At 36.3% G+C, this 72,089-nt stretch overlaps 1 protein-coding gene across 2 annotated transcripts; it reads right to left on the minus strand.

Moving 5' to 3' along the window:
• Positions 1–18,755: 18,755 nt before the first annotated feature.
• anos1a (anosmin 1a) lies at positions 18,756–47,659 on the minus strand. 2 transcript variants are annotated; one of them, XM_051120152.1, is made up of 14 exons: positions 47,405–47,659; positions 42,941–42,988; positions 32,365–32,427; positions 31,180–31,402; positions 29,998–30,182; positions 29,298–29,427; positions 28,993–29,189; positions 26,677–26,818; positions 26,418–26,534; positions 23,769–23,857; positions 23,122–23,293; positions 22,778–22,995; positions 20,116–20,260; positions 18,756–19,760 (listed from the first exon to the last, which is right to left on the minus strand). In XM_051120152.1, the coding sequence occupies exons 1-14, from the start codon at positions 47,582–47,584 to the stop codon at positions 19,711–19,713; spliced, it is 1,959 nt and encodes a 652-aa protein (XP_050976109.1). In that variant the 5' UTR covers positions 47,585–47,659; the 3' UTR covers positions 18,756–19,710. The 2 variants fall into 2 exon arrangements, with proteins under 2 accessions (XP_050976109.1, XP_050976102.1); XM_051120145.1 differs by having other exon boundaries at positions 22,778–22,998.
• Positions 47,660–72,089: the final 24,430 nt, after the last annotated feature.

The raw sequence follows: 72,089 nt of genomic DNA on the forward strand, positions 1-72,089 counted from the left end.
ACGTCTCCCCCCTCGCTGCTCTACTTCTTCCTGGGATTCATTCCCTAAAGGTGGCTTGTTTAATCTCTTGAGAAGTAGTTGCTGAATTCTCGGTTTTCACTTCAACCGCATTTTTGCCTTCAGCAATGCTAACTGGGACAGTATACAGAAAATGCCAGTTTTGAGGGATGACTGGCACTCGTTGATGTGCTAGCATTAAGTTTTCATCACCTCAACCCTCTGTCTCGCAGGTTTAGCAATTCTATAAACAATCATACAGGTGTGGTGAGGACCAGGTGCCCTTCACCATCTAAACATCTTGCACATGTCATCAATTCTATCAGGTATACAGTATATGCTTTGATGTCTTTGGAGAGCTTTTCCTCTGTTGAAGCTGATGTGTGTTTGTTGTGAGGCTATCTTTGGCAGCAGCTTTGACTTGTTTTCATTTTAATGTTGATTCAGAGTAATCCCAGTACTATCATCACCGTCAGGCTGTTGTTTTCTGAGGATTTTGAACAGAAACCACACCCTAGAGAAGCATCTTAACATCTTAGAGTCTTCCAAGTTTGACTGTTTTAGGGCAAGTGTTGTTTTCATGTCTCCTCTTCATATAAATCGGAATAATCACTTTTTCACCAAGTGCTAGTGCTCTTGTTATGCTGCTGACAAGTCAAGGATGGCCAGGTTCTTCACTGACCTTATGACTACAGTGAGATTTTCATTCATCAGGTCTCCTCATACGATACGAATGTTTGATCTGCAGGGGATAGTTGAGGGTCAATGACAAATAACAGTGTTCACAATAAAAGGAAAAATCGTTTAAAAATAAAGCATTAAACGCCAGGTTAAATGTGTTCTTCATGTTGGTTTCATATGGTTTTGAAAAACTGACCTTCCTTTGTCATAAAAAGCTCCAATTATCTGATATTTTAAGAGACTTAATGACCTTGATATGAAGTTATGAGGGTCTGCAGGGTGCTCTTTATGATATTTAATACCGTTTTATATTTATTTTTCTTTCATGTTGGCGGCACCACATGACTTTGATTTGGCGGACAAAGGTTATTCAGAATATTAATAAGAAGTAAGGCCGTTTTGTAAAAAAAAAATGTACTAAAAAACTCTTTTAATGATGTATATCTACATTATGATGTCAGGCCAGTTTTATCACGTATGTATGTATTTTTGCTTTCCAAAAATATGAACAATGAATTTTAATTCAGAAATGAAAAACATACTTATCATATAAATGGTGTATTCACGTCACTGTATGTATGATAATCATTTACATGTATTGTATTCATAATGCAATTAATATAAGTTAATATATATATATATACACACACACATAAGTACCATCTATACCCACCTCTGTAATGAAAGTTGACTGCAAAATAAATCATTTGGCCATGATCGACGTCAGTCAACCTTGAAAAATAAAAATCTTCAACTCGTCTGGATTGGCAATATTAACCCGTTTAACCAGCATTTTCAGTTCAAGATGAATCCGGTCAGCTTGGATGGATGTCAAGAAGAAAGTCTTTGAATAGAACTGGAACATTAAACCACATCATTAACATACAGGAAAGAGAAATAAAGAGCAGAATCATAGAATCATTAATCATAAAGAGTCTGACAGCGGCAGCAGTTCAGAATGATTGATGATGAGCCAAGATAAATTTGATCCCTTTTCACTTCACCGTCTGGATATGACACACTTCTGAACTATGATTTGTTTGGTACACAACATCAATATTTTGACAGCCATGCAGACTCAGAGGAGATAAATGATGCTATAGTCACCAGTGAAAAAATAAGCTTATATGAAAATTAGGCTTTACCAACAAGTGTTTAAATGTTATTTTTATAGTTGTCATACGTGTTTTGTCTTCATTTTCCTGTTGTTTTAGTACTAAAGCCCTTTAAAGGTGTTTTGGTTGAGATTAATTTACATAGAAGAAAGCCTTTTACAGTTATAAACCCTGCTTTTGACGCCGGGTAGAAAGGAACGTTTCACACTTGTTAATTTAGAAGCGGGATTAGCACCGCATTTTTTTTCCCAGGGTTACGAAAGCTCCTGAGAGAAACCAGCAGTAGCGCATTTGCGGTGTTAACCCGCACTGGGGGATAGTTCACCCAAAAATGAAAATTCATTCATCATTTACTCATCCTCCACTTGTTCCAAACTTGTAAAAGAGTTTTTCTTTTGTTGAATCCAAAAGAATATATTTTGAAGAATGTTGGTAACCAAGCAGTTAATTTGTAACCATTAACTTCCATAGGTTTTTTTTTTTTTTTTCATATTATGGAAGTCAGTGGATAACGTCAACTGTCAAGGCACATGTGATCCAAGTTGGCCATTACTCTTTCTCCAATAGAGCCACGAACCTTGGTATCTCCCAATATCTGGTATGAATATCCAGGAATAATTGTTAACCAGGGGCGTAGCGTCTGGGTATGCAGGTGCATATGGGCCCAGGCAGATTGGGTGCCCGCCAAGCCGGCAAGGAGGGAACAAATAGAGCCCTGCTTGGGCCCGGCCCTGGCCCGAGGTGCTCAGGCAAAGCCACTATAAGTCACTTTTTGCGACAGGTGAAATTCATCTTACAGCACTTCCCATTCATTCCTATGGTATCCGTAAACGCTGATTGAGTGTCGCACAACTCTGAACTGAAATTCAATGCCGTCACGGCTGTAATGTGATTGGTTATCAAGGCACATGTGATCCAAGTTGACCGTTACGCTTTTTCCAATAGTAAGTAGGGGTGAGCGGGGAACAACCTACCGCGGGATTAGTTGTAACATTCATGGTTTAAATAGTTCCACACACGCTAGCGTAATCAAATTTACGGCGCTTACTAGTTGCCATAGCAACACTATACAGAGAAAAAAGTGTGCCAAAATTCAAAAGCCTTTTGAAAATATCGCTGAATATTTATTTTACCATAGTAAAAGTAAATTTCTGGCTGAAGTAAGTTTTTCGTCTCAGTTTTTAAGTTTTCATTAAAAATGAGACAAATCTGCCATTATTTTAATCTCCAGTCTGTTATTTATCAGTTTAGGTCATTTATTAATGCTTGGCAAACCATCATAAGACACAATCCACTTTTATATTCCAGTCGCGCTGATGGGGAACGTTGTAACACTGCGTTACAATCTGGCCCGCTATTATTAAACTATGCTTTTCTATGACATTAGCAATGTAATTTTCACTATTTACTTTTATGGATTTTAAAAAGAAACCACAAGAAACAGGTGAATAAAGAGTGACAATCGATGTTTAATGTTGAGAAATTATTATTTCAAGAAATGTAAAGCATTTTGGCTCATTTGTGTGTCTCGTGTTCTATGAGAGCTATGTTTGGAGGGAGGGAAGTGTTTTTTTGAATGTCTGAATGTGTTTCATCTATTTGTGCACATTATTTTCAACTATACTGTATAGCTGTGTTTTGCGATCATAGCCATCCCACGCATGGTTGCAATGTGTTCGCTGTGAACCTCAAAAATTAGACATTTTTTAAATTCTTAAAAAACTGCATTATTTTATTTGAAAAATGTAATCATTTTATTATATTGACAAAATATTTTAGTTTGTTGTGTGTTTTTTTTTTTTTTCATTCAATCAGACAACATTTTAAGCTATCATATGGTCATGTTACAATATGCCCCTCACATGTTACAATGTACCCCACCTGCGGGGCATGTCGTCACTTTTCACTTCCTTTCTTTTGCGGTAAATAACAAAATGTACACACTGTAATTATGAAACAAAGCTATATATTTGTACTAGACAAGTGTGAAAATAACAAGTGGATAAAAATTATACTCTGAACCCCATGTGGATTTACACAAACTGAGAGATTCAAAAAGTGTTAGGTTGTGCCCCGCGCTCCCCAGATACAGACCCTCTCATCTCCCAATAGTAAGAAAATCTCTGACTCAGGCTCTCGCCCGGCCCTTGTCGACCCGAGTCCAACTAGACATGAGTCTGATTGGACACTTTGCAGAACATGGTGGCAGCAATGTTTTTTCTTAATAACAGTGGAAACTTAAAATACAGCGTTTTTGTTCATAAAGGTAAGAGTAATAGCAGATGGTCCACTTTTATTTGTGTGCATTCATAATATCAACAAAAGATTATGTCATTAATTGATCTTTACCACACATCTCTGCCATATGTACATCAAGCTACTACTACATATATTGTAAAAATGTCAATTTGGTGTAAAGCTGCTTTGCAACGATATGTATCGTGAAAAGCGCTATACAAATAAATTTGAATTGAATTGAATTGAAAAGAATGTTCTTTTGTAAAATAGAGAAAACAAACAGGATGCGCTTTTTGCCGACTCTGTCTTGAACAGGACCATTCACAAAAAATAAATCGAAACTCGGTGAAGTCTTGCCTAACATGCATGATAAAAATATACATTAAAAGCTTTAAATTACTTAAAAATGAAATAATTCAAATCGAAAACAAAAACTCTTTCAATATGTAATCCGTAAACATGCATTTCTCTCCAAAGGCGCATCAAATGAGGTTGGTACATGTTTTTTTGGGCCTGGGGCTGACTTGCTACGCCACTGTTGTTAAACCTATGAGCAGTGTGAAAAGCCCTACTGAGCAGTATAACCCAGGATTCTGTTTAACTCGGGTTTAGAATGGTTATGTATTTAAGTGTGAAAAGCCCTTCTAGAATGTGTTCGCCCATACCTCTTATCTCTCATTTTGTTGTCAACCTGAGGAGCAGTTTTAAAATATTTAATGGCAAAATGCAATATTTTCCACACATTCTAAAAATAAAAAAAAAAAAAACATAGTGATGTCAGCCTTCCAACACTGTGTCAGATGTCAATTGTGGTTGTGAAATCGAGACGCTCACATGCTGTCTCATAAGCTAGTGTTAGCGCTGTTCATTTTCTCGGGCTTTGGGGGCAGATGTGCAGTGGGAGTATCTCAGTGCAAAGTTTCTCTGAGTCTGGAGCTGAAGCTCCCCAGAGGAGTGCTTTCAGTTGGTTTGCCATGAAGTCTGGATGACTATCTAGATGATTGCCAAAGTCAGAGACTTATTTCAAAGAAGCCAGTGGTCTCCGATGAGTCAAAGCACGCAATATTCATGAAATGCGTGTATGCGCGTCAGTCTGCGCTTTAACACATATCACTCTGTTCTTGTTCACAGCCCATCTGCTGCAGTGTTCCTGATAAAATCCAGAGCATCATGGGGGAGATGGATTGAGTGTCAGATGGTGTATCTCTCTTTCTCTCTGTGTGTGTGTGTGTGTGTGTGTGTGTCTGTGTGTGTGAAACCCCTATACCTGTAGTACAACTGAATAACAGTCCAAAAAATATATAAAAGGATCTGTAGATCTGATCTGATTTATACTATACTACCGTTCAAAAAAAAAATAATCTGTATAAATAATACTTTTATTTAGCGAGGACACAATCAATTGATTATATTTCAAATAAATACTGTTCTTTTGAACTTCATTTTTTTTTTTTTTTTTAGAAAATAATCTGTTGTTTCACTAGATAAGACTCTTCTTCCTCAGATGGAATCCTTTAGAACCCTTTGAAGCTGCGTTTAAACTGCATTTTGGAAGTTTAAACGCATGAGCACCACTGAAGTCCACTATATGGAGAACATTCCTGAAATGTTTTCCTCAAGAAACATAATTTCCTTACGACTGAAGAAAGAAAGACATGAACATCTTGGATGACAAAGGGGTGAGTAAATTATCTGTAAATTTTTGTTCTGGAAGTGAACTTCTCCTTTAAAAAATGTATCAAGGTTTCCACAAAAATATGAAGCAGCACAACAGTTTTCAACATAATTATCAGAAATATTTCTTTTGCATCAAATCAGCATATTAGAATCATTTCTGAAGGATCATATAGCTGCAGAACATTCAGCTTTGCATCAATGAAAGGTAGTGTGTAGGTATAACAATGCATACTTGGAAAATGAAACATAGTAAAAAACATAACTTTCATATATGCTATTTACTGTATTTCTTTATATATCTCAAATGTCACATTAAACACACATCATTTGTGTCCTTCGAAACCAAGTACACTAACTCTTAAACAAGTTTATTGGTGGAAACTGTTTGTTGTGGTGGAAATGACTTCACAAATGTGGGACAGCTGTACTTTTTGACAGAGAGAGAGAAAAAAAACTACAAATCATCAGATCTTGAAATAGTTTGTTCCACTTTTTGCTTAGACAATCATAGATTTGATTTTGAACATATGAATAAATATTTTTATATATTTTTATAGATGTGTCTTAGGGATAAATAACATCAAACTTGACTTTATAAACAGTCGTTGTTAAATCCAAATGATCTAAACTCTATTGACAGAACTTACTGAAACCTGAAATTATTTAAAAACATTCAACTCAGTTCAACATTTAAACATGTCATTATGTTCATGACATCATGATATAGCCATGAAATGTCAGTGTCCCACTGGCAAAGACTTAATGATAACTGGCACCTAGGTTTATTTTTCAAGTTCTTCAGAGCAAAATAACTCACTCCAGCTCCACATATCCATCAGTTTTTCCATTACCATGGAAACACACACACACACACACACACACAATGTGCTGCCTCATACTGTGCTTCGTGTCTGCCAACACCTCCACCGATCAATACTCATCTTCATATCATTTGGTTTGAAAATTGATTTGCAGCCTTGTTGGTTGGTTGTAAAATAAATGAGCCTATGGATCAATGCTTTCAAGGTTGGCCCAAACTCCATGTCCCATCAGCTGATATAACGCTCACATTTCACACATTCATTCATACCGCACATCTGTGCTTTCTAGGATACAATATACCTTAGGCACTATTAAATCTCTGATTAATAAAACCAGGTGACTGTATATTTACCAACTTAAAGCCAGTTGATTGTGGACATTGTGTATGAAACGTTACAGAGAAGACTGATTGACTGAGTTTCTTTATAAGACACATCATATATGAGTCTGTGGTCTTGTGGAAAGAATCCTTGATTAAATATTGATTTTTTTTTTTTTTTTTCAGCAGGCATCAAGCTCTTTTTAGTGAGACTCATCTCGACTGTCAATCACAGTCGTGGTCTGTGCCCGTCAATGGCTCTTCAAAGACTCTGTCAATCTGTTTAGTGCCATTTGACAAAATGATTCTAAATCTGGGTCATATTAAACATTATTGGTATGATTTAAACACAACTTCAGCCTTGGAGTTCAGGAATGTGATCGCGCCTGTTCATACGGAGCGCAGATGTCTGTTTATGAAACCAGTGTGCTGATCATTTGCATTATTATGTAAAATGTTGTGTAGGGTGTTCAAGATCTTGAACTATCAGTTCTGAATTTTGCGCTTGGCATATTTTAAGCAGCTTAAAAAGCTTGCCAACAAGGCATAAAACATTTCACTTTAATGGCCTTCTGATTTACAGTACGTTATTTTGCTGCACTTATTAATTCCTTAAGTTAAGTAGGAAGTCTTCTACAAAGTGCACTCCACACTCCAGTGCACAAAGTACTCTAAAGGTGTTGTAAAGGGCCCTTCGCTGTGCTTTCAGTGCCATGAGTTGCATTATAAGCTGCACTCTGCGCTTCACTGTAAATTTATGACTCCCATCTCCGGAGTGTGATTCCACAGCCTCTGCTTTTGATTAAGCGCCGATGTGTGCCTCATCAGCACTATCAGAACAGCCATCTCTCCGGCTGTCAGCAACACCCACACACGCAAACAAGCATGTTCGCTTTTGCTCTCACACATACACAGATATGCCCACGGAGGAAATATATCTCCCTCTTGGCCGTGAGCGAGGTCGGCAATCATTCGAGAGAGTCTGGATAAAGAGTCGAGGCCGCACCGAAAGAGCTGATTGTTGTCGACATGGCTGTCTGGCACAGCACTGAGTCTAGGAACACGACGTGTCGTTTCGGTTTGAACGACTCAATAATCCAAACAACGTTGAGGTTGTCCACATTCTTTCATGGTTACTGTCATACTGTTACTTATTTGATCAACTAAAATCATGTTAGTAGCATCAGCTGTGATTCATTTGGAAAATGCGTCTCTACCTACATTTCGGCAAAACTCCAAATATGTACCTATAAAGAAAATTAATTGCAGTTTCCAGCTGAATTGAACACTAGTGGTAATAAAATGCCAACTTTTATTGCTTTTCACGTAAATTATGATTACAGGTGCAGATTTTATGCGGTTCCTTACTCAATACTTTTCTATGAACTCTTTTGCCTCAGTGCAATATTTGTAAACTATTACATTTTGACATTTGCATCACGTAACCAGTTCCATAAGGCTTTTATTGTGCAGTAAACTTGCTCCGTAGCGCACCTGGTACAGTATTGCACCTGCAGTGTGGAACGTGACTCCTGTAAAAAATGAGCTCAATGATTTGTAGAAATTAGCAAAAATAGCATGGTTGCTTAAAAAAAATGTGTGTTTTGGTCACATGTTTGGTTTTGTTAACACTGTTTAGGTTTAGGGTTAGGGTTTAGTGAAAGTTATATGCAGAGCTGGGTAGATTGTAGGACAAATTGTAGTCCGTTACAAATTCCAATTTAAAATTATGATCAGTAACATCTATTATATTAGTAAATCTATTACATTATACGTTTTAGGTAATATAATCAGACTTATTTTTGACTTAACTCGTTTACCACATTGATTTAAATATTTAAATACAAAGAGAAAATATATTCCATTCATTGATATTAACAACATGAAGTGCATTAAACATCACATGTCAAGGTTTCCCAAACAGGGGTTCATTAAGGAACTGCAGGAAGTTTGTGAATGTAATAAAAAGTGTAAAACTAAATAGAAATAGAAAAATGTAAAATTAAAATGAATCCTATTAAAATAACAACAATCAAAATAAAACGCATTTTCTAAAATATTTTATCTGATTGCATGTCATGTCATGTGACCGTAGTAGTCAGTAGTTCATACAATGTAGGAATGTTCAAAAACACTAAAGGGGTCTCAAGGAAATCATTGATCCATAGAACATGAATATGTTCCTTGAGGTTTAGTTATACTTAGTATAATTTACTTATACTCATATAGGGTTATTTTTTTTTAACCCAAATGCTGGGTTCAACATACTGGGGTTATTTTATTGGGTAAATATTTTTTACCCAGATGCTAGGTATTTTTTCTGTAACTAAGGTGCTGGGTCATTTTTAACGTTGGGTTATTTTTTTCTACCCAACTGCTGGGTTAAGCCTGTCTCTGACGGGAAAACCCAGCTGCTGAGTTACAGTCAGAGCGCAGGCTTTGTGAGTCCTCTACAGGAGGAGAGAGGTGCACTTCTTCAGTGAAATAAAGGTTTGTATACATTTTATTTCATTTATAAAGTTTACTGCGCTGTAAATTTTATTATTTTACGCAACGCAACATGGACGGTCACTGTTTTCACAGCTACGAGTGAAATACAAGGCCATGGTCTGAAGTTCACAGTTACCCCAGCAAACAGCAACCATTCACTGGCTCAGATTTCGACGGCACACCGGCATGAGAATTAGCGCTATTTCGGTAAAAAGAGATTACAAAAAAAGGTTGAATACACTAAAATTAAAGTGCTACTTTTAAATGTTATTTTTTATGTCTAAAATACTTATGTATGCAATATTGTAAACTATGCTGTATTCACCCAGATAAATTCAGTTTGTCTTGTATTTTGTCCATGTGTTCTTGCTTAATAATAAATGTTAATCTTTTGATTATTGCTGTTGCCTCTATTGTGTGTGTGTGTGTGTGTGTGTTTTAGTCCATTTTAAGCCAACAATACAATAATTTTTAAACAATAGTTGATTTAAATAAAATAGCCCAGCATGTCTGGTGAAAACATTTAACCCAACCAGCTGGGTCAAAATAACCCAGTATTTACCCAGCGCTGGGTTGCCAAATAACCTGGGTTGTTTTAACCCAGCATTTTTAGAGTGTATTGTGTGAATAATATGTAATCGTGTAGTCATTAAAAATGTAACTGTATTCTGATTAAGAGTATTTTAAAATCTAATTACAAGTATATCATTTTTGGAATCTGATTATGTAATCCAGATTACATGTAATCAGTTACTACCCAGCACTGGTGGTATGTTATTTTCACACACAATAGAGCATTAATTGTTGTCCGACACTTGTCCGACATTTCATTTCCGAACTGCCACAACACACACAGCAACCAGCATAAAACATTGAAATGATCGCGCTCATTTGTTTCGGATAAAACTGAACCTGCTTTTAGTGCCACTCTCTGGACATTTCACTTTAAAAGTGTATTGAGAGATGCGAGAAGCAAGGCAATATAATTTTGCAGAAATGTCGCCACAGGCACGTATTTCCAATGAGGCTGGGTTGGTGATTAATGTATCGCCAGTGGAATACAACAAGATGTTGCCATGGGAACTGTCTTGGGAACATAAATAATTCAAAATGTGAATGAAAACATTCCAGTTAATTTGCTGTGATGAGATAATCCTCGAAAAGATGTAGAAAAACACAAGCGCTAATCTGGTACTTTGTCATAGTGGATCTCTTAAATGAGTGCGCAAATTCACCCAGTCAGCTGAATTTTCGCTTCAGGCCATCAAAAGGGTAGAACTGTATTGTTAAAAAGATTATGCAGTGCTGTGTATTGCTGTCAGCTCTGCTCGCACTAGTCCAGTCAGCCACATTTTCAATATCACAAATCAGCTATTTAACTGACACAGACTTCATGCAGTGCCTATAATGCAGGAGACAAAAATATCCTGTTTTGCTGCTATTTTGTTATGGAACTCATCCCCAGTAATCCCAGTGCAGACGACATGCATAATCCATATTAAACAGGATTTGGATGGGAAAAAGCCTCAAAGGAACCCGACAAACAAAAGCAGCCACGATGCAGCCATGCGCTCCACAAAAACAAAGTTTCAAAACATTAATCCGCATGGAAAAGAAGAAATCAAGGCCTCCAGATGTCCATATGGGACTATAATCTCTTTATCTCAGGAGGCTTCCCTTAAACATCGCCTGTAACGTCGCCACATCACCGCCCTCTTTTTGTAGGATCTGATTTAATGGAGCGAACAGTTCTTCATAATAAAATCCTCTGTGGCTGATATCGGATAGTATCAAATATACAGCGCTAAAGTAATGGCTCCCCGTACTGGGTGCTGATGGGAGAAACCAGCATCAGCCATGTGCCATAAAACTCAGAGTAATAACTGCACATCTGCTCACTATTCTCACGGACACGAAGCACATGCACTTGTGCGAGCACACAGTAGAGGCTTACCGTAGCAAACATACACATACAATGTAGTAAATCCATACAGAGCACACATACACCACCTAAGTTGTTTTCTCATTTGTCAGTGTCCCACTTTCTGATTGGTCCCTGATGCTAGATAACAACAACATTGCAGTAATGGCCAAAAGGTTCTTCTCTGGAGTACAGCAAGACCCATTTTACAATCCAGAGCGTATCCTATTAGATTAGACTGGACAATCGCATTACTTTGAATTCATTATCGTTCAAGCAGTTTTTATTAAATCTTATTTAAAGGTCCTGTTCAAAAGCGTACTGAATGCAGAAAACTCAAAAGCTGAGAAGAGAAGAAAGTATTATGCTTTGAACCCCATATTTTAGCAATGATTTATTCTGACAGCCCTTACCTGTAGGCCTATAATCTTCTGTAGCAGTCTGGGATGCGCAAAGACGATATTGTGATGTTTGGAGGAACACATTGTACCTTTAAAAACTGCTTTGAAATGTTGCCAAAATGAATCAAATAAACAGAGAAAACATCAAGTGTTCAAACCCGAACGCAATTCTGTTTCATCCGTGGTGATGTGCAGCCACATTTCTCACGCATTTGGGGTTTTAACGCTCATGAGCGCCAAAATTTTCAATACCCTTGAGGGAAGTCGCTCCATTAATCCATGAGCTGTGTGCGCCTTCTTTTCAGTACAGCATGCGAAATAGCTTTCGCCCTGAGAAATGACTGTCATTCAAGTTCATGAGCGTTTCTTCTACTTGTGGGTCCCACAGATTTTCAGCTCAAAATGTAATAAATATTGAATAATCAAAGCAGCTCTTTGCAAACAAACAAGCTATAAAATGTCTCCCTCCTCTGCACTGTGCAATGGATTCATTTCAGCGTGGATTTCACACGAACTGATTATGAAACACATCTGAGGGATTTTAAAATCAATATAGAAAGACTGGGTTGGATAAAACACCAAAAAAGTCTGTCATCCCTGGTTGAAAACTTAGACTTTGAGACAAACTGCTAAATAAAAACAAGTGTGCCAATGACATGTCTCTCATCTTCATGACATTTGTTGTTGTTGCAGTGATAAACTAACAGTGAAACATTGTTGAAGCAATGTTTAATGCTAAAGGATGTTAATAGTTAAACTAAATAATTAAAATTCATCTTTGAAATGTTAAGATCTACGCAAAGTAAGATGTTTAAACAATGGTGCAATATCACTGGTTCAAGCCTCAGACAGCACCTGTTAATTTATTCAAAATATATATTAAACATGCAATTCATACATAGTACAATGGCTTGAATACTCTGTAACAATCATGTGTAATTTCTGAATAAAATTATATCATAATAAAAATCAAATAAAATCCTTGAAGACCCTTAAGACTTAGGACTTGATCAATGTCAATAACTCTCAAGGTTAGTTCAGCTTGTAAAATGTCATGTGTCAATAATAAAAATGTTTTTCTAAAAACAAAATGGAATGCAGGAATTATGCAGGAATTGAAGCTGTAATGCCGTAAGTGAGAACACAGGCCAAAGTGCAATCATTTTTGAAAATGTTTCTTATGAGATTGGCCAGTTGTGAGGCAACTCATCTAGGAGGCTCATGGGAAAGTGGGAGGAGGAAATATCATATCTCCCTCTGGTTTAAAAAGTGTGAAGTATTTTGATACATATTTCATCTGCTCACACTTTCAGTCCCTGAAGTCATCTATTCTCCCTTTCTCTCAGTGTCCCTCTTTTGCCTCTTCTCCCCTTTGGTTCCTTTGGTTCCTCTCGCCTTAAGGTTTCTTTCTTCCTGACGCTGCTTCCCTTTTAGTCTCACACTCTCTCTATACCATTCTCCGGCCAATCTCTGGAGCATCATAAATGTGTTGCAAGCAGATCGAGTCTTCCCAAACTCTCTAACCCCCACCCTTCCTTCTCTCTGTTTCTTCTAAATCCCCGTCTCTGGGTCACCAGAGTCCAGAAGCACTCATAAATCCTGAGGCACAGTTCAACACTTCAGCAGGGAAGCAAGAAGACACTTCCAACCAGGCCATTACGTTCTCTAATGTTCTCACTGCGCTCCAGATGCAACATGCAGAGCTCCATCGATTTATTCAGACAGCCTTTATATCGGTCATGCTAATAACTTTCGGCCTGGATTCAAACAACTAGCAATATTTTCTATTTAACTGAATCCACTGAGACCTCATTGACAAGAGAATGATTGCTTTAACAATGCGGATGATACTGATGTGCCTCATTATCAGACAATGTGACAAAACATCAACTTTTCAGATAGACAGATGAGATACATATTTAATTTTCTAATAAAGAGCCATTTAAAGTCTAATCATAAAAATGTCAGCTTAACCCAGGCACACACACACATGTGACATGCAAGGTACTACATATGGAAGTCATACCCCATCACCCAAACAAGCCACATGTAATAACCATCACCAAGCCAGACTCTGTGTAGAAAGGATGCCTGCTGAAAAAATCAGCTTAGACTAATATGAATTTCCATGCTGGATTATGTTGGTAAAGCTGGTTATACCTTGTACTTTTATGGTAAACAACACTGAAGACTTTCCAATGTTTGAGTCATTTCTTGTCTTTTATGCCCATTCCAGACAGACTGTTAGTCAGTCAAGGATAACAGTCTGGCAAGATTCTTTTAAAGCTATGAATGTTCTTTGAGCAACATTAATAGAACATTTGTTCAAAGTTATATTGTCTTCAATAGAGTTCTCAAAAGTACAGTTCAAACAACATAATTTATACATTGTTTATGGAATGTGCTTTATTTATTTATTTATTTATTTTTAGTTGGATGTTTGTCCAACTTTTTGTTTTTCATGCAACTTGTTTCAGAGGACATTCAAAAGTAACATTTCCATAGTGACTGCAAAATTATAAAATGGAATGGTTTCTTAAAGTTTGCATAACCAAGAAAAAAAGTTTTTTTTATTTATTTATTTTTAAAGTGGATGAGCATTCAGAAAATATAGCTGCATATTGGGGTTCAAGCACTTTAAGGCATTTAAGCACATATGAAATAATACATTATTTAGCAAGCCTGTAACCACCTAAATCTATGATTAAAAAAGTATGTTTGGCAATTTATTTTTTGTTTATTATTATTATTATTTTTTTTTACATTCATGAATGTTATACTGTTTATATTGTTATAGTGCCAGCAGTGGTTCTATCCCCTTTACCTGAATCACCCGTCACATGTGCTCAGCAGGTTTTGTGAAGTTTTGAGTTTTTCTTTAGGCTTTGTAGGATTTGGGGTAAATTCGGACAGGCCCCTTTTCTAAATGACCCTTTTTTTATAATTATTGGCCTAGAGAGTCCAGAGAATTGTACTGCAGTTATTTTTTATTTATTTATTTATTTTTTTTCAGATTGAGTGAAAAACCTAGGACTAGCTCACTACAGTATAGGGGTTTTTTACATCTTCTCAATCATTTAACAAACAATTTGATTGACAGTGGTGGTTCTAGAGGCAACTTGTTTGGAATGAGGAGTTCTATCGTATGATATGAATATCGTGCATATGTGCAAAAAACGTGCGTATTCAATCGTTTTGAAATGTCCGATATTGCTTCCCAGTCACTGATTTCTTTCAAATTTATCTCAGACCTTTGGAGCTGTGAGCTGAAAAGGCTTCATTCCATTCGGCCTCCGTTAACCTTGTCTACAGGTGCTCAAACTTCAACGGCCAATGTCGAGCATGTTTTTCGAGATACACAAATGTCCTTGTAGACACTTGTGGTACTTCGGACACTCTTATAGCGCCACCAAGTGGCCAAGCACTATGCTTTTTTCCCCTGTGACCTCTGAATTTGGAGGAGATATCTCATCCTGTTAAGAAGTTATAGGCATTTTACTGAAAGTTTCAAGTCTCTATGACTTACGGTTTGGTCTACATGATCAGTTTTACGTGGAGATCGTTGATCTGTGAACCTTCTAACAATTACAATAGAGTTCCAGCGCTACACACTTGAACTCCTAATAACATTCTCAAAACTTAATGGTAATGTTGGCAATACCTAGTGTATTTTTCAAATACATATTTTTGTTAAGGCTGGAATACACTACATAATTTTTGCCCTGATTTTCCACCGATTCACAGTCTGGAGAAGATGACATTAGTTGCTGAAAGTCAGAGGCAGTCTGTGGATTTGAGTTGACAGATTTCATAAAAAATTGTATAGTGTATGATGGTCACAGACTCCGATTTTAGCTAGCTTCAGACTATGATTCAGTCAAACATGTTTGTTAATTTGAGCTGATTTTAGAACACATTGTTTTCATTTGTTACGCATCTCCTAGCAACTATGATTCTGTGTGAGTTTGTTGTGATCGGAACAACTTTAGTGTACAATGACCACTTTAGTGTATGATGACTAGTTTTTTCTCCGTGACTATTACAAAGTTGGTAAGTGTATGACATCCAGTATTTTAAGATCTGTTCAGTTTTTAAAAGTTGTATAGTGTATTCCAGCCTTTAGCTGGATAACTTGTGGGGATTTTTCAGTGACTTTTTCTTAAAATTCCATTATTATGTCACAGTAACTCAACTGGTTTGTTAAAAACTCTGATTTATATTAGAACAAGCCTAAGTCTTTAAAGGGGATGTCTAGTGTTATTTCACGCATTCTGTTATTTACACTGCTAAAGTTAGATTCTCATGCTGAACATGACAAAAAGTCTCAACAAAAATGAGGTGAATGTATGACAGAGTATTTCTGTGCCAAAGACACTCCTTCCGGGGTTGTATCCACCTTATTTTTCCCATAAGACCTTAGGGGGTCATTTGTAACAGGGTCACTGAATTATTCACTCAACCGATTTATTTAAAAACGCTAATTCATATTCTTTTCTGAGTAAGACTTTTAATCATTCACTCAAATGATTTTTTGAAAACAAATTCATTGAAGAATGAAATAGCAACTGTATGGAAGCCCGTTTCCGCCACTGAATAAAAAATAAAAAAGGTAACTGTGACTTTTTATCTCACAATTCTGACTTTTTTCTCACAATTTCGAGTTTACATCTCACAGGTCTGACTTTTTTCTCAGAATTGTGTCATATAAACTGACAATTCTGACTTTTTTTTCTCAGAACTGTGAAACATTACTGCACTGAAGTCAGAATTGCTAGATATAAAGTCAGAATTGTGGGATATAAACTCAATTGCAAGAAATAAAATAAGAATTTCAAGATATAAACTTGCAATTCGGACTTTTTTTCTTGCAGTTGTAACTTTGTATCTCGCAGTTCTGACTTTTTTTCTCAGAATTGTGAGATACAAATTCACAGTTGTGAGTTGAAAAAAGACTGATATGTTCACAAAATATATCATGCAATTATGAATTTATTTTTTCACAGAATTGTGAGTTTATATCTAACAATTCTGAGAAAAAAAGTCAGAATTGTGAGTTTGTATCATGCAATTCTAAAAAAAAGTTAGAATTGTTAAATTTTTTTATTATTATTTAATTGGAAAAACGGGCTTCCATAGAACTGTGTGTTGTTCGAACATGAGCTATGATTGATTCTACTGTGGCTTTGTCTGAACCTCTTTTAGCTGGTGAAACAAGCACAGAGAAAGTAACTGGCAATATCACACTCGCAATCGTGCTACAAGCTTTTGGTCTGAATATCAGGGCAATAACAGACCTCCTACTCATGTGATATTGCTATAACATATGCTGGTGATAGTCCATTGTATTGTGTGACATCTGTAGTGAATGTACAATATATCATATAATCTCACTGAGGGATCTCCACAAATGAATATTGTATACAAACGTCCCCGTTGTCTTCTGTCTTGTTCTTGTTTTGACATTATCCGAAGGGTAATGACAACAGGGCACATCAGTATTCCATATAACAAATAACACACACACACACACACACACACACACACACACTTCCGTTGTGACATGAGGGCCAGATGTGGGGTTGAATTCTAATGAAAGTGACTACAGAGCTATAAGGGTAGAGTTGCCTGCATGCATATGTGTATGTTTGAGTAACCACACACTTGTCCCTTGAGCTTAAGGCTTTATGAATGCTTTGTTTGCACACACACACACACTGAACCACAACAGAAATAGAAGCAGAACACAATGTAGCTGCATCAACAGAACATCTCATTACTCTCAACCTCTATGTTTTTTTGTTTTTTTTTGTTCCAAAGTATTGTGTACATTTGCATTGAAATGAAAAATAAACACAATTATATACAATATGTATACTGTATATTATTATAGGTAAGGACTGGAAAAGTTCCTAGTCTTGATTGTTTTGTATGAAATTGTTTTAGTAGTAAAATGAACACCGGTGGCATTTATATGTATAGATTTTGTTTATTTTACATATACATGATTGAATATTGCTTTTATGACATGATAGAATTAGATAATGCACAGTTAATCATTATTAAACATTTCAGGATTGTTCTTCACATAGTGGACTTGAATGGGGATCAGTGGGTTGAAGGTCTAAATTGTTTCAATGCAGCTTCAAAGTGCTCACATGATCGCAGCCGAGGAAAAAGGGTCTTATCTAGCAAAATGATCTGTTATTTTCTAAAAAAAGATACAAATTTATAACCACAAATGCTCATCTTGCAATAGCTCTGCATCCACAACTTCAAGCATTGCATAGTCACATTGGAAAGGTCACGCGTAACGTAGGCGGAAGAAAGTCAAAACACCCTTTACAAAAAACAGTAAAACAATGATTTTGGACAATTTTGTTGGAAGAGAAAATGAGAGTTTTTCGCCCTACCCTACATTTTTGAACCAAAGTACACAGACAAAAAATAAACCATGCATGAACTTTTCAATGTGATTTCATAACATGTGAACTTATAGACAGGCATCTCAGAGCTAGTGCAAGATGAGCATTTGTGGTTAAAAAGTATGTAAATATTTTATTTTGCTTTAGAAAATTACCAGTTATTTAGCTAGATAAGACCCTTATTGCTTGGCTGGGATTTTGTAGCAGGGTTGCCAGGTTCTCACAACAAAACCTACCCAATTGCTACTCAAAACTAGCCCAATCACATTTCAAGAGGGGTCCACCAGTAAAAATCTCATTCCAGGGGGGTAAAAATACATGTTTTTTTTTTTTTGGCAGAAAAAAAAAAACAAACTGCAGACTTGGCAACACTGTTGTGTAGAGCCCTTTGAAGCTGCATTGAAACTGCAATTTAGACCCCACTGATCCCCATTAAAGTCTACTATATGAAGAAAAATCCTGGAATATTTTCCTCAAAAAATTTAATTTCTTTTTGACTTAAGAAAGAAAGACATTACATCTTGAATGATATGGGGGTAAATAAATTATCAGGAAATTTTAATTCAGGAGTGAACTAATCCATTAAGTGGCTTGATAAATTTAGAGAACACATAGTTGACTCCCGTTTTATTACATTTACCCTTGTAATTACAAAACACACAACCAGCTTGGTAAAGGGAAACAAGGTTTAACAGCTTTATTCATATAAAATATGTACATTAATATTCATTATCTATGGGAATTTACAAATATATTTATACAAAATCTCCTTGCAAGGGTTTGTCAGTTTGTGAATGATGCTGGGGGAACGCACACACACACACACACACACACACACACACACACACACATACACACACATTCATGCACTCACACAGTTACAAATCCACATAACACATTTGTATTACATAAATAAATAAAAAACATACAGTATATACAGGAATTACATGACTGCAAACAAATATCTCTACAGCATATTGAGCACACACCACACAAAACCCTCATAAACTTAAATGACATTTTGTTTTTAAAGAGCTGCAATATTTTTTCATTGATTCCTCATTTGTTGCTATTGACACAATGGGGATACAAACAGTAAAATTCCATGCTTAACGAACACATGCAAAACCACAAACAGTTGTATTGAGTCAGGCTTATTTACAAGTCAATCCAAATTAGTCATCACATGCAATATTGGATTAAAGAGGCTCCATTTGCAGCGCTTAGGGTGTGGGTAACCATTTTTTTAAGGGACGGTGCAATTCAAAGCATGTCTTGTAGGCATATAACCACAAAGTTATAATTTCAAATCTTTTTTTATGTACTTGCACTTGTTTTGTTTTGATCCTATGGCTTTTGCTGTTGATGCCGTAGTCTTTGTTGCATACTCAATTCTAATTAGTTTGTGAAAGCTGATCCCCCACAGGAAATTACTGGGGCTTTAAATATCGTAACGTCAATCAAAATTTGATCATCAGATTACAGCAGTTCCCCATCTTGAGTTATGAGGCAGCTGACTGGCTCAGGCTGAAACGCGATTCGCAATTAACTGTTCTTTGGTTCGTCTGGTTCTCTGTGTTCCTGAGGAGTCAGATCTGGTTGAGGATGATTCTTTGCAGTGTGGTGTTCAGTGCCGTTCTATCACCGACCTTAGATGGTGTTTCTTAATCCTGGGTTCTGTGAAGTTAAATATACACTAGAGTCAAGAGAGGAAAAGCAATTCATCTCAATTACATGATTTATTGGTTGACCTGCACATCAAGAGCCGGGGCCACTTGCACATGACATTTGACCCTTTTATATGCCCCCTGACCTTTTCCTTCCGATGAACAAGAATGACTTTTCAGCTCTCTCTTATTAAGATTTAAGTACTGGGCTGCGGTTCTTTGCACTGGAGAGGTCAGTGACATACAGAAACCGCAAAAGATGTTCAATGATAAATTGTGAAATAAGTAAGAGTGATGATGCTATTATAAAATAATATGTGCTGTGGTGGCACACAAATGTCAACTCTTAAGTTTAAATAACTTACTATAGTGCAGGACTGGCTTGCTGTGAGCCGGTGTCTGGAAGGTTCTGGAGGTTGCTGGGCCTTGTCCTCCTGCAGTGATCACCTGCACCTCAAGTCTGTAGAGAGATGCCAACTGAAGTCCAGAAACTACCAAGATATTACGCTCCTGTTTGTGAAAAAAAGAGAAGATTTTTAGTTCATTCAAATTCGAGCATGAGAAAGAATTGAAATACAAATACACTAGCTTTGCTGCTCACCACTTATGCTTACCAAGGCGGCATTTATTTGATCAAACATACAGTAAAAACAGTACTATTGTTAAATATTAATACAATTCAAAATAACTGTTTTCCATTTGAATATATTTTAAAATGTGATTTATTCCTGTGATGCAAAGCTGAATTTTCAGTAGCCATTAGACCAGTCTTCAATGACACAAAATCCTTCAGAAATCATTCTGCTGCTTTATTATTACTATTAGTGCTGTCAAAACTAGCGCGTTAAAAGAGAAGTCCACTTCCAAAACAAAGATTCACTAATAACGTGCTCTCCCCCTTGTCATCCAAGATGTTCATGTCTTTCTTTCTTCAGTCGCAAAGAAATAATGTTTTTTTGAGGAAAACATTTCAGGATTTTTCTCCATATAATGGACTGATATGGTGCCCCAAGTTTGAACTTGGTACTTCTGCAGTGATGTAGGATGATTTTGAAATGATTTTTTTAAATCGAGGGAGAAATCGAGTACGATTTTTTTTTTGTCTTGAGTCAGAATACACAGAGTTCAGGGAGAGAAAGGCAAGACGAGCGTTTGAGATTAAAAAGTATTTAAATTGTATTTTTTTAATGAAAATAACCGATCGTTTCGCTAGATAAGACCCTTCTTCCTTGGCTGGGATCGTTTACAACCACATCTGGGATCGTTTGAAGCTGCATTTAAACTGCATTTTGGAAGTTCAAAATCAGGGCACCATATCAGTCCATTATATGGAGAAAAATGCAGAAATGTTTTTCTATAAAAAAAGTATTTATTTTGCGACTTAAGAAAGAAAGACATGAACATCTTGGATGACAAGGGGGTGAGTACATTACATGTGAATCTTAGTTTTGGAAGTGGACTTCTCCTTTAATACCAGCAATTCATTTTTTCAGTTTAACGGCGTTAAAAATATTTAACGCAGTTAACGCAGGGGCAGGGCTAAGGTTGGCCACCCCACTTACAACTGCTGCTTCTATCTCTTTTTTCTTGACAAGAATTGCATTTATATTTAGTCACAGAATGTCTTTACGACCACATCAACTGTAGACTTTTCAGATGTGCTCTGAACTTTGCTTCAGTAAAGCGATTGCGAAAACGGTATAGGTGATGAGGCAGTTTCAGTAGTGAACTACAGTGAACTATGGACAGATGAGATGTTCTCAGGCCATATGTCAGCAAAAACTAATTATCCTGTCCTGTCAGCGATTATGCTGTGCTCGTAGCACGTGTTCTTCAATTGCACACTTCAAAATGCAGCCTGTGTCCTACTTCCTGAAGGGCACAGGTAAATAAAGGGTTTACGTAAAGATTGTTTTAAGCTTACTTAAATTAGAAGTCTAATTAAGTCTTATAATAATAATTGATTCCTCTCAAAATGTTGAATGGCTATAGTCAATGGTTAAATATTAGGAAAAAAGAACAATTTCCTAGAGACATAAGTAATAATGGAATCACTGATACTTATAAAGTAATAAAGTCATAAAAAAAGGTGCAGTTAAACAAATATTAAAAATATACAGTCTTATGTTGTTTCTACATTAATCTGAAGATTGAATTTAAATTGCAATATAAAAAAACATTTTAAAACCTTAATGTTAGGTACGCTTAATCGTGATTAATTTCAGAAAAAAAAAGTAGATTAATTACTTTTTTTTTTTAATCGATTGATAGCACTAATTACTATCATTAGTTGTGCTGCTTCATATTTTTATAGAACTGATACATTTTCAGGATTCTTTGATGAATACAAAGTCCAAAAGAACAGTATTTATTTGAAATAGAAATGTATTCATTTATTAATTTATTTAAAAAAAAACTGACCCAAAAACATTTGAATGGTAGTCTACATTGGTAGTCTACATTGTAGAAGAACTCTGAAATAAAAATAGCTACATTGTAGAAGAACTTTCAATATTAATATAATGAACACAATCGATTTATGGCATAGTTATGAAATTGAGTAGTGTGTTGTATGGGTCAAAATGATCAATTTTTCTTTTATGCCAAAAAATATTAGAATATTAATTTAAGATCATGTTCCATGAAGATATTTTGTAACTTTCCTACCATAAATATATAAAAACGTAATTTTTGATTAGTAATATGCATTGCTAAGAACTTCATTTGGACAACTTTAAAGGTGATTTTCTCAGTATTTTGTTTTTTTTTTCTTTTTGCACCCTCAGATTCCATATTTTCAAATAGTTGTATCTCGGCCAAATATTGTCCTAACCTAACAAACCATACATCAATGGAAAGCGTCCAGGGTCACATATATGGAAATCATAATAGAACAGCGTGAACTGAGTTTGGAATGGTATGAATTTAACCCGGAACCGTATGAATTCTAGGTTGGTTTGTTGGTGAACAGTGTGCAAAACACAACATGTATGCTTGTGACCAGCAGTTATTATTAATAGGACTTACTGGAGGCAGGATTTGAGACTGGGATATGAGGCTATTGGGCAGATTATTTCTGCGGCTCTCTGTGATGACCTCTGCCCATGTGACCTGATATCCTGTGACCTGCTGTGGTGGTTGAGGCATGGCCACCACCCATGAGAACAGGCCGGTCACATTCCCCATGTAGACAGAGAACGCTGCCGTCAGGTTCTCTGCCTTAACCAGGACCTTTGGAGGAACCACTGCTGATTGAGAGAACATAAAGAATCAAAGACACATGAAACCATATTCCAGTAATAAATACAGCGCTTAAGTGCATGCCATGTGATTCTGAATTTAAATTCATTTTAAAATTTGAATTAAATTACCTGAGGCTGTCGAGCAGGGAATGGGTTTGGGACTCTTGCTCTGTATGGTAGCACACGACGGAGTGTAGAAGGTTGTACTTTCTGCCTCGGTTTTACCCTTCGATCCTGCGGGCTGAATGATCACCTTATACTTGCAAGAGAACTGAAGGCCTGGAAGGCTGGCGAAATTCTCCTGCTCAGTGACATGAGAAGAGAGCAAAAGTGAGACTTTATTCCCACTCCACTGAGAGGAATTCCAGTAGAAATATGATGACTGATCACCTATCACCACATCCAGCATAGCTGTTGGCCACAATGGGAAAATCTATAGTTCATGTTTTGCATATGTCAAGAAAGATTTATTTCCATGCTGATAAAGATATTCTCCCCTTTTTCAAAGATTTTAACACAGTCTCTCACATTGTAAATTACATAATTACGCTGATGAAAATCTAAACCTAAGGAACCTATCTAACAAATAATCTAAACCTGTTTCTCTGCAGTTTAATAAAGAAATCTGTCTAGAATTGGGATTGGGAGTTATGCACCATGAATGATCAAAGGACACCACATGAACACTCTCCCTGGTAATTCATCTTGTGTATGAGCTGTCAGAATGTGGCCTCACACCTGTAGAGAGGATAGAAGACACATTCCTGTCTGGTTACCTGAGTGATGAGCTTCTCCTGTGTTCTGGATCCATTATGACTGCAGAATTCCGGAGACCACTGCACACGGTAACGATTCACGGTGGGATCTGAAAAGGACGGTAAAAGATGAAATGCCAGATTCTGAATGTGATTGTGGAGAGCTCTGAGTGGGGGATGGGGAGTTTCTTTTGTTCCACTCCACTCACATACACAGTTCCAGACCTTTACATTTATTTAAAGGGATAGTTCACAAAGAAATGAAAATTCTGTCATTAATTACTCACCCTCATGTCATTTCAAACCCGTAAGACCTTCGTTCATCTTCAGAACACAAATTAAGATATTTTTGATGAAATCCAAGAGCTTTCTGACCCTGCATAGACAGCAACGCAACTACTACATTCAAGGCCCAAAAAAGTAGTAAGGATTGTTAAAATAGTCCATGTGACATCAATTTAATTTTATGAAGCTATGAGAATACTTTTTGTGGGGCGGGGGGCGTTCATGCAAAAACAACAACTTTATTCAACAATTTCTCAGTAAGTCTTCGATTTTTCTGGGCTTTGAACGTGTCAGTTCCACTGCTGTCTATGCAGGGTTAAAAAGTTTTCAGAAGTATCTTAAGTTCATCAAAATGTTCAAATATGTCAAACAACTTGAATGCCCCCAATATTAAATATGTTAAATGAATGAAATTTAAATGACTCACCAGGCTAATGTATATATATATATATATATATATATATATAATATATTACATACAGAAAAACTATATATAAAAAAAATATATATAGAAAAACCATGTATGAATGCATATTTGCCATGTTGACTGAACTTAAGACTGGTGGTGGTGCTAAAGATATTGTTTGTAATTTAGTGTTTCTATAAAAAAGGGGGGGAAAAACAAATAATAAATACTGATAAGATAACAAAACTACCACGAATTCTACTAATAACAATATAAAACGCACTAAGGATTAATGAGTTGCTGGGTTCATGAATATTAATCACGTTGTCTGCGTTCGTTCGAACTGACTTGCTGAAATCAAAACGGGGACAATAATAGGTGTGCGCAAGCCAATAAGATTGCCGTTTGTGCATTAGTTCCGCCTACTACCGGAGAAACCAGCAGTTCTTAAAAGCTGAAGGATTCTAAAGGAACTCTTATGACGAGTTTATGGTTCGTCAAATACAGGTAACGTTACACTATTGAACTGAAAATAAAATTATTATAATAAATTATAGTAACGCCACATTTTATCGTCAGTAACGGTAATGGCGTTGTAACATGGAAAACAGTACTTTGTTTGATTACTCGTTACTGAAAAAAATAAGTAACACCATTTATTTACAACACCGTTATTTTATATTATACACTGACTACTTGAAATTGTACCCCAAAATTAAAATTAATCAATTTTTCATTTGCTCACTTCCATATCATTTAATTTCTTTCTTTTTTGAAACTCCAAAGAAAATATTTAACAATGTCCTTTTTTTGTTCATACAACGAAAATCAGTAATGAAAGTCAGACCCCACTGGCTTTCAAAGTATAAGTGAAAACAGTGAAAAAATCTTCAAAATATCTTTTTTTGTGTTCCACAGAACAAAGTCTTGATTTGGAACAACATGAGGGTGGGAAATGATGACAGAATGTTCAATTTTGGATGAACTATCCCTTTCAACACATCTGAACCTTTTTGACAAAAATTGATAACTTTGATACGCCTTTCATTATATTATTAAACACTCTGAGAATCTTTATCAGTAAACGAACGGTTTATGATTCACTGATAATCATCAGGAATGATCCAAGAGTGTCAGGGTTCGGGTGTGTGGGATGAAACCGAAACTTGACATGAGTCCCGGGATCCGAACACCACGCTCCAACATGAAACAATGCACACAGACAAGAGAGCGCACAGCTCGGGCACACTTGAAGCCGCGCACTCACAAGAAACCAAGACAAGAAGGGAGTGTCAGTCTCTGTCACAAATAAACTAGACCAAAGTGACAGAACCCTGACACTGAGACCTTACAAGTAATCAGTGCTCAGTAATACGCCCTGTAGAAATCCATGCTTTTCATTCATCTAGAAAATATGCAAAACAAGGCAAACTATGCAAAGCAAAGCAATCTTGATAATGTGCCTGACAGATCAGTATGAGATAAATCTGCTGGACATCCATTAGAGAGATTAAGGGATTTGACATGTGGCCAGTGTGACTCTCAAGTTATTGAAATTCAAAACAGAGGTCAATGACAAGATTTCAAGCACCATTTTACACGGCTTGGTATGACTAAAATGTTTTCGTTTCTATGACGGTTTTCATTTGTGGGATTATCTCATCACTCTTTGACAGAACGAACTGTTTAAAAGTAATTTGTTGCATGCGAAGTTAGGCTGAGACATGCCTCATCAGTTCATGTTAGCACACAAACAGCTCCACACTTACTTCAAGAGCGGTTCTTATCACTTCCCAAACAAAGAGCTATTGTTCTTCATTTAATTGCATAGAATTCTGATTCTTAACTCTTTAATAAGCACTATGTTTACATAATTACATAGCATAGCTTTGAGGAAGGAAGGAAGACAGCAACAGGAACAGTAACAGGAACAGGACTGTTTTACAGATGAAAGACGTGGTCTATTGCATATGTCATACCTTTCTTTTTCCAGTAGACGCGGACCTGAAGCTGTCCATCTTGATAGAACGGAGTGCCCACGTCTAATAGATCTGACTGGGGTTTTATAAAGACAGGGCTGTCTGTGGGTTCCAAATCTGAATGACATCAAATATGGGGGAACAGTATAACGTTACAAATGGAAAACATTTACAGCTGTTTTCACTGTATTTCACAACACCCGAATGAGTGCTGTTATGTATCAAGTAAAAAATGTACAGCAATTAAATAGTTTTGTACCAGATTGTCTTTGGCTTGTAGTAAACTGAAAAATGGCCTTGGAGCTCTTGAGAGGGACCTGACCCCAGTATGAAACCGCCTGCAACTCCACAGTGTAACTCCTGTTCTCTCTCAAGTCGTCCAGCTCAGCATAGGTAGAGTCCTGCACAAACACACACATACACAAAACCCACAGGCAAGGATTAGGATAGTCACGGCAATCCAAATCCAAAAAAGAAAGAGAGAACAAATGAAAATGGAAGGTAATCCAATGTAGGATTTTTAACTACCCAATAATCTCATTTTTGGTTTAGGGCCATACAAAACAGCACCTTATGCATGCAAAAATTGTTAATCCTCGGTTAAGCCTAATCACAAAATTAGCAAAAAAATATGTTCTTCTGGAGCGAATCCAGAATCAACTGGCCAACACTGGGATAAATTTACTGATTTTAGTCATCAGGGACCTTTGGACTACATTTGCAAATGAAATACGTAATTAGGGAATATTAATCAAATAAAATACTGACAAGAAAAGAAAGAGAAAACCACTTATCACTTATTGGTCTGCCTGGATAACTTAACAAGATTTAAAACAATATTTTGAAGTATAACTGACCATTAACACAAAGTCAAAAAAAAAAAAAAAAGAAAAGAAAACGGCATAAAAATTAAGGTGCCCAAAGGGATGTTTGCAGTGAAAAATAAAATAAAATAAAAGAATTTTACAGGCCTGCTGCTCAAATTTGGACAGCATTAAATTAGCATTAATGCATCAATCATATTTATGTAAAAATATTTGGTAGAAATAATAATTATTAAACTATTATTACAAAAATCTCCTTTCAAGAACATTAACCCTTTAACGGTCACCGTCCCCTCTGTGGGATGCCTAAGTTTACTTCACCATATTACAAATAAATCGTAATCTAATCATGACAAACTATACAACGTTGGAAAGATCTAAGACTCCTAAATAGATATTTTACCATAATTTTGTGTTACAAATTATGTAGGAAAAGTAATAGATTAATATATATCAAGAGTACAACTTAATCATACTTAATCATAACATGAGTTTTGATTTTTTTCACAAAAGACTTTCTTCATCGCCTTTTTTCATAAGAAATCTTAAGAAATTATATATATGTTCAAAACTTAAAATCTCAAAATTCATCCTTTGAAAGGCATTTTAAAATCAGACATTGCATTACCACAGAAAATTAAAATTACAAAATGTTTTCATTCATGAATTATAAAAATTTAAGTCTGGATAGTGCATTTTTATGTCTGAGTTCAAAAATGGGAGTGATAGTTAAAGGGTTAAGAAATGTGCTGAGCCCAAATATACTTTAATGTTGTAGACAGATCTAAAAATGAATCATACCATTTACAAAAGAAAGAAAGAAAGAAAGAAAGAAAGAAAGAAAGAAAGAAAGAAAGAAAGAAAGACATTTTTTACATATTTTAGGGTTTTTCCCTCCAAAATCATCCCATAGGCCAGATTAGACTTTAATTCAATAACATGAGATGTAATTATGTAGCTTAGTTACAGAAGTTATATTAATATTAATACTCATATTATTCGCATACTGTAAAACAGCAAAAAAGTAAGCCAACAAAGAACTGTAAAGTTATCAAGATTTTTTGCAGATCGTGTTGTAATCTTCTAACCATTGTGCGCTAGAGTAATCTGTTTAAAATCAATTTTCATCATATTTTTTTCCTATCATCTTGCAGAGCCAAACAGTAAAAGCAATGTGGTTTACATTTTGTCCGCATTCACTCAACAGCTATTTAAAAAATGTCATTTTCGGAGGAAATTTCCATGTCCCTCAACTGACAGAGCCCTCAAAAATAAAACATGCAAATATGAATCAACTGCCATCTCTTGGATTCCTAAAGGAGGAAAAAATAAACTCTTCAACATGATCTCATTGAAAGAAAAACAATTCAGCTGTTATTGAGAGATTTCCTTTTCTCAAGCACAACTAGAATTGATATGCTGTTTTTGGCTACATATCAAATGGCGCCCAGAAATGTTTTGCGTTTGCCAAGAGTGGTGATGCAATGCTGTACCACCCTAGTTTGGTGTCTGAAGTCCTTGAAAAAATAGGGCTTGGTGTGATCAAAGGCCCAATTCTCAGTTGTTTATCTTGCACTTATTTGCACTAAGATTTCTAATTTGTTGTGGCTTGCTGAAAGAAGGGGCTGGGAAGCTTAACCCTCGAGGGGGTTTGGGAACAATCCAATATATAGGAAAATTAAAGCGTTAAAGTCTGAGAGAAAAAGCAAATGGGCAGACAGGGAGTTGTGCGGGTAGACCATATGAATTACCCCATTTGTAGTCTGTCTCCTCTTGAGTTTGGATGGCATAGTATGGTCAGAACAGCTCCAGGACAGTTTGTAGTGGTTAACGGGGATGTCTAAATCTGCAGACATGCTCCAGCTGAGGCGGACAGACACAGAGTGATCTGCGCCAGAGGTCATGTCACTGACATGAAGTTCAGATGGTGCCGGGGGAGGGGCAGGATCTGAGGGATGGTGAAATAAGAAATGAAATTTTAGGTTAAGCTTAGAGTGCAGACATTTCAGATAATAATATCAAACAATCTCATTAGACTACAGTTTCTTGATCTCACCTTTAGAGGATCTGAAGTGTCTGCTGGGTGTGGTGTATCCTCTAGTTCCATGAACATTAACCGCTGCCACTCTAAACTGGTACCAGCGACCGGGACGCATATCTGTCAGCCACACACGCTCTTCTGATGTCTACAGTACAGAAACACCAATGAATAAGTGTAGAAGGGAGCACAAAACCAGTCATAGGGTTGGGGGATTTTTTTATCGAAGTTTATGCACCTGAAAGCTAAATAAATTTCCAGCTTCCCACTGATGTATGGTTTGTTAGGATAGGACAGTATTTGGTCGAGATAGAACTATTTGAAAATCTGGAATCTGAAAGTGCCAAAAAATCTAAATATTGAGAAATTAACCTTTAATGTTGTCCAAATTAAGTTCTTAGCAACGCATATCCCTAATCAAAAATTAAGTTTTGATATATTTACGGTAGGAAATTTACAAAATATCTTAATGGAACATGACCTTTACTTAATATCCTATTGATTTTTGGCATAAAATAAAAATTGATCATTGTTGGCTATTACTACAAATATACCTGTGCTACTTATGACTGGTTTTGTAGTCCAGGGTCACATATAAGAGTTCAAGGATCCCAAGGGAAGTTATTTTACAAAAATGTGCTTGAGATCAAACCATAATTTTCAAATTTCCCACAGTATTACACACACACACACACACACACACACACAATACACTTACTCTAGCCACCACTTGCCACTCAGTTGCTCCATCCTCGCTAGGGTGGATGCCGTAGTTCCACCTTCTCTGCAGAACATTCAGCACCGGCTCCGCTGACACATTGAACTTGGAAGACCAGCGCACTTCCAACACGCCAGACTCCAGCTCTTCAAAGACCAGCTCCTTCCTGGGCTTCAGAGGAGCACCTGAAGTTCAAGACAAGAAAAACAACAAATCTCAACCTGAGAAAGAACAATCTACATATGCCTTTATTCCATCCAGCAATCTATCAAAAGCAATGTATTCATATTTGCTTTAGTTTGCGCAACAAATATGCTTGATGGTTTCTTTTTGCTGTAACCTTTCAAAGGATATGAGACACATGATAACCCAATCTACACAATGTTTTTCCCATATCCTATTACGGTTCATCTGAAATGGAACACTGTTTTAAATTTGTACGAAAAATGCAAAATTAGAGGTTGTTTTCCTTCATATATTTTTTGACTGCTTCTTTGACTCTTATGGATTACTTGTGGATTATTTTGATGTTTTTTATCATCTGTTTGTATTCTGATGGCACCCATGCACTGTGGAGAATCCATTGGTGAGCAAGTGATGTAAATCTAAATCTATTCAAATCTGTTCCCATAAAGAAACATCTACATCTATGTCTTATCCACATCTTGGATGGCCCAAGAGTAAATAAAAAATTCAGCAAATTTAAAGGGATAGTTCACCCAAAAAAGAAAATTCTGTTATTAATTACTCACCCTTATGTCGTTCCAAACCTGTAAGACCTTCGGAACACAAATTAAGATATTTTTTATGAAATCTGAGAGCTTTCTGACCCTGCATAGACAGTAACACAACTACCACATTCAAGGCCCAGAAAGGTAGTAAGGACATTGTTAAAATAGTCCATGTGACATCTGTGGTTCAAAATACCTTAATTTGTGTTCCAAAGATGAACAAAGGACTTCAGGGTTTGGAACGATATGAGGGTGAGTAATTAATTACAGAATTTTCATTTTTGGGTGAACTATGTCTTTAAATTTTTGGGTGAACTTTTCTTTTAATAAGCAATCCGCTCCAGAAAACATGCAAAAAGGTACAGTTTATTGGTATTGTCCAGCTTGGGTTGAATATCTGATAACTGGATTAAGCCAGTTGTTTACCATCAGGTTCAGTAGTAGGTCTTACCCCTGTAGAGGTTCTTAGGGGACTGGCATGTGTGTCCACAGCCATTTGGGCAGCATTTCTTCTGGGCTGAACACTCTCCGTCTTCCTCACATCCCTCCACACAGGCAGCTGCAAACCCGCTGGCTCTTTCTGGTGCCGGACAGTCACCCTGTTTCACCACCATCACTGATCGCAGGAACTCACAGCTCGTCACGCACTCGCCATGACGCTTGGGAAATGCATGCTGAGGAGATGTCATAGTGTAAAGGACCAAACTTTAACATTTGTATATCATCATACATTCTAGCAATTAATTTATGTGACATACATTTGTCTATGAATTTTGAACTCGCACTTTTGAGTCTCATTCACCATATGTATGCATGTATTTTTACACATTCTCTTTGTACTTACAATTTACATTATATATAATGTAATGTAATATAATATAATATAATATAATATAATATTCATCCAAACATTTTTCAAACACCTTGTCCTATGTATGGTCTTGAGGATTCTGGAATCTTTGCCAGCTTATATTAGCAATGTAATTTTTGAAAATTATATTACTGAAAATTTAGTTCAGAGAAAAGTATGGCCCAGGATACGTTCTACACAAAAATGACTTTCACATGCAGTTTAAATCTACATGAAAGGTGTATTGTTTTTTAGCTAGCTTTGAGAACGAATTTTCTTGTTTTTGGCACTATGTTCAACACAAGATGATTACAAGATTTACATGTGTTGTGAATGAGTGGATTTCATGTTGCTTAATATTGTACAAGTCTAAAATGATGGATGAAGGACCTGATCAATGCTGGCAAATGAAAGAACTAATATTCATTGTGTTAAGTCCCTGTTGCCCTCAACAGTGCAGTTATAGCCAAAGAAACAGGAAAAGCTAGATGTTGCTAAGCCAAGAGTTTTAAATTGCAGAGAACGACACAATAACAGGACTCAATAAGACCATAGAGAAACGATCAAAGAAATTCTCAGACTGTTTAAAAAGAAGATCAGAGCAAAACATTATCATGTTGAACAATGGGAGACCACTTAAACGGTAGCCAAGTCTGTCAGGAAAAACAATAGAGGATTAATATTTGGAAAACCAGAACACAGAGGTCGGCCATTTTGAATCATTTTTTCTTGTTGAGAGCACATCCCAGAAACTACTAGATCTGTTAAGAATGCTGCGGTCTGTACCTCACATAAATCTCGACAAGGTCCGTCTTTCAACTCCCAGGAGTCTTTGCATGGCTCCAGGCACTGTGAACAGACAGCAGAGGTTTGAGTATAAGAAAGCAGCTTTAAATAAGACTGGTATTACTCTTTTTTCATACAATCACAGTCAGATATGTTAAAGTAAAAAGGATTCACAATATACCAATTGTAACTGTGATATTTCAAGAATGAAATATTGATATCATGTAAATGTTACACATACAACAATCTCGTAAATAAACCATCACTTGTAACTAGTTGACACTCCAACATAGTATGTCGTCACTCCTTAAAGGAACACTCCACTTTTTTTGAAAATAGGCTCATTGTCCAACTCCCCTAGAGTTAAACAGCTGAGATTTACCATTTTCGAATCCATTCAGCCGATCTCCGGGTCTGGCGGTAGCACTTTTAGCATGGCTTAGTATAGATCATTGAATCTGATTAGACCGATCGCTCAAAGATGACCATATATAATGACGATATTTTTCCTATTTAAAACTTGACTCATATGTAGTTACATTGTGTAGTAGGACTGACGGAAAATGAAAAGTTGCGATTTTCTAGGCTGATATGGCTAGGAACTATACTCTCATTTCGGCGTAATGATCAGGGAACTTTGCTGCCGTATCATGGGTGCAGCAGGCGCAATGATATTACGTAGCGCCTGAAAGTGACCGGCACTAAGTTTGTCCAGATGCAGAGTTGCAGCCAGCAGAGTTGACGGCTGCGTAATATCATTGCGCTTGCTGCACCACCTTTGTACACAATGTAACTACAGAAGTGTCAAGTTTTAAATAGGAAAAATATCGACACTCTTTGGTCATTCTTGAGCAAAATACTATCGGTCTAATTAGATTCAATGATCTATGCTAAAAGTGCTACCGCCAGACCCGAAGATCGGCTGAATGGATTCGAAAACGGTAAAACTCAACTGTTTAACTCTATGGCAGTTGGAAAATGAGCCTATTTTCAAAAAAAGTGGAGTGTTCCTTTAAAGAGGTCAGCGGATGCCCATTTTCCACAAGCTGATATGATTCTTTAGTGTCGTAATGAGAAGTCTATAACATACTTTGATTAAAATGTCTCAGTGGTAGTGTAAAAACGCCCCTTTTACCTTGTCAAAATCATCCCTGTTCACAACCATTCTATTGCATGTTCCTTTAAATGCTAATGAGCTCTGCTCACCCCACCCCTTTTTACTGGGGTGACAAGCCGGTCTGTTTACTTGCTAACTAGCACATTATTACAAAAGGTGATTTGCAAAGATGCATAAGAACTAGTGGTGTCAAAACTACCGTGTTAACGCAGGCGATTCATTTTAGGCTATAGCCTAAAGTGCTGCATCACATTCAAACCCAAATGAAACTACGAGTATGCAATGTCATATTTATATTGTCAGTTAAGTCAAGAAGTTACAAAAAAGGCAATTAAAGCTGCCTTAAAACTGTGCATGTAAGTATTTATGAGTCACATTTAAAACAGTATCAGATCCATGTGAAGTTCAGCAGCGGCAGCTTTTAAAGTAACACCAGCCAAAATATCCTAATAACCAGCTGCTGTGATGTCTGTTAATCAAAGAACAAGATGAAAAAGAGAAAATCAATAATTTCTTTAATTTTAAGCTTTATCTCAATTAAATTTAGAATTTAGTGTTTGATAACTTTATTCAATTAGGCTATATTATCTTGCTGAAAGGCACAGGTAGATATGAGACATTTATTATCATGGGGTTTATGTGAAGATTATTTTGAGTTCACTTCAATTAGAAATCTAATTAATGTAAAATTTATAGCTTTCAATTATACTGTAATGTTGAATGGCTATAGTCAATGGTTAAATAATAGGGAAAAAAAAATCACAGAGATCAGTGAAAAATCATTGTTATCAGTGATACTTGCCTTCAGTCATAAAAAAGATGACATTAAACAAATATGAAAAATTGTTTTGTTTCTACATTAATTTGAAGATTGAATGTGAAATTATTGCAATATAAAAGTATAATGAAAAACTTTAATGTCACGATTAATCGCAATTAATTTCAGAAAAAAATGTGCAATGTTTTTAATCGACTGACACCACTTATAAAAACCCTTATATTCACTCCTGCTGTAGGTGAAGCTGTATCACGAATGATTCGCGTAAACATAAACGCATTTATGTAGATGGCCAGGCACATTTCCTTCTAAAACAAAGTAACGTTAATCCTCTGTGTCTTCAGCGGCTCAGATGTCGGGAGAAAATGATGACACCTATGATCATTATTACATCCAACAACAGAACACCTCAATGGCTCAATCGGAGACATTCTGTCTTCTTCGGAGTCGAAACAATGGCGGTCGGAGTTGAACTGTCTAAGGTAAGACAGTCATGTCAATCAACTATCGTGGGAGCGGCCTTTGTCGGTGTGACATCACACTGACAAGAAACTGAGAATGGCTTGATTTGAAAAAGGGGATATTTCTTATAAAGTGTACACACACTGCCAACACACATTTATGTTCAAACAACATGTAAAAGTGAGTTTCGCATCCAATGACCCCTTTAACGCTGGTTGGTACCGGTCATAAAAAAGGAACTATGACGTGGATGCAATGCGCCACACAAAATCCTGTTAGTGAAGTTAAAGATGAATTTTACTAATAGTATAATAGATATTTTTCTGAAAAGTATTACAGATATTGCAGTAACATCAAATGTGAATTCTTTTGTCCATGATAATCGTGTAGAGAAAATCTGCTTATCTGAAGAGCTACAGCAGTCAGCATTTTTCTAGTTCGCAAACTGTTCAGACAAAGGTTCTTTTATCATTTTTTGATCATACATAACTCGTAGGTGTTTGATGTCTGTCATTACCTTCTCAGCAACTTGGAAGTGTCAGCGGAGAGATCCCTGAACGTTTTCCGTTCACTGACATTTGCGTTCAGCATTTAAATGACATGCCAAAATTCTTTCATTTCAATGTCTACACCTGCCTCGCTCCCTGGCTCTTTCTCCTTCCCTTTCACTCCCTCTCTCATCTTCTATTCGCCTTTCCTTAAAATTGACACTTCACTTCCTGCATGAGTGAGCGTGGCTGCCTCTGGGGAATTCACATTTCCAATTTCATGCCACGATGAGACACAGCGGTCACTGTGGTGCTGGGGCTAAACATTGCTCTGCAGGAGCATGCTGGGAAAGAGATGTGAACATTACACATTATGCTGATCTAGTAGTCGTCTTTACTCCAATGGTCACATTTTCAGAACAGCATGAATGGCCCTTTACCACCACCTTGGGAAAACGTACACTTCCTTCCGAAGGAAAGATTCTGCAGACGTCAGTTAGAGAGGTGCACATTAAAATGCTTGTTAATCCAGGGATTTAGTATCAGGAGGAAACGATAAGGCGTGTGTCCGTTGGTGTGTGCGTGCATGTGTAAATTGCTAATATATGTGTGTTTGCGTCGGAGGGAACCGATGTTATCCTGGGGCCATGTTTCTGAGTGAGAATGAGAGCGGGAAACACATTTATCTGGGAGGGCAGTAAAAATGCACACCTTTTAAAGACGGCTCGGGCTCGGGTGGTGCAGTCGTCGGAAACTATGAATAATGGGAGAGGCACAGGGGCAGTTAGAGGCGGCAGAGGAGGCAGTTTTATGGAGCTCAGAGCGGCCAGAGCCCTGCTGAGATGGCCTGGAGCTTGTGTGCTCGAACACACGAAACGCTGTCTCAGAGTCGCCTGTGCAGCTGAGAGAATTTAGCCTGCTTCTGTTTCCCATGCGTGCAAATATCAATTTATCATGCACACCACAATATGCCACATTAAATAAAACAATGACATTTCAAGCGCTGCATAATTAAAGTTTAATTCACAGTCTAGACATAGTGCCGTACTAATGTTTACTGCATGTTTATCATTTGCAATAAGTGTAATACACAAGAAAATGAGTATGAAATGACTGGGGTTACAGAGATCAAACCCTTATTTTCATGTTCAATTGAATACTTTTATTTTTATTTATTTAATGAATACTCAGTAAAACATGTTTATTTAGCTGTTCTTAAATGAGAACACACAACAAGTTAATTAAACTGAGCTAAAATAATGACACTATATTGTCTCCTGTAAAGCGGTTTTATACTTGATACTGATGTTGCAATTACAACCAATTTATTTTCCCAATATAATAATGAAGAATAAATATAAAAATAATAAAGAAAAATGTCTAATAAAAAAAATGTAATTACTTATTGAGTAATTTAGCATAATATTTTATTACTTACAAGAAAAAAAAAAACTTGAACAAGCTGCCTTATTGCTTATTAATCTTTGAAAGACTGCCAATTCAAGGCCATGCGGAGCAGCCAACATGCAAGAAAGAAAGAAAGAAAGAAAGAGAACAGAGCCTTATAACTGTGTGTAAAGGTCAGTGAGTCTCTTTAAAATAGTTGAGGTCAAAAGTTTACGTCCCTCATTCAGAATCTGCAAAATGTTAATTATTTTACCAAAATAAGAGGGATCATACAAGGGAGCATTCCCTTGTTTGTCCTGAACAGTTAAACTGCCCGCTGTTCTTCCTGAAATCCTTCAGGTCCCACAAATTCTTTGGTTTTCCAGCATTTTTGTGTATTTGAACCCTTTCCAAAAATGACTGTATGATTTTGAGATCCATCTTTTCACATTGAGGACAACTGAGGGACTGATATGCAACTATTACAGAAGGTTCAAACTACACTGATGCTTCAGAAGGAAAACACATGCATTAAGAGTCAAAACTTCTGAATTTGAAGATCAGGGTAAATTTAACTGATTTGTCTTCTGGGAAACATGTAACTATCTTCTGTAGCCCCTGAAGGGCAGTACTAAATGAAAAACAAAAAATGATATTTAAGCAAAATAATAAAAATGTACACATCTCCAGTCTTTTCAAAAGTTTTCACCGCTCTTAATGCATCGTGTTTTTTCTTCTGGAGCATCAGTGAGTGTTTGAACCATCTGTAATAGTTCCATATGAGTCCCTCAGTTGACCTCAGTGTGAAAAGAAGGATGTTAAAATTATACAGTCGTTGTTGGAAAGGGTTCAAATACACAAAAATGCTGAAAAACCAAAGAATTTGTGGGACCTGAAGGATTTTTCTGAAGAACAGCAGGCAGTTTAACTGTTTAGGACAAACAAGTGACTCATGAACAATCAAATAGTTTGACCTTTTTATAGCAAGGCAAGGTTAGTCAAGGCAATGAACTTTCATGCAGTATGGCTCCCCAAAAACTTAATGGTATTTTTTAAATAATACTTTCTTAGGATGTGTACGTTCAGTTCAGTGTTATTACCTTGCACCACATGAAAAACTTCTATTACAAATGTTTTATTAAAAAAAAAAAAATGTAAACACTAACTGTCGTACTCGCATTCACAAGAGATGTAGGCGCATCGTAAGCTCCTGTGAGAAGTGACAAGTGTTGCCAAGTCTGCTGTTTTCCCACAGAATTGGGCTACTTTAACACTGTTGCCGCAGGTTGTTTTTTATGTCTGTGGGTTGAAATGACCCCAACAATGTGACATTTAGCCCTTGGAATGCGAATTTTACCAGGGGAACCTTGCTAAAACATGTATATTTTATCCCCGGAACGCAACTGTGTGAGATTTTGTTGTTAAAACCTGGCAACCCTGAAAGTGATAACTGCGAAAGCACAGAGGAGAGAGCAAAACAAAACACCAGTTACGAATTATAAGTACAAAGTGAGGATTTGTAAAGAAAACTGTTGAAGGATTTCGATATAAGCCAAGAAGAGACTGGTTTTCCTTTGCTGTAAACAAAACTTGATTCTTGCAAGACTAGCATATCCTCATTGGAGCTTACGCTGTGCCTACATCGTACGTCATCCGCTGAAATGCCACTCTCTCGTAAGCGCATGTACGCCAGTTAGCGGAAGCTAGAGATTATAGTTTAAAAAGTTTTAAATAAGAATATTTTTCTTACACAAATGCATCGATTCAGTTTATTTTTACTTTCTATTCACTTAAGGCCTTTATTAACCCTCTGGAGCTGTATGGAGCACTTTTTATGATGGATGGATGCACTTTTTTGGGCTTCGAAAATCTCAACGACCTTGGAAGAGCCAGGACACTTTTTAATATAACTTAGATTGTATTCGTCTGAAAGAAGAAAGTCATATACACCTAGGACAGGGATTGAGGGTGAATAAATCATGGGGTAATTTTCTTTTTTGGGTGTATTATCTCATTAAAAATTGTGGAGTCTTATTCATTACATTGATTTTACAGAATTATATGCGTATGTAATGCAGTCTTTGATAAACATCTATTTCCCCTCGCTCAATACTCTGCAGGTGATGTGTTTTTGTGCAATGTTGATATCAATGCAGGAGAATTACCTCCGAACCACATACTTTATAATTGATCAGATATAATTCATACCTCATATGTCAAGTAGATTCATTGGCCTCTTTATAAAATACAATCTCATTTACCCTCACCCCTAAACCTAAACCTTTGTAAACAATAGCTTGTTCTGAGGAACGCCACATTCACAACCCTAGTCTCATTTATCAGACTCTCAAATACAGCACTCAGTGGCTCATTCCCTTTGTGTAGCGGCCCTTTATGATGCATTGCATGTTGGTGGAAAAAGCACAGCATAGATCTAAGCTATAAATCACTTAAAGTATTCCAATCCTGGAATGCTGGCTTTAAATCGCTTTCACCTTTCTAAAGCCACCTTTTGGCTTGTGCCAAACCCACTCCGCTTTTGTCCGTGAGGCACCTGTAATCTCCAAGAAAGCATTCGCTCCCAGTGTCTTTATTGTACCCCAGCGCCAGTTAGTTTTCCACCCCATTTCAGTCTGAAATCAACCATTCCCTTCTACCGTGCAAAATAAAGGTTATTTAAGAGCTGCGGACATGGAGATTGAGCTGAGGAGAAGCCTTGGGTGAGTTCCAGTTCAGCTAGAGGCCTTGCCCTTGAACAAATCAAAACAAGTTTTGTACTATTTAGCATTGTATGAAAAATATGACCTGTCTGTTTTGAATAAAATGCTAAAATCTGACACAGCGCCCTCCATAAGTTAGTTTTGGACAATTCTTGCTTTGGGTGTTTAATGCTAGGAGGGAATGCATGAATCCCACCCACGTCAAACGTATGGCAAACGTTCGGCCAAATTGCAGTTACAAAAGAAGGTTCTAGGCCTTGTTTAATCTACCACTGAGACATTCACTTTGCCAGCCTCAGCAAATTAAGTAGAGCAACTGTAATTGAAATCTTGCCCATGTCATGAAAATTGCTTGCACTCTCGGTTTTGCAATTGCATTGATGCTGCAGCATTAATACTTGAGCGAGCGATTAAACTGGAGGGTAAGAGAATTGTCAAGGCACACTAATTATTTCCGTGCCATTTGAATATCAAATGCCTAAAGGCCACTAGCTGGGAGAGCATAATAACTTTCAAGAACAGATCTTCGATTTGAGAGCCGTCTGTGTACTTTAACATTTGTCATTTGAAAAATGGAAGAATTGCTGTATGTAGTTATAGCATGCTAATCGCTTTGAAGAGTGCTTCAGTGAAGAGCTAGCCAAGTGCTGTCTGAGTACAGCTATTAAAATTCGAAAGCTGATGAGAGGAGACCACTAGGTTAGCTGTCAGTTCTACAAGAAGCAAGTTAACTGGCCATTCTGGAAGCTAACTAGCTTCCACAGACAGTTTAATGTCTGAGACTGCATTTTCAAGCACAAGTCTAGTTTGTAAACACTCTATTAGGAGTATTAATGTTTGTTTGTGTACACATGCTGAATGCAAATGCTAGTTCCGGAATGAAGTGGTAAACAAGGTCAGGAAAACAAAAGCTGCAGTCTGCTTTGTGTGTGATATGATACAGCTCCTTAATCAGAGGCGCACACTTTGTTGTGAGAATTAAACACTTTTAGAGGCCTGTTCACCTAAATGTGGCATAAAAGCCAGTGGAAGTAAACGAGGTCTGTAATTCCAGTGCAAACCAGTAATGTTATGCAAAATGTTTATTAAAGGAGACATTCACTTCCAGAACTAAAATTTACAGATAATTTACTCACCCCCTTGTCATTCAAGATGTTCATGTCTTTCTTTCTTTAGTAAAGAAATTATGTTTTTGAGGAAAACATTTCAGGAACTTTCTCCATATAGTGGACTACTACGGTGCCTGCGAGTTTGAACTTCCAAAATGCAGTTTAAATGCAGCTTTAAAGGGCTCTAAATGATCCCAGTTGAGGAAGAAGTGTCTTATCTAGCAAAACGATCAGTTATTTTCTAAAAAAAAAAATACAATTTATATACTTTTTAAGCTCAAATGCTCATCTTGTCTAGCTCTGTGATGCAGATGCGTACTCTGTGCACACCGGTTCAATACAATTAGTGTATGTTGAAAAACTCCCATCTCATTTAACCGACTGTTCCGCTAGATAAGACTCTTCTTCCATGGCTGGGATCATTTAGAGCCCTTTGAAGCTGCATTTAAACTGCATTTTGGAAGTTCAAACTCGCAGGCACCATAGAAATCCACTAGACGGAGAAAATTCCTGAAATGTTTTCCTCAAAAAACATAATTTCTTTACAACTGAAGAAAGAAAGATATGAACATCTTGGATGACAATTGCGTAAGTAAATTATCTGTAAATTTTTGTTCTGGAAATGAACTAATCCTTTAAAGCCATGAATCCCACAGGCCAAATTTTAATGGGAGATTACGCACAACACACATTTGATTGTACTTTTTTACTGTCACCAAGGCTGAATTCATTTAAGTAAAATTGTGAAATATTATTACATTTTAAAATCATTGTTTTCTATTGAATATATTTCAAAATGGAATTTATTCCTGCAATGCAAAGCTAAATTTTTAGCATCTATTACTCTAGTCTTTATTGTCACATGATCCTTCAGAAATCATTCTAATTTGCTGATTTGCTGCTCAAGAAACATTTCAAGAACTTTATATTAGGGCTGTCAAGTGATTAATCGCGATTAATCACATACAAAATAAAGAGTTTGCCTAATATGTGTTGTGTATATAAATACAAATTAATGTATATATTTATGATAAATATTTATGTACAAAATATTTTGATTTATTATAATACACATTATATAACAAATATAAAAAATGCATATACTAGTAAATATTTCTTAAATATATACATGAATGTGTTTGTATTTATATATTCATAATAATTACACACAGTACACACACATATATTAGGCAAACTCAAACTTTTATTTTGTATGCGATTAATTGTGATTAATCGCGATTAATCGTTTGACAGCCCTACTTTATACTCATCAACGAATCCTGAATTTTCACAAAAATATTAAGCAGGTTTTAAACATTAACACGAATAAGAAACATTATTAGTAACTGATAAATAAACATCACAGAAATATATTTGTTAAAAATCTGTAAGTTATTCTACTGAAACACCGTGCAGTCAGGCAACCCAAAAAATAAGAAAATATGTAGTTTTGCACATCTCTACTCGGAATGTCAAATCCAACCGCATTATGAGACACACACAAGGTTTTAAAAGCACACTGTCATGAAGCATTTGGGCTTCTAACTGACTGTGGATCCTGTATAATGAGCAGAAAGAGTTTAAAAGGCATTGTCCTCATTTGAATCCAACAGAGGAAACTCTCTGCAGAATGCAGTAAAACTCCATGAACCAGTTGGCCAAATGTTTTCATGGATCGTAGAAGAGAGGTCAGAACCCTGGCTGTTCCAGTGAACTTACCCCGAGGGTGATATGAAAACACGTGCTGCACTCTTTCCAACCATATGCACACATACATCAATGCATTAAAGATCTCAAATCCTTAAAGCCATGAAAAGTCTGCTTAGGCACTTAACCGTAACATGCACAATCATGAACTGTTTCGAAAAATTCGAAAACGTCCAGATGTATTGTACATTCAAGAAGGTTTTCTGCACGGCATTGTGCGGACTGCAATAGCTGGTTGATATGTAAAGGAATGCAAGCATTGAAAGCACTGAAAGGAAAGCGGCCCTCGTCTTGAACAATACATCAAAGGGAGCTTTACATAATACCACAGTGAAATGTGTGGAAAATCTGCATTGGCAACATGTCAGCTCTATTCCCCCCGTGCTACCGGCATATTATTGTTATTTAATGACTAGGCTGCTAGAGCATGTTAATGTCCTCATTAAGAAAAGTGGGTTGAGTTCTTTACTGAAATTAGCATTTCGCCTTGAAGTGAAAGGGGAAAATACACCGGCTGTATAATATAATGCGAATCAAAACACATAGCCTTTCAACTCCATTTGTATCAGTCTCATTACAGACGTGACCTCTAGCTTTGCTAGTGAATCATAATCTCATTTCTGTACGACAACCAGCTAGCGCAGATATAATAGTCCAAGGCGATAGCTGACAAATACAGTAGCTTTTACGATGATGTATGATGTCATTACAGGAGGTGCGCAGGCATACCAATGTTTTACAGTGACAGATCTGTGTTGGCTTTTATGTCAAGCTGCTGTGAAATGCTGTGTAATTTTGACAGAAATTACCTTTGCACACTGTTTATGGCTCTGACACCATCCAAGGGATCCATTACTCTGCGGACAGAAAAGACAGATGGAATTGCGTGTCAGAAAGCTGTAATCACCAGTCACATCAGACAGCCTCATTTGAATCGCGTTATTTTAATGTGCCCCTGCTGAGCAGAGAGGCTTTAAAAAGGAAATTTCCTATTATGAAGGCATTACTCTTATTTAAAAACACCGCCCTGACGACGGCGATGTAAAATTGCTCATAAACCAGAACGGATCCCCTCCCTTATTAAGAAGCCTAGCCAGGGCACCCGAGCACAGAAACATCAGAAATCACTCATCAGCACCTGGAATCACAAACTTGTTTGCATAGCAGATCTCGGAATGCTCTGTAGCGTGTCAGGAATTGTCAAAGCGTTTTGCTTATCTGAATAACACTAGCTTATATGCAGCATTTTTGATTGGCAGAGCGCAGGAGAACGCCTCTGGCCAGTCTCGTCGGGCTCTGAATAATGGGTACTGAATAGCACAATAGCAAAAAAGGATAAAACCTTTAGAATGCACTGTATATTTTATTGCACATGCTGGGGACTCTAAAGTAACCACAATATTATTGCTGCCAGATCTCACGACTATGCCACTGTGGGGAATAGAGCTATACAAATCCATTTTGGCCTGTGGTGGGATCAATGGACTAAGTGGGCAGCATAAGCATGAATTGTTCACATGCACATTATGCATGTGCTCACATCTGAACTGCACAAACATATTCTTATATAAAAACTACTGGGTGTCAGTGACATATTAGAGCATGCATTTTTTTTTCTCTCTTAGAAATTTGCATTTATATTTTGTGTTTATATCTATTTGTAACATTTTTCTACATTCAATATCATATGGTGCAACCATCAAATAAAAAAGTAATATATTTTCCTAACACATTAAATATAGAAAAACATGTATTAAAATTTTCTAAAATCTATTTAAGGTAAAAAGTATTTGAAACAAATCAGAAATTATCAACATTTTTGACAAGTCACACCACATGACATTTTACAACCTGAAATGACCATCGTAAAAACATAAAATTATTTGATATTTTAAGAAACATATTGACCTTAAACACTGTTATAAGGGTCCTCTCTATTATAAAATGTACTATGTTTATTTTTTCTTCTTATAATTTTCTTCATGTTGGTTGGGTCACAAACTTTGTTGGTCACTCCATATGATTCTGAAATGTCCTTAATAAAAACTTTTCTTCTTTATCAGGAAAATTGTATCACCCTGACATTTTTTCCACTTCCCTAAATTTTTTTTTAAAATAATTTAAATACAAAAAATAAAAGACATGATCATCCTTAAAGTGATAGTTCACCCAAAAATGAAAATTCTGTCATTAATTACTCACCCTCATGTCGTTGCAGACCCGTAAGACCTTCGTTTATCTTCAGAACACAAATTAAGATATTTTTGATGAAATCTGAGATATTCTGAGCCTGCATAGACAGCAACACAACTACCACATTCAAGGCCTAGAAAGGTAGTAAGGACATCGTTAAAATAGTCCACGTGACATCAGTGGTTCAACCATAATTTTACGAAGCTATGAGAATACTTTTTGTGTACAAAGAAAACAAAAATAACAACTTAATTCAACAAATTCTTCTCTTTTGTGTCAGTCTTCGATGCGCATTTACAATATTGTGTGTCGGCGCTGACGCTGGAGCCGGCTCTTAATATCTCTCTTAGTTTATCGTCTGTATATTCTGGTTCAAATAAGTAAGTCATCCTCTCAGTTGAAATCTTCCGACATGTTTACAGAGACTGTTTTATGCACAGCGAATCCGGGTTCTACCTCAGAATGCCTGCTCCTTCGTCATCAGCACCACACGCATGCGGCGTGGTACTCTTGTGAACGTGTGTGGAAGACTGACACGGGAGACAGGACATTGTTGAATAACGTTATTTTTGTTTTCTTTGTGCTTAAAAAGTATTCTCGTTGCTTCATAACATTACGGTTGCACCACTGATGTCACATAGGCTATTTTAACAATGCCCTTACTATTCTTGGCCTTGAACGTGGTAGTTTTGTTACTGTATGTGGAGAGTTAGAAAACTCTCGGATTTCATCAAAAATATCTTAATTTGTGTTCTAAAGTTGAACAAAGGTCTTACAGTTTTGGAACAACAGTAATTAATGAGAGAATTTTCATTCTTGGGTGAACTAACTATTTAGAACAGAAAAAAATAATGTCAAGCCATTGGTTTAATTTCTTTACGTTATAATTCTGTACTCCATCTGGCTTCTGGGAAAGAAGTAGTGAAGCAAAAGACTGAAGATCAAATAACAAAACAATGGCAGTCAGACAGGATATTGAGACAGCTGACAGATTTATGTATTTCCACGTAACTATCTGCATAATGCTGACAGATCAGACGTTCTCCGAACCACATCAAATAATTTCCCATAATCATTAATCATCAGTGAAAGCTCCTCATAGCTCGATGTTACAGCATAACTTGACATTCAGCTCGGCCCATTCAAATTAACCCATGACCCCAGCCTCCATTTGATACTAGAGGAAGGGGGGTAATTGCCAAAATGGCTTCCCCCCTCGGGAGACAGCGTAAGTAGGCTTTAGGGACGTGGACACGAAGACAATGATCGGCAGATATGAAAAGCATTCATTCTGGTTTAGTCCCTGCTCGGACAGCAGAATGAAGGCAGCTGTTCAGGAACACTAGCTGCTGTTCGAGCTCTGGAACGCTTTGAACGCATGGTGGAATCAGCGAAGACAATGAAGAGCTTCTAGACCAGTGTCTAATTTGATAGCATCTCCAGATGGACAGCTTGCTGTAGAATAAAGCATTTGATAACAGAGACTGATGTGCAGCTTCCTTCTGCACTGATGTCTGGCCTAGATAACAACAAGAGCGTCAGTGTGACAGGGCATTTGAAGATAGGAAATGATTTCATTTGCAATGAATATATAGATCTGGATGATCTATTGGATGTCTTTCAAAGGTCAGTCTAATTACAGGCATTGGTTTAGTCCATGTTTAAAGGTTTAGCATGTCAAAAACACCTTGAAGTTATTATTGTAAGACAAATTAGCCTATGCATGGAATAATAATAAAGGGAATAGTACTGTTGATACTGAATAATGTTTGACACTCGCTCAAACACTGAATAAAATAGGTGCAATGTTACAGAATTTCTGCATATTGAAGAATTGTGTATTTGTATAACTAGCTAGTCTATTTCTGGGCCGGACTTCAGTGCTCATGATAAAGATCAGGCAGGACATGGGGATGAATATAATCACAGTAACAAGGGAGTTTGTTGACAGCAGACAAAAAGTGCAGACACACGCACAAAGATCCCCCTCCACATGCCTATGTGCACACACATAAACATATAAGGCATGCGCACACACATACACACAGGAAGCCTCTAAAACACACTCCTCTTCTGCACTCCCACCCAAACCCTCCCACGGTCTGTCATAACCAACATAAACAGAGAAGCAAGTAACTTTAAACTTCTAATGAAAACCCCAACCGCAGTGTTGAGACTGGGGCTGGCAGAGATTTGTACAGTTGTGCCTCCAGTTTTCCAACCCTATGCATCTGTTTGTTTATAGACAGAAGTCCTCTGGGTGAATGGTTAGGAATTCAAATGGATGAGCTGGTGAGTGAGTTCGCTTGTTTTCACCGGTAAAGGGTATAACTCTGCAAATGACTATCATTTAACTAACAAAAGCGAAAGATCTGAGGTGTAGAACGATGGTACATTTACACAGATTTCTTTATCTAAGAGATGAGATAACATGCCACTAAATATTACAATTAGAATTAGTATTATTAGAGTAACAGATATTTATTTATGTACATATTTATTTAGTGTTTTGTTTTGTTTTGTTTTGTTTTTTACATAATAATTCAAGTAACTCATTTAATATATTATTTGTATAATTTTGGTACTTTTACAATCATTCAATCTTTGCTCTTTCTGACCATTCTGAGACCATGAATTTAGACCATTTTTTGCATTTTATATACAAAATCAACCTTTCCAACATAAACATATTATCCTTTTAATACATTTAGTAAAGCTGGTGTCATGATTGTGTCAAAAGCAGAAGTAAAACAATAATTTAACACAATAAAAAATATATATATATATATATATATATATATATAGTTAAATATAAAATATAAATAATAAAATATATAAAATATATAATTTGTTATTAATATCAATTAGTATGATCAATTCTAATAATATTATCATCTGTTTAAAGCTGTCGTCTGGTGTGGAACTAAACAATATAAGTTGATTATTAGTAATAATAAAGCATACTGAATAAATAAGGCAGTGTAAGGCACTTATTCATTTACACCTGGTTGTCTTACTTGGTGCATTTGAGTACAACACTCAATAACATTCACTTTTTTTCAACTTTTTTTCTTCCTTACCTGGAAATGCCTTGGAGAGAGAGCGATGCGCGTACTGTGAAGGCTCAAGCACCTGGCGGCGCACCTCGTACGGAAAATACTACCGAGAGCTGAAGACGAGTCCTGCCTCCTCATAACCACAAACCCGCTGTTTAATAACAGTATAATCCCAATGCACAAACCGGTGAGCGCGTCGCGCATCTTGACCAAGGCAAAGTGCTCTGCTGAACCGTCTGCCGAAGAGCGTGAAAGTAAAAGTGGATGTGCGGGCGCTTGATGCAAATAATGAAAGTTCAATGAGCGCGTCTGGGCGGGGCTTGCGGAAAGACGCGCCCTGCTATTGGCCAAGGAATGCGCCCGTGAGACGCGCGGGATCAGGTGCACCGACCGCGCACAGCAGCTGTTCAGTGGAGAAGATACTGTACACAGCTCGATGCTCTCTGTGGATTGCTCACTTCACGGCTGTACACAACACAACTGTTTGGATTTGACATTTAACGTTTACAGTTGAGAGTAGCATATTAGTATACTTAAAAAAAAACATAAATAATCAAAAAACCTAAAATTTAGCTATCTATCCAAATGTGGGTTTCTCCGTCTTCAAACTAATAAGCATTAATTAGACATTTGGCACTGCTGCCATCTTTTGGTGACAGATTACAAGTAGACCACAAAACATCACATGGAAATTATTCTTGCTTCGAGACAGAAATATGACGGCCCACGTGATTTATTTATTTTATCATGAATGAAAGATTATTTGCCCTTTACTTGGTTTTTCACCCAAAGTACTATGTTCATTTTTACTAGGGCTTTTACAGTCTCAGCCAACATGCCATGCAGTGCACACATTTTCCACTCAGTCTCATCTGTGTTGTTGAAACGCAGCTGTGCACGTGTGTGTCCGCTAGAAACCCCACAGCAACATGGGCCAAACCCTGAGCGCATGCATCTGGAGGGGAGCAGGAAGCATCCAGGGAACCCCACAACTATTAAAAGGTTTCACTGGTAGCGGAGAACAACAACAGTTTTATATGCGGAGCGTTTAAAACGACCACTAACGTATACCACAAGGTATCTCGAAACATTCTGGCACTGCTCCCTCGCCCAAGGAATGGAGAAAATATGACGTGTTGGAAATATTGAACAAAATGATGTGCCTTTTTTCACTCTGTCATGCGAGCTGCTGTAATGAACTGGGCTTCACAAGGGAGATCCCAGGGTGTTAACGAGACGCCCATCCTCCTCCCTACTGGGTTTTATGAAGTAGCGAAGCTTCCTGGTGTTGTGGCAGCTGTGCTGTCAGCAGTTTGGAGGACTTTTTTTTTTTACAGGTGAATCACAATGTATTCCTTTAGCAGACTGAGCTGACATCAAGTTAGCGGTAATTATCAACAGCTGATTACTGCTCTCACGCTGTATAAGACTGTGGGTGTGTCTCAATCTACTCTCTAGCTCCCTACGTAGTGAATCAGTGCACTGCGTACTGTACATGAATTTGGACCCTGACTCACTAAACTTTGGCTCTGTCCCAATACCCACACTTGCAGTCTTTGAGGATTTAACTTGCATGACATGTTCCTATACTTGTTCCTGTACTACTTGGCTCAAGTGTTCAAGTGTGTGTAGAACGTTTGATTACCCAATGGGACGCACTTACAACACAGTGTTGTAAAAATGCAAATAAACAGTGCTTTATTTACACATTTAGATTTTTCAATACTTTGGACTTTACAATAAACTTCTAAACGTCTGTTTAGTAGTCCCTATTTAACAGATGACTGAATTTAATAGTAGCCGTGCTACTAATTAAATGTTAAAAAGCAGTTGTGCAACATTTTGTTTTTTACTACCTAATGTAATATCTGATTAATCCAACTTACACTGAAATGTATTCCTTGAAATCTTGTGATTTCAGGCCGTGTGAGTTCCTGAAAATGATGAATGGTGATGTTTTTTCAGCTTTGACGTTTTTCAGACCTTACTTCCTGTCACGCACATGCTCTCAAGTGGCCTAAAAATGCAACCTTGTGTCCAAATATATATTCATTTTATACATACTATAAAGTAGGTGAAAAATAGTAGTCTGTATGAGCCAAGTAGTATGCCTGAAATTATAGTATTCATAAAACAGTAGGCAAAAAGTAGCCAGATTCGAGAGGAAAAGCAGCGAGATTCAGAAGTGTGCATCCAGTGGACACAGATTTATTTGAGAGCTTGAACCAAAAAAACAGTCATATGGGTCTTTTTTTTTTTTTGAAATTGAGATTTATACATAATCTGAAAGCTGAATTAATAAGCTTTCCATATTGATGTATGGTTTGTTATGATAGGACAATATTTGGCAGAGAGACAACTATTTAAATATCTGGTATCTGAGGGTGCAAAAAAATCTAAATATTGAGAAAATTGCCTTTAAAGTTGTCCAAAAGAAGTCCTTAGCAATGCATATTACTTTGATTAAAATTTAACTTTTGCTATATTTACAGTATCTTCATAGACCATGATCTTTACGTAATATCCTAATGATTTTTGGCATAAAAAAAAAATCATAATTCTGACCCATACAATGCATTTTTGGCTATTGCCACAAATAGACCCATGCGACACAGGTCACGGGTCACATATCTTTTGCCGTTTTTGGCCTTATTAGAATAAGACAGTATTTACACAAAGAAAGCAAGAGCAAAGCGGGAGAGAGAGAGAGGGGTGATGGGTGCAGGGTGTGGAAAGGTTTGCAAACTTGGACTCGAACTCGGGATGCCTGAAGCGCAACAGCACTATATGTCAGAATGCTGCCAGCCTGGCTATTGGCACCAACGAGTGGATACTTTTCTATCACATAAGGCCACAGGACAGGATTCGAGAATAACAATGAAGCACTGCATCTGATGCCACAGGTCACATGACAGTGACAACATGGTAGATGTAGTATGTCTGATTTTCAATGATACTACACACATTCATAGCGCATACTTTTTAAAGCTTTCAAAGTCAGTTTCAAACCAAATATAGTACTTACTAAGCAGTATACGAATCTGGACGCAGTGCATTAGGGGTACTGAGACAGGCCCCCCAATCCTCTTCTGTGGCCTCATAGGATAGAATCTGGGCTGAAAGGGATAGTTCACTCATTTATTCACCCTCATATCATTCCAAACCTGTATGAGCTTCTTTCTTATGTTGAACAAAAGAAAATATTTTAAAGAATGCTGGTAATCAAACAGCTGGTCCTCAGTGACTTCTATAGTATTTCTTTCCATCCCTACTGTTGAAGTCAGGGGGGACCAACAACTTGGTTCTTCAAAATTCTTCAAAATATCTTCTTTTTTTGTTCAACATAAGAAACTAATACGTCATCCCGGGACTTTTTGCCTACTGTTTAATGAATAGTCAACGCTCTGTCATGGCTATCTCAATTTGTACGTATTTTACGAGGTAGCTAATTTATATGAATTCGTACGACCATGCTTTTACCATTTTGTACGATTTCTGTGATAATTAAGTTTAGGGGCAGGGTTAGGTGTGGTCGTTCGTACAAATAGAGTGTTTTCACGACACGTCATCAATCACCCATACTGGCAGCACAGAATATAAACAATGCCACCGAACCGAACAGAACTTGCAAATTTAGCTGATTATTGCTGCTGAAAATGGCCAATTATTGTCATATTTTGGGCTGTACTAGTCGGTCGGACCAGGAAAAACATTTGGAGCACTATAGACTGCCAAAAGTTATAACAAATCAAGGAGAAGAATGCAAAAGACTGTCTGAGGAAAGAAAACGTTTGTGGTTGGCCAAACTGAACCAGGATTTCCAGGTTAAGAATCTTGACAACATTCATTGTTTGTTTGTTCTTACCATTTTCGGTAAGGTACGTGAAATATTAGGCTAATATCTTAATTAATACTGCTCGTAAGCATCTTTACCACTTAATAGCTTTAGTTTGTCAAAATATTGCACCCTTTCCTGCTTACTAAGTCCTTCTCTATATGATTTAGCAGCTTCCACATGTTTTTTTTTTATGCCGTCTTTTAGACATATTGTATTCAGTAGTACATTAACTGTGCAATCCATGCTGTTGTTTACATCCGAGTATCTCCAATATGGCCGCTCACATGACGTGAGTGCGAACCCTCTATTCCACCTCATAAATAAGTATGTTTTTTCACAAATTGTATGAATTTGTATGAGTAATGCATGAATTAGCCACCCTATCAATTATGTACGAACTGCCGTGAAACCAGGTTGGAATATTATGAATTCAAACAATACTGTTTCCTCATTTTTTGCCCACTATATAGTAGGGAAGTATGCATATTTAGATAGAGCCAGTGACGCCATGCTTGCATTCAAGTATTCTTTGAATGGAAGAAATAATTCATTTGGCCAGGTTGGTGCTCCTGGTGAGCGAACCACACACTATAACATTTAGGAGGTGAGGTGTCACTCCTAAAAATGTCTTTATGCATCAGTCCGTGCACATAAAAATAGCCGTCTGTGACGTCTTTGCGGTTTCCTTACAGCTGTGAGTTTCTATGTGTATACAAGTGTGTGTACTTCAGCAGGATAGTGTGTAGCATTGGCAGTTGGTGTATGTGTGTACACATACTTATGAAAAGCAGTGTTGGTGTGGGGTCCTCTTTTCTCCTGCAGCCTACTAAATGGTATTTCCCATACCCCCTTCTGTTTCCAGGGAAATGCCTTGGCCGTTGGGGAGCCCAGCTCGTAAATATGCAGTGCAGGGAGATCCTTGCAGTTTATTTAGGCTTAGTAGGGGAGCGTGAGGTAGGTTGATTTTGTCATTTCCCTTTTTTTTTCCTCAGCGTTAGGAAACGACCTGCTAATACGCCTTAATAACTTTTTTATTGTGTTATTTTGGGAAAACTGAATGAACACATGTTGATGTCAGTCTACAAATGAGTCACATTTACCAGAGCAAACAATCTGTGTAGAATTAACCAACACTGATCCTCTGTAAATTATGAAAATGAACTGTTTTTCTTCTTAAACTGATCAGAATGATTAAACTAGTCAGCATCTGGCAAGAGAAACCAAGTGAAAACTAGGATAAAATCAAAATGGAATAAATGAGGGGAAGTAGGGAGAGATGTCATCATAGACACTCTGATTTATTTATTTTTCAATCAAGTATAAATGGAATATTGGCAGTGGCACAAGGAAACTCATTTTTGTGTTAAATTAAGACATTTTGAGGTCTGTCAGTTCAGAAAGGGTTATTAGGCCTGACAGTGAATCCTCGCCGTCTTTGTTTAATAACTCTACTGTCATCTGCTGGGCATTAAAGCCATTACAGATGTATATTCTGTCTTTTCTTCAGGACCGGTTACTGTGCAGTTAAATGAAAGTGAAATCCTCAGTGCACTCTGATACACTCACTAATAGATGCAATATTAACCATAATGCCTGAGGTTTTCTTTACCCAAGTCATCTTAGATCATAAAGTCTGCAGATCACTGACACAGTGAAGCCTGGACTTCATTTAGAACTAGACTTAATTTGAAAACACTGCTGTCAGAAACACACAACAAAGTATTTAAAATCGCTGTCGAGATGGGAAGATCTCCATTTCAAAAATGTGAAACTATTATCTCCTTTGTACAAACTTCCATCTTAGTTTTGCCAAATCATCTTTCATTTTATTCCAAAGCTTTTTCAAAGTTTTGTTGTATTACAGTAACAGTTTAAGACATTTGGAAATGAGTGATTATATATCATTTAACTAAAATACAACACAAAAAGAAAATAACTTTATTACATTTCTTTAAATCAGTTACCACGGCACCATAATAAACATCTTAGGCTGTTATTCTGTGACAATATTGTGAAACGAAATAGAAATACATGTAACTGAATTGACTGTGATGTGAAATTTTCTAGTTAGAACACACATAAAAACTGACTATAAGGCTGCAATCACCAGACATTGATCTGTAGTCAATACTGAGATTCTTTGTTGACCTAAACATGTTTTACATAAATCTGGATCTTCATGATTCAGTTCCATGTCTATTCAGAAGAGCAATATCTTCATCGGAGTCAGGGAGAGGCACTTTATATATTAAATTTACCACATGCCTTGCATCTGTTCAACTCTGTTAACTCTGTTAATCAATTCATGGAAATGTTTATAGATTTGATGGCAACAGTTGACATTTCTAAACACGGGGAAATTCACCATCATGCTGATATTCAGAACCACGAAATGTTTGTGTCTGTGATTATTTCTTGATATTTTATCTGTATTTATAGTTTTTTAAAGAATAATAATATTTTATTTAATTCCATTTTTTATTTTTGTAAGGAAATCATTCTAGTTCATTAAATTCAATTAATATGCATTGCATCACAGATGAACATTAACATTGGTCTCCTCATATTTGGTCTTTATATATCGATAAAATGTCATTACAGTGTTCAGATTATGTTTATTCATTCATGTGACTGTTCTTTTCAAACTTAAGTCGTTTTATTTGTATAACACTTTTCACAAGCCATGCACTTTCTTTTAATGCATTCATTCATAAGGTATTCATAAATTGATGTTTAAAGCCTTAAAGCCAAAGAGCAAACCAAAGTCAACTGTGGCAAGGAAAAAAACTCCACAAGATGTTTAGGTAGTGGAAGGAAAAAACCTTGAAGCAGATTCAGCTGGAGGAGCTCATCTTCCTCTGTCATTACAGTGAATGCACATATGCTAAGTATTATCTAGTTATGTGAAATACAATCATCTGCACTGAATAAAATAAAATAAAATGATTTGATTTTCACTATGCTAATATTGAAGGGAAAGTACAAACTATAAGCATAATGATAAAATTGCAAGAAGATTTTTTTTTGTCCATTAAAGGAAAACTCCACTTCCAGAGCAACAATTTACAAATATTTTATTCACCCCCTTGTCATCCAAGATGTTTGTGTCTTTCTTCAGTCATAAAGAAATTGTTTTCTGAGGAAAACATTTCAGGATTTTTTTTCATATAATGGACTGATATGGTGCCCTATTTTGAACTTCCAAAATGCAGTTTAAATGCAGCTTCAAACAATCCCAAATGTGGTTGTAAACAATCCCAGCCAAGAAAGAAGGGTCTTATGTAGCGTTATTTTAATAAAAATAATACAATTTATATACTTTTTAATGCCAAACGGTCATCTTGTTTTTGTTCCGGTTCATGAGAGTTAGGGTATGTCGAAAAACTCCCATCTCATGTTCTCCCTCAACTTCAAAATCGTCCTATATCGCTCTTTTACCTTTTTTGTTAAGGGTGTTTGATCTTCTTTGCATGTTCACTTTGCAAAGACTGAGTCGGAACTTCTGCAGCGATGTAGGATGATTTTGAAATGATTTTTGAAGTTGAGGGAGAAAATATGATTGGAGTTTTTCGACATATTCAGGGAGAGAAAGGCAAGACGAGCTTTTGAGATTAAAAAGTATTTAAATTGTATTTTTTTAAATGAAAATAAGTGTTCGTTTCGCTAGATAATACCCTTCTTCCTCTGCTGGGATCTTTTACAACCGCATTTGGGATCGTTTGAAGCTGCATTTAAACTGCCTTTTGGAAGTTCAAAATCGGGGCACCATACCAGTCCATTATATGGAGAAAACTGAAGAAATGTTTTCCTCAAAAAACATAATTTCTTTACGACTGAAGAAAGAAAGATATGAACATCTTGGATGACAAGGGGGTGAGTACATTATATGTGAATCTTTGTTTTGGAAGTAGACTTCTCCTTTAAATCTGTACTAGGCTGACCACAGTGTGGTACTGTTGTAAATCCAAGCAGAACCCATACGCTCGAATAATCTCAGTGTTTCAGTGTTCCTAAATATCACAAACAGTTCAGGTCAAAAGTTTACATACACCTTGCAAAATCTGCAAAATGTTAATTATTTTACCAAAATTAGAGGGAACATACAAAATGTGTTTTTTTTTTTTTTTTTTTTTTTAAACTGACCTGAATCAGATATTTCACATAAAAGACATTTAGTATTTAGACATGTAGTCCACAACAGAAAATAACAGCTGAATTTATAAAAATGACCCTTTTCAAAAGTTTACATGCACTTGATTCTTATTACTGTGTTGTTACCTGAATGATCCACAGCTGTGTGTGTCTTTTTAGTGACAGTTGTTCATGAGGGAGAAAGATAGGGGGCGGGATCAGAAAAGGTCCTCGAGTCAGGATTCGAACACGAGATGCCTGTAGCACACGTAGTCACACAAGGATAAAAGTGAAATCCAAAAGTCTTTAATATAATACACAATTAAGTCACAGGAAGGCAGCAAAACACATGCACATAGACAAGACTGGACACAAAGCATTAAACTCAAACAGCTAATAAAGGGCTAATAAAGCTAATAATGATACACAAACAGGTGAAATGAGTTAACTAATCAGGACCCAACGAGAGCAGGAAGAACCAAATATGGGCACAAGAGGGAGAAACCAACATACACAGTCCACAAGGGGGTGACTCCCCGGCTCCTAATGCATGTTTATTTTTTTTTTTTTTTTTTTTTTTTTTTTTTTTTTTGTTTATGTTCAGGTCAGTACCGTTTTTTTTGGCAAAATAGCATTTTGCAGATTCTTCATGGTGTATGTAAACTTTTGACCTTATATCGCATCCTATTTGTCGCCTACTGATTGGCAGTTCCTCATTCTCTCAGAGGCATGCAACTGATAAAAGACAGATACCATGATAAAAAACAGCCTCAGTGTTCACCAGTCTAAACTGGCTTGAACAGAACCTGTTTGCATTAGCTAGTGTTAATTGAATCATTCAGTTCTTTAGTTTTAATTATAATTGATTTGAATGAATCCAGGCAGGTAAATGACTGGGTTGGACTAGAATAATATTCCATTATCTGTCCTCCACACCTAACCTGATTTTATCCATAAGGGGTTAAGACCTCTAGGGCACAGTAATAGCAGAGCTTGGTTTGATCTCAAAACTAACTCACATTTATGGCTCATTCCTGTTTACTACTGCACCTGATAGCTTTGCAACACCCACCAACCTATTGTATTTAGATCCTTGACATTGTCTGGCGTTTCTGCCATCCTAAAAAGAGGTTTGTTTTGTTTTGTTTCGAAAAGGGAAAATAGCATGCGTATGGTTTATATGGAAAGTAACATCGTTTATCTATTTTGTAACTGCTGTAACTTACCAACAGATGGCGTAGCAGATCAGCTATTGCCGTTGAATACTAAAGCGACAAAGTTTGGGATAATACGTGCAGTTCTTAAAAAATAATATTATATAATCAAATTATTTTATTAAAAAAAAAAAAAAAAAAAAAAAGATGTATTTGTTGAAGTTGCAATTCTTAGGGAAAAATAGTCTGTATATTGGCCGTAGCAAATGTTTAATTCTCCAAATAACTCCAAATGTTCAATATAATTAATTAGTGACTTAAGCAGTTCACACCATCATTCTGATCATCTCTCACAGACACAATGATCAACCCAAATCTGTTACAGTCGGCTGCAGTGCTTGATTTAGGGATGTGAATTTGATGAGATGATGGCAGAACAGTTGGCTGACTGTGAACAGTGAAGGGTGCAAGAGTTGAATGATGAAAGTCACATATGAGATATGTGTTAGAGAGTCACTCTCTGGCGGTGTGTTACATAATAACTGCAGTGCTGAGTGTAAGAGAGCAGGGAAAAATAGCAGGGAAAAGTTGCAGTCTGACATCAGGGTGTGGTCATACATGGATTTTGCCTCACAGTGGGTGTTCGTCAATACTCTCATCTGGTTCCTTTAAAATGGACATTCCATTGTTGGACAATCTATGATCAGTATAAAGATATATAAAATATTATCAGATAATATACTTGATATATTTAGGATGCTTCACTATTTCAATAGGATGCTCTTCAGATAAGCAATTTTTCACTCAGCTGTGCTTCTAACAATTTAACGTTATAATTGCAATTCAAATTTTTATTTGCATTAATAGATAAATGTAAAACAGAATTATTTTTACTAGTGAAAATTGGTCTTAGACCTTTGGACCTGTGCATGGGTTTGAGTTTCAAACTAAACCTTACGTTATTGATTTTGGATCAATTGCTACGTTTTGCTTTTTGATCAATTGCAATTAAAAGGAAGAGACAGCTATTGGCAGTCTGCAATCATTACTGCTTCTTCCATCTGCCTTTTGTTTACTGCTGACTTGAGATCAGTTCAGCATCTCTCCCTTGCAATACGCCAATCTGCCCTCCGCATCTCGTTTTAATCAAATACTGTGAGAATATAATAAGGGTTCCACTGTAAGCAGATCTAACAGTATTCGTGTTAAAGGGAATGAAGATGAGGATGTGAAGAACAGCCTACTTTTTTTAGTGATACACACTAAAACTAATGGTGCAGTATTGTACCATGTTTGTGTGTGTAGGTAGATTCATTCTCAGTATTGTATGCATGTTTTATATGCATTTAGGGCCTTTTTATGTCCTTTTTGTTTGTCACCTCCCTGGGTTACTATGATGTGTTCTCTCTAGGTGTCAGGGCAAACATCCCCCCACTCTCTCGCTCTCTTTCTCTCTCTTTCTCCTCCTGTGAGCAGAGACCTCCTGCCAGGCTGTCGGGGTGTGGCTCCCACCAGCTCAGAATGATTTCGCTAGGCACCATAGCAAATACATTCCCACAAATCTTCTTGTAACACAAGCTTTCCCCACTTTTATTAAAAATTCTATGTGTTGTTGTTGTGTGTATGTGTGTGTGTGTGTGTACATATGGCGGTGTCTTTACCAGTTTATAACTCACAAAGAGCTTATAAAATGCGTAAAAGAGTCAAAGCAGAGAAAGGGCTTACTTTGTTGCACACATGGATCTACCGTAGGGAGACGACAGTTCCAACGCCTGTGCCAAACTGTAATGAGTAACATGATGAGAAGAACCAGGTATGTTTGTGACATCATGTCCTGTTTTTGGTTCATTTTGATATCTTTGGTTCATGTTGCGTTTACATATCAGTCGAGCCACACCAGAGTTTGTTTGGACTTGTTCGTCAGAGGTCTCTGTCTGCTTCTTTGGTGAGGACCGAGGCTCAGAAGGCAGTGTTCACACATCTTCAAATGAATCGCACTAATCAAACCAAACTTGGCAAGTGTGAACACACCCTAAGAGTGATTATGGCCATTTTTAACTGGAATGTGCAAGGTTTCTGTCATCAGCCGCTTTGAGTTTAGCTACACAAAAACAGTCCATTGTGCTGCTCGATAGTGCAAACTATAGCCTATATGTTATCATATTATTTTAATATGCAGTGGAAATTATAAATAGTCTAATCTCCTCCCAGCTATGGTCACTGAGCAAACCACGCCTTGTTGGTCCTTCACAATGAGGCACAAAGGCACTCTCTAAAACCTGCTGTTCCACACTGGTCAGAATCAGCTGCCAATCTTAAAAAGTAGCAAAGACCATGGTAAACTACAAAATACCCATGGTTTTGCTACACTAGTAAAACTGTGGTTACACAAATGGTAGTCAATACGGCAAAAAAAAAAAAAAAAAAAAAACAGAAACATGGTTACTACAGTTTTACTATAATAAAATCATGGTTAATTTTAATAAAGGTGTTTAAAAATGTGCTTTTGTAAACAACCTTGCATTGTATATTATGAATATTGTTAGCACTGTGACAAACTGCTAGTGGGCATCTATCATGTTGGAAAAAAATCTTCCATGGATGTAAATGGAATATTAAATGACACACTTGTTTGTAGCACAAATAGTTTTACAGTTTATTGCAGTTTGTTATTCTTCATTTACCTATAGTGGCTAGTGAATCGGAAGTCTCACACATTCACAGGAAATAGCTTACCTCTGTGTTTGCAAAATAAGGAGTATATGAAAGATAGTGAATATAGGCAAGTCCGAATTAAATCTATATTCTGTGAGGTTGTATGCCTGGAATTTAAAAGGGATACTCCACCCTTAAGAAAAATTCTGTCATCGTTTTCTCACCTTTATGTAGTTCCAAATCTATATGACTTTCTTTCTTTTGTGGAACAAAAAAGAAGATATTTTGCGATGTTGAGAACCAAACAACAATGGAACCCACTGGCTTCCATTAGATGGAAAAATAAATAAATAATAAAAATAACTTCTTAAAGGGACAGTTCACCAAAAAATGAAAATTCTGTCATTAATTACTCACCCTCATGTCATTCTAAATCTGTAAGACCTTTGTTTATCTTCGCAACACAAATTAAAAACTTCTGACCCTGCATAGACAGCAACACAACTGACACGTTCGAGGCCCGGAAATGTAGTAAGGACATTGTTAAAATTGTCCATATGAAATCAGTGGTTAAACCATAATTTTATGAAGCTATGAGAGTAAATTTTGTGCTCAAAGAAAACAAAAATAACTGTCACGGTACTCTTGTGAACGAGTTGACGCAGAAGAGATTGTTAAATAAAGTCATTATTTTTTGTTTACTTTGCACACAAAAAGTATTTTTGTAGCATCATAACATTACGGTTGGACCACCAATGTCACTTGGATTATTTTATTAATGTCCTCATTACCTTTTTGTCCCTTGAACATGGTAATTACATTGTTGTCTATGCAGGCTTAAAAAGCTTTTGGATTTCATCAAAAATCTCTTAATTTGTGTTCTGAAGATGAAGGTATTACGGGTTTGGAACGACATGAGGGTGAGTAATTAATGACAGAATTTTTATTTTGGGGTGAACTATTCCTATTCCTAACAGAACACCTCAATCACTTAGGAGCCATTCTTGTCTTCCCCTGCACCGGCGTCGAAACAATGGTGGTCAGACTGTTTGGAGCTCACTCAGGGCGAGTCTAAGGTAAGACAGCCGTGTCAATCAACTATCATGGGAGCGGACTGGTTGGTGTGATGTCACACAAGCAAGATGCTGAGAATGGCTTGATCTGAAAAAGGGGATATAACTCATAAAGATTAAAAAAATGATCATTATTTTTATCATTATAATAAATATAAATACCAACACACATTTATCATTCAAACAAGATGTAAAAGTGAGTTTTGCATCTGATGACCCCTTTAATCTTTGTTAAACATGTAGCGAATATGTACATTTGTCGGGTCAGACATTGGCTGATGGTAGCATTTCTGATGAAAAGCATTTTAAATCTGTCTGCGTTAACCCTGCTCTTAATCCTGTTCCTGTGCTTTCATTATGAGAAAATGTTATGGCTTCGTTCCACACAGTGATCTGACATGCGCCGGGACGTTTTATGACTCTGTATGTGCTAAAACTGTTACAGTGGCAGTTTTATTTGTGAAAATAGATTGGACTGCTTGTGGAAGGAGGTGGAACATGGAAGGCAGGAGTTTTCTGTAACTAGGATATGTTTGTATGCGTGTTCATGTCTTGTAATGAAGACTTGCAACAAGGCAACAGCAGAGCTGACAGAGTTTAATTACTGTCAGTCGGAACATCCATTAATCTTTTGTCAGATCGATAGTGCTTCCTCTAACAATCAAATACAGGCCCTTTCCCAAAATGCACTGTAGGTGATTTTGATGAAATAACCTGTATAATTACGATTCTCAGACCAGTGGCTTTGATGAATAAATTTGTGTTCTGACATGCAGAATGAGGAAATAACACTAAGCGCTAAGGTAAAGAATGACTCTGTTGGAATCCTGTTTTTCTCATTTGATCAAATGGGTGTTTCCCATTGCATATTTTCTCGGGGGAGGAGAGTGAGGAAGAGAGAAGGGGGGGAAGTGAGACTGGGAGAAGGTGGGTGGATGAGAGAGAAATTTAAATTTGAGACTAAGGTTGTGAAGGGCATTAACATTTAAAACTGAGGTGCCTCCTCTTTATGTTTCTGATGTGCAGTATTGACCACTGATGTGAAAACGTTGGTGTAATAATGTAATTTTATGTCAACAGAAATACACATAAATGTGTCCAGTTAATAAGTTATGCAGTGAGAGCCATACATGCATTGGGAATTGCAGAATTACGAATGAGTTGTGGTTTGCGTGTTTTCAATTAGCCTGACACATTAAGATGACAAATAGATCCTACTTCCAATCATGTATGCATAATTCATTATCTCTACATAAATGTCTTATGCTGACCTGACTAATACTGTGCTTTCACCACACACTACACAGATATGAAAAATATCACAGATATCAAAATAAAACCAATGAAATAATTTACATTCATTATTTTGCAGATGCTCTTATATTCAGATGAGGTTTCAAAAAAAGGGTGACATTATGTTTCATCTGAGGTTTCTTGAAACATATGTGCAGTTCTCTTCAAAAGCCTTGTGCTTTGATGTTTCCCCTGCAGAATAATTCCTGCAATATCTATTTTCTGCAAGGAACAATTTTAGAATGTTTGGAAACTTATAACAACAATAAAGGAAACATCTCTCTCTGTCTCGCCGGAGGTGTTTTCAGCTTCATCTGTTCAACCTAACACATTAATTATTGAGATTCATAACTACAGAGAGCAAAACAACTTTACAGTCAACCGCAGATCCACTAGTGAGAGAAAATAGATGTGGCACTTGAGAAACATAAAAAGAGTCGCAATAAGCATTCTGATAGGGGATGAACAAAACTGTGTAAAAGAATGAGTAAATAAAAAAAAGAGTAAAAACAAGCCCTGAAGAAAATGGAGGTAAATAATCCTGTTTTGTTCTATTTTAAGCACCAGAGAAAATTAATTTCTTGATTTTACTCGTTCCTTCTCACTAATGAGGCATATTACATATCACTTCCGAAACAAAAATTTACGGATTATTTACTCACACCCTTGTCATCCAAAATGTCTTTCTTTCTTCAGTTGTAAATAAATTTTTGAGGAAAACATTTCAGGATCTCTCTCGATATAGTGGACTTCTATGGTGCCCACAAGTTTGAACTTCCACTATGCAATTTAAATTTCAGCTTCAAACCTTTTTAACCTCAAATGCTAGTCTTGTCTAGCTCTGCTATAAACTGTGTAATCAAGGTCTATACAGTAAGTGTAGGTCAAAAAACTCCCATCTCATTTTCTTCTCCAACTTCAAAATCGTCCTGCTTCGCTGTTTTAACTTTTTTTTGTAAAGGGTGTTTTATATTCTTTGCACATTCACTTTGTAAACACTGGATCGGTACTTCTGCAGTGATGTAGGGCGATTTTGAAGTTGGAGAAGAAAATAAGATGGGAGCTTTTCGACATACCGAAAACTGTATTGAACCGGAATACACAGATTTCACGCAGAGCTAGACAAGATGAGTGTAAAAAGTATATAAATTGTCATTTAAAGAAAAAAAAAAAAAAAAAAAAAAAAATTTCATTTCACTAGATAAGACCATTCGTCCTCGGCTGGGATCGTTTAGAGCACTTTGAAGCTGCATTTAAATGACATTCTGGAAGTTCAAACTCGTAGGCACCATAGAAGTCTGTATGAAGAGAAATCCTAAAATGTTTTCCTCAAAAAACAATTTCTTTACGATTGAAGAAAGAAATATATGAACATCTTGGATGACAAGGGGGTGAGTAAACTATCTGTAAATTTTTGTTCTGGAAGTGAACGTCTCCTTTAATGTCTTGTGACACAAAAAGCTGCATGTTTGTAATAAACAAATCTGTAATTATGGTGTTTTAACTTTAAACTGTTGCTACATGTGATGAAGGGGTGTGAATATTGAATTTAACACATTAAGGCTACACTGTAAAAAATAAAAAACAATTTGTTGAGTCAGCTTAAAATAATTTGTTACCCTGCTGCCTTAAAATTTTAAGTTGAGTCAACTCAAATAAGTTTAGTCAACTTGAAATGTTAAGCTGTACTAAGTAGCAACTTAGATATTTGTGTTTGCTAAACTTAACAGATGGGTAAGTGACCCAGCTGCCTTAAAATTTTAAGTTGAATCAACTCAAATATCTAAGTTGTCACTTAGTATAATTTAACATTTCAAGCTGAATAAACTTTTTTGAGTTGACTGAACTTAAAATTCTAAGGCAGCCAGGTAAATTATTTTAAGTTGACTCAACAAATTGTTTTTTACAGTGTAGTCAAAGTGCTAAAAAGTCACTATAGTTATTTATTTATTTTTTATTTTATCTGTACACTGTAAAAAAATATATTTATACAATTTGTTGAGTCAGCTTAAAATAGTTTTTTTTACCCTGCTATTTTAAGTTGACTCAACAAATTGTTTTTTACAGTGTATGCATCTTCATCTCGATAACATGTTATATGGATCTACGCACCCATTGAACAAAAAAAGTACAAGCTGAGACAGCTCAATGTAAAATGGACCTCATTCTGTTCTGCTACACTTCCACATCCACTTCAAACACACATTTTAAGTTTTCATTTGATGGGGTGGTGGACTTTCAGCACTGATGTAAGTCTCTCTCTATTTCTCTTCCTCTCACTCTTTCTCTCTAGTGAGTTGGGGGGTTGGATGGCTGTTACCTTTAGTCCAGCGAGGCGTAATAATGGCAGGCTGATGCTTGCTGGAACACTGGGATCTTGAATCACTGTGCACTGAGAAAATGTTAGTCTGAATTATTGAACAAGGCCTCTCCGAAATTACGGCATGGAGCATCACGCAACAGTATCTTTTTGTCCCAGAATAGAGAGGGAGACAGAAATGACTGCGTAAAAATGAATCAAAGCACCTAAAAAACCTTCAATGTGTGACATCAGACTGATCAGCTGGTGAATTTAATTCAGTGAAATCAATTCATTGCACTTGTTAGGTTTATTTATATAGACCAGTGGTAAACCTGCAGTGCAATTTGATGGAAATGGTTTATGTATCTTCTTTAAATGTATTTACTGTATTACTGTGTGTTAAGTGCTGCTTGAGTACAAAGGATAATCATCTGCAGACATATTAAACAAACACATTTGCTTCCTTGAGATGTTATATTTATTTTGTTTTACTGAATAATTCAACAGCAGCTGACATTTGCAGGCACTTTCAGAAGAACCGCAGGCACACAGCACAGCATGGCACTGCACGCTACACTCTTAAAAATAAAGGTTCTTTATTAGCATCAGTGGTTCTATGAAGAAACTTGAACATCCATGGAACCTTTTCGACTATAAAGAAGGTTCTTTATAGTCGAAAATGGTTCTTTAGATTTTTAAAATGAACTTCAAAATGGTTATTTTAGGAACTGTTCACTCAGAGGTTCTTTGGGGAACCAGAAATGATTCTACAATGGCATCACCTCAAAAACACCCTTTATTTTTAAGAGTGTATAGTGCAATACAATACAGAATATTGCATCACTTGAATTTACATCTGACTCGTGTCATTTTTCAAATGACAATTATTACTTCAAAGAGCTATATTAAATATGGGTTAATATATTAAATATTTAATCTAATTTAGATGTTACCATTTTTAGGTTACCTATCTTTCAGTGTGCATAATTTATATACAGATAATAAAGTGCAGATCTCAAAGAGTGTGATAGGGCCAATTTTGAGTTTATAGTTTGATTTTTGATATTGAAGATTGTCACTTTTGACCACCTCTGAATATTGCAATTTAAAACATATTCTTTAAAATTGATAAAATAAAATAAAATGAAATAAAATAAAATAAAAACATATTGACCCTACATAAAATCAACCCTACTTACTTTTTCAATGCACCTGTCTGGTCTCTTGTGAACTTTTGCATGTGCATGTTATTCTGAATTAAAAAAAAAAAGTCTTTGCAACTTCAGCCAAAGGTTTCTTTTGTTACTGACATCACTTGACATCGGCCCACATGGACTACTGTATCATGTAAACCAATAGCCAAACAGATATATTCTGGAAATGCCCACTTTCCGGTTTTATTTTGTAGGAAATATGGAAACACTAAAGGTGCTTTATTTTGTTATGCATAGTGTTAAATGTATCTAGTATGACAAAACAGCATTGTTTTACCCCACATACATGGGCCATTCCATGAAAGTTGGTGCCTTTTGCATCTGTAGTACTTTCCAAAACATCTGCTTTTCAAGATACATGTGCAAATTTGTCTGATCGTTGACGCAATTGTGGGCAGCAAAGCAAAGTTGATTTTGTGCTTACTTGATGTAATATTTGATGTTTTTAAAAATGTTGTAGATTTAATTAGCAAATGAGAATCGCTAAAATTCTTAAATATATCTTGAGACAAAGGTCTTCCTAATGATTTTCAGTTTTGTTTAAGATAATTAAAGCAGCAGTTTTTAAATAAGGAAGGAATATGTAAAAGTATGGTATTTGGGGTAAAAAAAAAAAAAAAAAAAAAAAAGCACTGCTGCTGTTGGGGCTAAAAGGCACAATAATTAACATGATAAATTATCGAAGGCTGACTTTTCCATTTGTTGACATGAGATTGTTAGATTCAGATGGTAAATATATATTATGTTGGGTGTCCATCTTAGAGATAATCACCATATTTATTCAAAACATGCTATTAATCATGCATAGCCTAATAAAATATCATTTGTTGTTACTGTAAATCTGTATTAAATTACTACGAGATCTCCTTCAATGCTTTAAGAATCTTTACATTTAAAAATGATTTCGTTTATGTATTTAAAAATGTTTTATATTAATGACAATATATTTATATAATAACTTTGCTAAAGTGAATGTTTTGAACAAGTATTAACTTAGACATATATATTTAATATATACATATATATATATATATATGGGCTTTTACCCTATGCTGGTGAGCCCTTTATCAGCATAAATCCTTATCATTTTTTGGTGCAGATACATAAAAGTAACTTAACATTATCACTGAAGACCAGCAATAATAATTTTCATTTTGATTACATAATAATGGCAAAGTCAAAGTCAAAGTCAGACATGCACCTTTGCCACCTGTGATGCCTGGTTACTGGTTTAAACTTGGCCCAGGTTTTAAAAAGATTTTTGGGTCAGGACACCTTAATAGCTTCAACAATTGATTGCCAATTAAGTTTAGAATACAATGAATTTAGGCCCAGATTAAGCAGAGCTGTAATAGCTGCTAATGGTGGATATTTTGATAAATCGAAAATTTAAGTTTTTTTTGGTGCTAAATGTATAAACTGTTTATGTAATAAAATATGTTTTCATAGTTTGCGTTGTCCCTTATCAGTGCAAAATTATCACAAATTAAAAAGGATTCATGCCAATATTGTCCAAAACAGACTTGTATGATTTATTTTTGCACAAAATCTGTTGCTCAGTAAATTTTCAATACAAACATGTATATTTTTTTGCAATCATACACTTTGGGCGCAGTGAAAAACATTTTTTCTTAGGGTGTGCCTTTAGCCCCGTTGTACCCTATAATTCAGTGGCACATAAGTTCTAATAACCTATAGTATGTAGTAACGCTTGTGTTGGGGTTGACTTGAATACAAAAACATGAAATAATAAATTACATGAGATGGCACAGAACAATTTCTTATCAAGGTATTTTGTGGATATTTCAAAAATATTGATTAAACTTATTTTATTTTTACTTTTTTCCAAGTGGAAAAGGCACTGATTCGTGGAATGACCCACGCATGACTGGAAGGAGCAGAACTGGTCGACTGTGACATAATAAAAGCTCCGCTGCTCCAGCAGCCTTATTTCAGCCCCACCCTGCTTCATACTACAGTGACGTTAATAAAACTTTAGTATATTAGCTCATCCATGAACTTGATTTCTTGCCGAGTCCCATCGGATTGCATCAGCTGTGGGGGTGAAGACGACCTTTCCCATAATTCCACACTCAATCACGTCACCAAACTACGCCTTTGTTTCATTGTTTGTTTTAAATATGCCCAAAATTACATATTGTGCCTTTTACATTGATATTAGGTTAAAAATAAGAGAGGAAAAAAGGCAATTGTGTTTTTTTCTGATTGAATGTTCATGCAAAAGCATAAGAAAGTGTCAATAGTCAGCTTCTGTCAGCTGCAGAAGTAATGTGGATCATGCACACACACTCATTGTGTAATTGATGACGGCAGGAGTGCGACAGAGAGCGATTGATGTAAAATGAAAGGGTTAAAGCTAAACACAGCCTGCATTAACACCAGTGACCTAAAGGATATACCTGTCAATATCCCGGCTAACAAAAATATATTTAAATTTTTTGCTAACGTACCCATTAAGTTTCAACTCTCTCTGCCCAGAGAGAAAATTAGGTCTACTTTCCCTGTTAGCTGGGGTGGTTAGGTGTTTTATTTGTATACATAATACAATATGCATTATATTTTATTCACTTTATACACCTAATTGTGCGCTAGAACAAAATTGAAAAAAACAAACAAAACCAAAAAAAAACAGTTTAACTTATCCAATAATGTCTTAATTACAGTCCATAGCTGTGTTGATTTATGTTGTGAAAGGCAGCTGCTGAACTCTTTGGGGTGTTGTTTTACTTGTATGTCAGCAAAGACCTACTGCAGGGAGCGTTTGCCAAGGACGTCTGCCAGACCGCAACTTTATGGGCTTGGCATTGATCCACAGTTCATTTGGTACAGAACCAACTACTGTGGGGTATCCCAAAGTACATTACAAATACATCATCCTCTATACATCCAATACACTTTAGGCTTTACATAAATCTGTAATAACCTCATTTAATTCTTGATTATACATTTCATTGAATTCATTTATCCATTTCATTGAATTCATTTAACCATTTCATCTGATTTCCTGTGCCTGTGAGGGTAAAGCTCAGCTGTGGACTCAGATGTATGTTTAGAGAGCTCTGGGGTGTATGACAGGGAAACCCTCCCCTGAGACTGCTTTGTCACAGACAGCTCTGAGCACCCTCTGCTTTCTAGACTACTAATGATCACTAGCTTCCTTCAGGACACAACAGCATAGAAACAACCTCATTTTAAAAACACATGAGTGCAGATTGTGACTAAAATGGCTTGTTATTTTAATTAATGGTTGAGGTAATTTGGAAATAAAGGAAGAGATCTGACAAATTCTGTGATTTTTATACTCACCCTCATGTGGTTTCAAACCCGTATGCTGTTGTTTTTTTCCAAAGGAGCGTTAAAGATAAACATTTTGAAGAAACCGGGGATATCAGGATCTACTTTAAAAATAGTACATACTGCTTGTGTGCTTAGTCTTAGGAACTTGTGTCACAGATTTGTATAAGAAACAGATTGAAATTTAAGACATTATGCCTTGCACTGTAGGAAAAACAAATGCACAGAAAAGCATTCGCATCTAATTTATGGACATCTTTAACACTAAAACAGGGGTTTTCAATCTTTTAGATGCCACGGACCCCCAAATATGATCATCATCATACGAGGGACCACCAGTCAAAAATGTATAAATACCCAATTTACACTGTGAAAATAAGCAGAATATTGATTGGAAAATATTTAGTTTCTATTAAATTATTATATATTTTTTCAAAACAATTATTTAAAATGTATTTTAAATAAACAGAGTATTTATTTATATAATCAAAATTTTATAATTCATTTTGCTATAATTTGTATACTATTATTGTATACTACTGCATACTATTATTTACTTTATTTTTATTTATTTTTTTGTTTTCAAATCAATTATTTTAATCATTTTTTGGATAATTAATTTCTTTCATTCTATTTGTATTAATTCATATTTAATTAATTCACATTTTTGTATTACTAAATAACCATACTAACAAAGTTATTAAAAAGGTTGAAATATTTAGTTTACTTGTATTTCATGTGATTAGGGCAGTATTAACCAGCGTTAGAGAGAATATCTGAATGCACTGTTAATTTATTGGCATATGAAAAATTTAAGGGGGGTACTTCTAGTAAATATTTTAGGTCAAATAAAAAAAAATAAAAAAAAGTTTGGCTTTTTATGAGTCTGTTTTCTGCTCTCGTCCGCTTCCAGATTTATAGCTGTACAAAACAGCTTTACTTCCGCATTGAAAAATAAGGTGGACAGCAGGTGCTTTCAGTCTTGTCGCTCATTTATTCTAGGCGATGTGAGTTTGAATCTGGCTTGAGACATTTCCTGATCAAATTAACCCCTCCTTCTTTCTCCATAAAATTTCCTGTCCATTCTAAACTATTTGAGAAACATAAATGGCATTAAGACATAAAATCATAATGTATTTTTGCTTTAGCTTTGTCCCTTTTGTCCTGACAGTGGAAATAAAAAGCTAATTGTGTTTTTCCAGTTGCACAGATGAACACACAGAAGGTCACAGACACGCGCTGCAGAAGTGTCAGAGGTTTTGCACAACAAACAGCCGCATACTTCTAATGTCCCAATACACTATTTATTATAGTCAGCCTATTGATTTTGTCACTACTGTTGACTCACCACCAAATACTCAGCCTTTCCTGACCACAGCACATTTGTGTGTGTGTGTGTGTGTGTGTGTGTGTACCTGTTATTTATCATGTTATGGGGACCAAATGTCCCCACAAGGATAGTAATACCAGTAAATTTTGTAGGGGCATTTTTTAGGTCCCCATGAGGAAACAGGCTTATAAATCATGCAGAATTAGTTTTTTTTTAGAAAGTAAAAGTGTGCACAGTCTCCTGTGAGGGCTAGGTTTAGGTATAGGGTAGGTATAGGACAATAGAAAATACAGTTTCTGCAGTATAAAAACCATTACGCCTATGGAATGTCCCCATAAAACATGGAAATACAACGTGTGTGTGACATGTGACTAAACTGGCAATTTAATCATGCTAGAAGTCCTTGACATGTCATTAAGAAAACAACGCAGGTGGTTCAGACTGAAGACAGGCTTCTAAACAGCTTTCTGTGCATATGTGTGTGTGTGTGTGTGTGTGTGTGTGTGTGTGTTTGAAGATGGCTCTACAAATCACACCCCCACCATTAAGCTTCAGAGATGTGGCTTAAAGCCAGACCATCTGACCTCTGTACGCTTATGAAAACAGGGGTCATCTTAAACAATGAAAGGAGCACCACCGGAGAAAACATCTATTCACTCAAGAAAGAATAGGTTCATAAGGTGCTGGCCCATAATCTTTAGTTAAAATTTGGGGAAACGATAAATGTTACAGTACATTTAACATAAATGAATGTAATGCATTAATAAACACATGCATCGTCAATACCACTGTTCTTTATTTATTTATTTATCCATCCAAATAGCAAGTTTTTAAATCCTAGCTGGAATCCATGAGACATTATACAGAAATATTTATGAAAATCTTCTTAAATGTAATCTAATAGAATTTGGTAGCATTATTTGCATAGTGTGACGGTTATCTGTAATGTAGTCTGATTTGTTAAATGCCATGAAATCTCTTTTTTCCATTCCATGTCAAAATATTTTTAAATTGACATCATTTGAATTTGTCAGCTTGCCTTTTGAATTACATTTCTACAAGCTTTGAAAATAATGCAACTGGCTCTGTGACAAATCTTATTTGTCTGTGGAGAGAAAACGAAATGAGAAATGAAATGAAAAATAATTTAATAGAGACAAACCAGATCTTAGGTGAAAATAAGAAATATTTTGTTACCAGTTTGTTAAATACAAAAATATTAAAGGGGACCTATTATGCAAAAATCACTTTTTAAGGTGTTTGAACACAGTTGTGTGGCCACAGTGTGTGAAAACAACCAGCCTATAATGGTAAAAATCCACCCACTCATTTTTTTATAGTCCTAATAAATCATAAACAGTCTCTCAGAACAAGCAATTTCAGATTCTCCCTACATACACGTCATCATATAGGGAAACAGTCTAAAAATCAGTACCAACGCTTCATGCATGAAGAAGCTATAAAAAATTATCTGTAGGGTATTTTGAGCTAAAACTTAATTTACACACTCATCATTTTTACATCTTATTTTACATCTTTTAAAAAGGGGCATAATAAAATAACCTCCAATCTGTTTGAAAATCTAAATATTCAAGCAGAAGTACAGTCTGTACTGTAAGTACTGACTAAAAGTACCCAGTCACAGTCAGTAACATAATTTGCATTAAAGGGGTCATGAACTGTTTTCTGAGGTCCACTTATAATGTTATCAAGATTTTTACATTAAAAAGCATCATCATAAAAGTAATAAGCTATTTTCTGACCTGTTTTTAACTCCCCTCATCAGAACACATTGTTTGAATAAGTGTGGTGGATTGTAGACTCAGAAGTAAACGCCCACTGCAATTGGCCCCCATTTGTGTGTTGAGTGTTTGACAGTGTACATTCCTCATAGATGGACACTGCTGTGATTTAGGTCAAAAATGCATAAATAACTGAATACATATCAAACAATCTGTAATAACAGACAAAGCAACAGTGACTACGTAATGAAAAGAGTTACTCACACTTGTGTTGCAACATTACTGTCGGATCCAATATAGTCAGCACAGCACTGTTTTCCACAACATGGCACAGCACAGCATCTTGTCTTCAGAGCCATCTTTATCAATTGGTTTCTGCACAGACCTGCGCGTTCGCCTCTCTCGTTAACACTACATGAGCGAGTTGGTGGGCGGGGCTAAACTTCTTCTGCGGAGGCGGTGCTTAGCTACACTATTACATCATAGAGTAAAAGTTTTGAAACTTACATGATGTTTTTATATTACAGTGACATCTTATATGTCAACAGGGAATTTTGGTTTCTCAGTTCATTACCCTTTTAAAGGGGGCCTGAACTGTCTTTGTTTTTATTTTGTACTGTTCTCTGAGGTCCACTTATGATGTTATCAAGATTTTTACATCC

The sequence above is a fragment of the Labeo rohita genome, chromosome 1 (genome assembly GCF_022985175.1).
Source record: "Labeo rohita strain BAU-BD-2019 chromosome 1, IGBB_LRoh.1.0, whole genome shotgun sequence".
Classification (NCBI taxonomy): Eukaryota; Metazoa; Chordata; class Actinopteri; order Cypriniformes; family Cyprinidae; genus Labeo; species Labeo rohita.

What these genes read in the sequence shown, in the direction of transcription:
- anos1a (XM_051120145.1), bottom strand. Translation starts at nt 47,584, where the DNA reads ATGCGCGACGCGCTCACCGGTTTGTGCATTGGGATTATACTGTTATTA. An exon ending in GGAGACAGACTACAAATGGG is followed by an intron (nt 26,819 to 28,992) that starts GTAATTCATATG and finishes GTGTTTGTGCAG; the next exon opens with GACTCTACCTATGCTGAGCT. An exon ending in TCCCTGCTCGACAGCCTCAG is followed by an intron (nt 22,999 to 23,121) that starts GTAATTTAATTC and finishes TCTCTCAATCAG; the next exon opens with CAGTGGTTCCTCCAAAGGTC.